This window comes from Haliaeetus leucocephalus, unplaced genomic scaffold (genome assembly GCF_000737465.1).
Source record: "Haliaeetus leucocephalus isolate CR32 unplaced genomic scaffold, Haliaeetus_leucocephalus-4.0 Scaffold339, whole genome shotgun sequence".
In the NCBI taxonomy this organism is placed as follows: Eukaryota; Metazoa; Chordata; class Aves; order Accipitriformes; family Accipitridae; genus Haliaeetus; species Haliaeetus leucocephalus.
In genome coordinates this window covers 12943874-13010997 of record NW_010972775.1, presented here as the reverse complement: position 1 = coordinate 13010997, position 67124 = coordinate 12943874, and the positions used below count along the sequence as shown (strand labels likewise).

At 42.5% G+C, this 67124-nt stretch overlaps 1 protein-coding gene across 1 annotated transcript; it reads left to right on the top strand.

The window, feature by feature from the left end:
* The first annotated feature begins 15633 nt into the window (after positions 1–15633).
* On the top strand, positions 15634–59131 carry HOMER2 (homer homolog 2 (Drosophila)). The gene is made up of 10 exons (XM_010572285.1): positions 15634–15817; positions 21367–21655; positions 24200–24356; positions 41824–41955; positions 48902–48994; positions 50314–50453; positions 52002–52158; positions 54429–54539; positions 57353–57433; positions 58849–59131. The coding sequence occupies exons 1-10, from the start codon at positions 15634–15636 to the stop codon at positions 59035–59037; spliced, it is 1533 nt and encodes a 510-aa protein (XP_010570587.1). The 3' UTR covers positions 59038–59131.
* The last annotated feature ends 7993 nt before the right edge of the window (positions 59132–67124 follow it).

The following is a 67124-nucleotide window of genomic DNA, read 5'->3' as shown; positions in this document are numbered from 1 at the left end:
CCCCGGCCCCGCCGCAGGTGCGCCCGGCCGCCGCGAAGCGCTGCGCTGGGAGAGCCCGGCCGCCCTGCGAGCGCTCCCCGAACCCGGCGTTTTATAACGTAATTAATCATTTACCGGCCGCTCGGCGCGGCGGCGGCGGGGCTCCCGCCCGACCCACCGGCGGAGCGGGCAGGCAGCGGAGGAAGAACACCCCGGGCGCCTTACCGGTGGCAAAATCCCCGCTGGAATGAGCGGGGAGGAGCTGGGGGCGTCGCGGCCCGGGGGAGGCTGATGCGGGGCCGGGGGGTCCGGTCCCTCGCCGGGAAGCGGCGGGATGTGCGCGCCGGTCTGAGCCGCGAGTTCATTGTCAGATGTTCCGTGCTCTGCTTCAGCGAGAGCTCTCGGCTGCTGGAGGCACACAATAAACTTGCCTGAACTGTGCCAGTTGTTCGCTAATTTGTGTAAATATTCACCCCGCCGCCCCCCCACCCCCGCCGTGGTGGTTTTTTTTTAACATGCCAGAAGTCTCTGATAACATGTGATGGCCTCTTGGGGGGTTCGTCTTGATCTTTCCAAAAATCAGTCCTGCATTTTTCCTATCCTCTAACTGTAATGAGGGGACAAAAGCCAAATGCTGGCATTAGAGCAGTTTGTGAACTAAGTATCAGGAAACAGAGGTTAAGGTTGTGCTTTTGTCTTGAACTATATATAGGATTGAGATCCTCTCGACCAGAATGTCTTGGGGGATTCCAAACCCACACGTTTAATTTGCTTTATTTTTATCCTATTATGTTCTCTTACACCTTTTCTCTTCCTTGCTTCTCCTCAGCCCCCTGTGGCAAGGAATCATTCTCCAGTTTCTGAGCTTCCTCATGCTGCTTCCAACTATGCATACTCACGCTATAGATTTGTTTATTATTCTTGAAGTTACATAATTTGAGACAACATGGATAAATAATGAATTAAAATGCCACGCATGTGTCCAAATTTGATACCCAGGAGTACTGAGTAGAAGTACAGGGGCAGAGGGACGAATAAGATATAAGTATCTCCCCCTGTTTCACTTCGGGATTACAAGGGGCTCGTCTGCTTCTTAATTAAGTGAAGTTCCACTGGAAAATAAACCAGAAACTGTCCTTGGGGTTGGAGAAAGCAGCATCAAAACCTGGCTGGAGCAGCGCTGCCCCGCTGAGTCCAGGATGGTCAGAAACATCCATCCAAGGGAAAGTTGCCTCTGTCATTTTACCTGGGCTTCTCTAAAGGCAAATATTTTTGTTGATATTTTTAACCGTTTCCATACTGGTAGATCAGTTTAGCTGAAAAGCTTAGCTGTGGCTTGAAGAGAACTGAGGGGAAGGTCGCAGTGGTCCCCCACCCCCTTCTGTAAGTCAGTCGTAGCTCTGGGCTTGGCGTGGTCCTGCTCTGCCTCCAGAGCTGCTCAAGCTGCGAAGCACTTGAAGGCTTTTGAGTGCTCTGGTTGTGCTTGTGTCTGTGCTGCTACGTATGCTGTGTTGGGTCATGCAGACTTGCACAGGTATGAGACACGTTCACCAGTCTCATTCAATATCCTGATTTAATGTGTTTCACTTCAAGTTATTTCAGTCTTATGCCAGTGCACGTGAGATCAAACTCCCAGCATCATTCATTCCCAGGGTTTCGGCGTGGGTTGTATACGCTCGTACACTCTGTACAGAGTGCAGACAAGGTCTTTTTTGGATATACGTTTTGCCAGTGTCTCGCTTCCCATTCACCTTTCTGACAGAGAACTTGGAAGTATGTTTGTGACAGTGTTGTTGCAGCCGTGGCTTAGCACGTGTGACACAGGAGCAACGCCCCCGGGTTCCTCCCTGTTCCATCTCTGCTGGCAAATCCTTCACCTCTGCGTGCTCCAGCTTTTTCTTCTTTGAAATGGGCACCTCTGTACTTACCTGTCTTTGTGAAGCATGTTGTGGTGAGAGTACAGAGCTCAGTCTTTCTTACTTGAAAGAATATATTTTGTCCCAGGCCTTCCAGTGGGATTTGCTTCCTGGGCACGTTTTTGTGTCACGTATGGGGCACGTTCTCACAGAAATTGTGACAATAACTTGATGCTTAGCTCTTAAAATATTTTTTTCTTTTTCTTTCTTTTTTTTTTTTCCTGGGGGTGACCATTGCTAATGATTGATTTAAATGCCGCCTATGGATTTGGCAGTGACTGATGGTGCTATGAAACCTGATATAGCTACTTGAGCTCAGTAAAGCTATTTAAATTGCTTATTAGCTGTGAGCTGAGCTATTTAAACTGTTGTTTTAGTTCAGCTTACTAGGCAGCAAGGTAGTGTCAAGTTTTACAAAAGTAGCTTACATGTTTAGTAAAAATTAATGCCTGTAATTCAGGGGATGTGAAAACAATGCTGTAAAAAAAAAGAAGTGTCCAGGCAAAAAAAAAAATCTGCTTCAGTGCCCGTTAAAGTCAATGTGAAGGTTCCTGCTGGCTGAAAACCATTGTCTTTGGGTCAACGCACTGTTAAGGATCTTGCTGGACAAATGTTTACTTTAAAGGGAACAAATCTTTTCCTAAATCACCACTTTCGTCCACCCAGCATATCTGATAACTGCTGTTATCTCAATAGTCTCAGAGCTTGAACTTTAGCTATTTGAAAACCACAATGTAACACATTTCCAGCTGTAGAAATCTTTGAAAATACCACCTGATTTGTCTCTTGGTGTTGCAAGCCAAGGGCTAACACAACCAAGAAAGTGGCTCGCTTGTCTGTGGCTCTGATTTTAGTGAGCTGTACCTACTCATCTAATAGCTGTGGTCTGATTCAATTTGACCTCAATTTAAGCGGTCTAAGCTAACTTTCCAGTTATAAAGAAGCTTCAGGTTAAGTTACTAGATGATTTAAGGAGGTATTGGATAGCTGCTTCATCTGTGCTTATTACTATTTTCATTTCTTTAGTATTGCTTTATCTCTGTTACAAAATATTTCTTGTTATGAGGCATGTGACAAGTATCCAGTTTGGATTAGACCTGTAAATCACTTCACTGCTGCTGAAGCTGTTATTTATATTATCTGTTGGATTAAAACTCAACTAATTTAAATACCCTCTAGCAATAAAATTGAATTTAAAATCTGTTTTATAAATCATATCAAAATGAAAATCAGGCCTCTGAGTGTTAGAAATTATTGCAGAAAGCTATACAACAATCTAGAAGTGTGTGCTATACAGGTTAATGATGAACTAGCTCATAGCACACACTTCTCTTGGCTGATATGAGATGGCTTCTCTGTGCTGCTTCCACAGGGGCTAATGTGGTATATTATTCCCATCTGGCTGGGATCCATCCATACCTCCCCCAGGTGGGCTCTGGGCCCATGCCTTCCTCCAGGAAGGTGGGAAAAGGTGAGTTTTCATGCCTGGATCAAGCAATGAAGTAACATCATCTTAAGGAGACTGGACTTATGAACAAAACTCTGCCCCTCCTGTAATATTTTCGTGAAAAGGTGCAGTTGGGGGCCTATATTTCTGAGAGCAGTCATACGTAATGTTTTTATTATGCAGTGACATTTAAGAGAATCAGGGATGTCTGTCTTGCACTCTTGCCTTCTGCTGTTAGCAATAGTAACATCCATCGGCCAACATATGGCTTTATTTGGGGAGTAGAAGGCAAACAAATGGGAGCACGAGGAAAGAAGAAGGTGAAGAAAGCAGATGATGTGATGAAGCTAGTGTTATAGGAAGACATTAATTTTGGATGGTGTTCAAGCTGGCCTTTCCCGGTACCAGCAGTACTTTAGATACCATGGTGATAAGCTTCGCCTAAGAAGCTCCATAGTGGGGAATTGCGTGTTGAGGAGGAAATTCACCTTGGCTGTCGTCCAGCTCCCGCTGAAATCCACGGGAGTCTCGCGCCGGCTCCCTCCAAAGTTTGGCTGAGCCATCTGTCCATGAGGGAAGGGGACATCCTGGGACGCCGGGGGTGATGGGCAGATAATGGCACCCGGCTTTTGCTGCAAAGCCGCTGCCCCTCAAAGCAGGGCTGGGATGAACGTACGCCCAAACGCAGCTGAGTTGGTACTGTGAGCTCAGGGACTCTTTTTTGAGGTTTTAAGGTTAGCAGCTGCAGTTCACTTCCTAGCACAGCGTGGGGGGGCAGAGTATATCAGGCATCATCCAACTGGTGATGGTGTTGGTGTTCGAAGAAAGGGACTGAGATTTGATAGATGCTGAGGCTGTTAATCTCATGATTTTCTGAAGCAGCTGGCTGGGGATGCTTGATTCTTCACAGCCTTGGTTCCTTATGTAGGTATTCCCATTTTGCAGAGTGGATATAAACGGCTGCTGTTCTGATTTGGAGAATTTGGTACCTCTGTGTACAGATAGATACAGGTGTCTATACAAAACCCAGTGGAAAAGTCAGGCCCACAGAACTTTGAGTTCTGGAGTAGTATGTTGGGTTCACTGAAATGGATAAAAAACTCTGTTGACCTCAACAGTATGTATAAAACTTGTTATATGTAGTTCCTTTCTTATATTTAACACAGTTTAAGTAAGGTTAGAGAGGCAGGGAGCTTGGTGGGGTGGGAGGAAGAAAAAAAAAAAGAGCAAATAGCTAGATCGTCATAAGGATTTGTGTATGCTTAGGATTTTGGTGTGGTTGCATTCAAGTGAGTGAACAAACCTGTAATGTTGGAGTGTTTCATCCAAGTCTGCCAACAGGTGAGAGACCTTGCCGCCTCTCACACAATTATGAGAGGAGATCATAACAGTGCAGATAGATGCGTGTAACTGAATTTGGGCCAAAATATCCTGTGTGAATAAGCTCCAAAGAAAACCTGGGACTGGGAGAAATTACAAAACAAGCTAATAAAAGAGTAGCAGAAAGAAATGATGGAGTGATTGGCATGAAAGACACAATGGGTTATGAAAAAAATTGTAGGGTCTGCTAGAGATAAATTCAGCAAATTACAATAGGAAAAATCTGCCAATATCACAACTAGTTTGAGTGCCCTGGTGCAAATTTCACCAAAATTTGCTCACATAGACAATGCTGTAGAAAGAGTGAACAGAAAAGAAACTTAATGCTAAGAGAGTGATCATAGTCTAGTTGCTCTCAGCTACTAACCTAATTAATTACCACTGTTAATTTGATTATCACTTGAGAAGAAACTTATAAATAAAATATCCTCCACAAAGTTGGGATGTCCCTCAAGCCCTTCTTTCTTTTTGAAAAGAGAATGGTGAGTAGGTCTCCTGATAACAAAGGCATCATTTGAAATGTTAAAATGAATTATTTGATGTTCAGTTCCTTTAAACTGACAGTAGTTTTAACTGGTTCAAGATCTGACAAAGTGTCTTAAACTGTTCAAGGATATTCCCAGCATGACTGAAACAGGCAGAGAGGAGCAACGAGTTTGCTGAGAACTCAAGAGCAAGGGCATCAGCCTGGTTTTGCATCTAGATTTTCTGCAGTGCTGTGTATTCACTTGGCTCTATTAATCCAGTGCCTACAATAAATAGCCTCACCCATGAACATATATTCAAGGACGGGTAAGCGTTTGGAATGAGCTGTTGGTTTTCCTGTTGACTTTGTGATAGGGCGTGTGCAGAGTGGGAAGGTCCTTGGTCTTGAAGGCTGCTACACTGTCAAATCTCTGCCTGCTTTCACCTTGAATGCTGTCCATCGCGTCTGTGCACTTTGTGCACTGCAAATACAGCGTGCGAATTGTTTATACTGTGTTTTGGTTGTGGCTCTTTAGGGTGTAAATGTGCTTAGGGGAACGTATTTCAACTGTGTTTCTCTGATAATTAAGCTATAAACTGTAAATAGCTGAAAATCCTGTTATTAAATCTCAGAATGTGACAAGGGCACTGCCTTCAAACGAAGACAGAAAGCATTTAAGCTTGTGCATTAAAGAAGCACTTTTAATGGCAAGTGCAATTAGGTAGGGAATAGACCATTAGTATCAGGGAAGGTTACTGCTGTGCCATAGGCACACATCATCCAGCACAGGTTAGAGATGGTGTGAGTAGGGGTTGTGTAATACATACTCATGCAAAATGTACAAGATGAGACTGGATGATGCAGTTGATCTTTGATTGTACTTTTGATGACACATCCTAGCTGCTCTCTGCCTGTTTGTAAGAGAAATCTGCCCGCTGCTGCTGGCTTGGATGCTCTGTGCTTAGCTCATGTGTGACATGAGTAGCTGGCTGCTTACTCCTCATTGACGCAGCTACTATTAGAGGCTATTGGACCCTCTTGCATCACTTGGAAGTGCTTCGTAATGGTAATTTTGCCACTGGGGTCAGGATTAAAATGAAGATAATATTTTAAATAATTGATGCTCAAGGCATTTTAGGATTTGTTTAAAAAAAAAAAAAGGATATTGCTGGATGACATCACCAAGCGGGACAGCCTGCTTAATGACTCATAGGGGAGCAGGAGGCTCTGCTGTGTAGGTGTTCCAGGATTTGTGGCTTCATGTTGAAGGCTGGCAAGACTGGGAGCTTTAGCTGCACAACAACTGTGGCTTTATCATGGAGAAGAGTGAGCAGATTTGACACAGGGGAAAGAGGGCCTGGCAATGGAGGTGTGAGCAGAAGTGACTGCTGGTTACTGTGCAAAGCTTGTTCACTTCAGTGGCAACGCATCCTCCTTTCCTGCCTCCCCCACGCACTAGTCTGATTTTATTTATTTGACGTGGCTTATCAAAATGCAAGATTGTAAGAATTTCTGAAGTGACAACGTGTTTTCTTTCTGTCTGGAAGTTTCACTGCAGCCTACAGGATTTAGAAATGCAAACCCTGCTGCAATTCAAAAAGAAATTTTCTGTAGAAGTTGCACTTTTCTGCCTACGCATCAAGGGGCCTCAGAGAGCCCTCTGGAGCTGCTAGGTGTTGTTCCCCGTTAGCATTTGCATTACAGTAATAGAAGTCCTGCAACTGCATTCTTATCAGGCGAGGTTTAGTACATCAATGCAGCAAGACAGCAAAGGCCTCTATGGAGTATGTTTAAAAATATGTAGCCAGCTTGTACAATATTTTTTCCTAGAGCTGTTTCTAGTTGTACTGAGGATCCTTCCTTGTGGACTGTGAAATGGTGTGTATGAGTACTTACTGTATAAATACTTGTTGTTTGCCTCTGCTTAACTCTTTGCAGTAGATTCTCCTCAGATATGGAACACTGTATTTTTGAGGGGGAAAAAAAATTAAATCTTGCATGGCTCTGAAGGGGAATGTTAATTTTATTATGTGGAGGTGTGAGCATCTTATTTTCAGTATTCATTACTTACTGTTTCATCCCTGGAAGAAGGACATGTAGTGTAGCCAGAGCTGGGAGTATTCAGCAAGGCTTTTTCTTTTGAAAACATAGTACTTCAAGATGCACACTGTCTCTGCTTCATATTAATTGCGTTGCAGTGACTGACTCAAGTTCTTTGCTTTTGGTGAGTTGCTCTGTAATCTGTAACAGCAACACTTTGTTGTTACCTTTGTTTCATTCCCTGGTTTTATCAAGCTTTTGTACTTCGGCTTCCCGCTATAAATCTGTTGCACACATCTAAAATGTCTCCCTGCAGTTGTTTAAGTGGGAACATGTGATCTTTTTTGTGATACTGAAAATTGTCAATGAGAGCTTTGAAAAAAAACGGGAGAAATTCTCTGAGATGAGCCGTGCAAAATGTCCCCAACCAGCACTCAGGGCTGCACTGGGGCTCTGGGCTGCTTGGAGGATGCATGGGAAACGTGGGGAGAGTCTGACACTTTTATTATCGTTTATTTCAGAGATGGTGATGTCTAAAGACAAGGCAGGAGCTCTCTTCTGGTAGGTAGTTCAGACGCTGGTGCAAAGATGGCAACAGCGTAGTTGTCCCCCTGTCTCTGCCTTGACATCGCCCCATCTCTAACCAGGATGTACCTATGTACGGGCCCACCAGGTAGAGCCCCCACCTCTTACACCTTCACATAGTCCAAACCCCTGGTAGCCCCAAAGCCGAAATACTCTTCCCTGACCTGCCAGGAGGTTTCCGCCCAGACAGGGCAGCCCCGAGGTGCTCATGGGCACGACATACACCCAAGGGCACAACCGTTGCCCTTGAGTATACAAGGAGGACATGAAAGCATCTTTGGACTCTATTTATGTGCGTGTATAATCCAATGATTGCCATAATAATCCCCTCTCCTCCAGCTGGGATAGGTAGAATTTTTTTCTTCTATGAAACAATAAAGGAGATCTAGTTGCCTAACACTTTATAGCACACAGGTGAATGAGATATCTCTCTTTTCATGATTATTTTATTTTGTGTTTGACAGCTTAGTCCATTACAGGAGATAGCTAATTTTCTGTTGCCTGTTGTTTATAGAGGTGGTCTTTATAAACTTGTATTTAAGGTATCTTCTAAAAATGCTAATATGTAAAAAGGAGTCTAATTTGGTTTATGGTCCTTTTCAAGAGGAACAGAAACTGGCTTGACTGAGAACAGGGATTTGGCACTTCGCTACGCCCACCCAAATTCAATGAAATTCAATTAAAAGCTTGAGTCTCTAATCTCAGTTACAATGAAACACAATAGCTGCAGAGCCAGGGTTGGATCCCGTGTTCCAGAAAGGGAGCTGTTGGTTTGAGAGGTATTTGGGAGGGTAGACAGGGAGGCTGCTCACCACCTCCCAGGCAGATCCAGAAGTGTGCGTGAGTCCATGCTTCCTTGGGGAAGTTTCCTTTCCCCTCTGTGCCTCTTCCACCTTCTTCTGTGCTTTGGAGCAGGGGAATGGGTGTTTGTGCATAATGTGAAATTCCACTTTGTCTTTTGAGAGATCTGAAGGACAAATAATGTCTTTAAAGTTTCCGTGTGATCCTCAAAGACGTTCCCTGGACAGAAAGTTCTGAGCATCTGTTTTCTGAGACCTTCAAAATTGCATATTATGGAAGATGCATCAGCTTTCAAGGACTTAGTCGTATGCAGCCTGATGCTCCCAGCAATCTCTCTCTCTCCCTGCTTTGCCACCCCAGAATTCTCTGCAAAGCCTGTGGTTTTGCAGAGGGCTGTAGGGAGGGCTTCCTTCTTCAGCTGGACTGAGCTCCTTGTGAAGCCTAGGGTAAACAGCTCTCCTGTGGTTGTGGTTACCTGCTTTTCCCTCTACAGAGAAGGCCTGTTGTGAATTTTTCAGTCTTGGAGCAGTAATCCTGCATACGTATTGTTCAGATCTTTGCAAAAACTTTTCTCCATTGAGTTAGAAATTAGCATTTCAAATTCTATGGGGGAGAAGTTGCCAAAGTCTTTATATTTTAAGCGTAGAGTTTGGAACAGAATCAAAATATCTAATCCACTTTGCATTCCCTGCTTGGTCTTTCCTCCCTGCTTTATGAATTGGCATCCTTGTCCTTAGGAGGTAGAGCAATATTGTGCAACTCTGTGAGGCTTCTCCTGTGAAATATCAAAGTAACATTGTATTGATTTGCAACACACTTTCCAATAACTGTTAAATTAGCATGAGTGACATGAGGTTGTACTGGAAAGAGCTTACGCTTGTCAACTGCTTTACAGGATGACCTCTGAATTATTGGCCAGAAGAGAAAATAGACACACAACCGCTGGGAATGATTTGGGATGGTTCAGTGCTGCCTGTTATTCCTGAAAAGAACAGCTGATTTCCATGAGTTAAACAGGGTGCTCCAAACCTTGCACCTTGGATCTATGTTACTTTTCCTCCCTTTCTTTTCTTTTTCTGTCGCCTTTTGGCACTCCTCCTTCCCTCGCGGTGATGTTGGAGCTGCCGCGGCTCCCTGCGGGGAGGGCAGCCTGGCCGGTGCCCGGGGCGGCAGCAGCTCGGAGCCTGGGTCAAAGCGTTGGCTGGGGAGGCACATGGAAAAACACGGGGCTAGTCTGGGTTGTCTAGGGAGAAATGGGCAACTGAAATGCTCTTTTGCTGTCTTTCAGGGGTAGTGAAGCTTCCTAAAAGAAAACTGTTTAGAGAGATCTGTAATAGAGGCCTTACAAGTCAAATTGATTTAATTCTTAGGGTGCTAAAGTGTGAATGTGCAAAAAGCATAGTAAGAATTTCTCACCAGTTGGCACCTTATCCTCAGTGGCTGAGTACTTGATCCATTCTGCATACTAACACCAGGCACTAATTTTAGATCACAGGGACTACGAAGAGTTCAGTTTCTAGCTCTTGACTTGCTATAATTTACTTATGGCGAATAGGGGAAACTGCACAAACTTTTTTCTCCCCCAGCAAGGGAGGTGTCTGCTTCCACTAGCAAAGAATCTCCTACAATGAGAGTGCACTCAAAACAAATTACTGAGGAATACAAGGCGTGATTTTTAATCCTATTTTAAAACAAATAAATCTTGAGAATTTTGTTCTGAAAATGAAGCAAAAAAAATCATTTAAATTGTGTAATAGAAGTTATTCTAGCATAAAAACCTGATAGAATGTACAAGCTGATTTTGCTCACATTTGTTTGGTATAAATAAGCGGTAACTTAGAGCAGAAGAGGATCGGGTCTCCTGCATATACTCTTCCATTGTTTTGAAGGGTGAATTCACTGCTGCATAAATCTCATAAAAGGTTCGAAGCCCACAGCAAAAGTATTAGTAAAGGACACAGCCATAAGCAGGTTGTGTCATCTGGGATGTGTATCAGCCTGACGTATTATCCATCAAGTGCTTTGTTTGCGTTTGGTAAATACAATGAGCTACCAGCTTTGTGCTGAAGTAGCACTGCAGAACTTATCCAGTCGGCAGTGAGCAGGATGAGCCTCTGATCGCCATCCAGCCAGTTTGTTTTGTTTCACAGGATTGCTGGAGCATAGTTCTGTCCTCTCGCAGTTGATTCCTCTTTCAAGAGCAGACATAGGGACAGCTAAATGCATATAGTGCATGTATAGTCCTACTCCAGACCCTACTGTCCATGGTTTGGGCAGTCCTCCACTGTATTTGCATGGGCCGGGTCTGGGTATGTGGCTACCTTTAAAAATAGGACAATAACTTCAGTGTGTTTGCAACCAGAGAGCAGAGAAGGATTTAGAAAAAATACCAGAAAAAGAAAGTATATGTATGTAGAGACCAGTGACGAGTGGTGTTCCTCAGGGGTTGGTATAGGGACCAGTGCTGTTTAACATCTTTGTTGGCAGCAGGGACAGCGGGATTGAGCGCACCCTGCAAGTTTGCCGATGACAGCAAGCTGTGTGGTGCGGTCGACACGCTGGAGGGAAGGGATGCCATCCAGAGGGACCTTGACAGGCTGGAGAGGTGGGCCCCGGCGAACCTCATGAAGTTCAACAAGGCCAAGTGCAAGGTCCTGCACATGGGTCAGGGCAATCCCAAGCACAAATACAGGCTGGGCGATGAGTGGATTGAGAGCAGCCCTGCAGAGAGGGACTTGGGAGTGTTGGTTGACAAGAAGGTCAACGTGACCTGACAATGTGCACTTGCAGCCCAGAAAGCCAACCGTATCCTGGGCTGCATCAAAAAAAAGCATAACCAGCAGGTCGAGGGAGGTGATTCTGCCCCTCTACTCTGCTCTCGTGAGACCCCACGTGGAGTGCTGCATTCAGCTCTGGGGCCCCCAACATAAGAAGGACATGGACCTGTTGGAGCGAGTCCAGAGGAGGGCCACGAAGATGATCAGAGGGCTGGAGCACCTCTGCTATGAAGACAGGCTGAGAGAGTTGGGGCTGTTCAGCCTGGAGAAGAGAAGGCTCCAGGGAGACTTTACAGCAGCCTTCCAGTACCTAAAGGGGGTCTACAGCAAAGCCAGAGAGGGACTTTTTACAAGGGCAGGCAGTCATAGGACAAGGGGTAATGGCTTTAAACTGAAAGAGGGTAGATTTAGATTAGATGTAAGGAAGAAGCTCTTCACTGTGGGGGTGGTGAGGCACTGGAACAGGTTGCCCAGAGAGGTTGGGGATGCCCCATCCCTGGAAGTGTTCAAGGCCAGGTTGGATGGGGCTTTGAGCAACCTGGTCTAGTGGAAGGTGTCCCTGCCCATGGCAGGGGGGTTGGAACTAGATGATCTTTAAGGCCCTTTCCAACCCAACCCATTCCATGATTCTATCAGTGCTGCCAACTCATAGGGTAGCCAGCATATCAAGCAGCAAATAGTGGCAACTAAATAAGGGCAACGCAGAATAGCTAACACAAGGCATGTTATCCCCTGGCTATCACAACAGTGCTGTACTCCAGCTGAGGACCCACTACACAGCCGGTTTCATCAATAACTGTGTGATACCCGCAGGCCCTTGAGCCTGCACTGAATGGGAATCCTGGGAGAGAGCCCAGCCCCAGCGTGCTGACCCATCTGAGCCCGTCGTTTTTATCCCAGTTCATAGAAAAATTATTTTAGATCATCTCATCGCTTTAAACATTTTGGTAAGCATTAATATACTTTCAGCGCAGTGGAAATAATCACCATATGGCTGTAAGATTTGCCATCTGTCTAGAAATGCTGAAATACAATTAGTCCATGTAGTCCATTTATCAATCTATAAGTGACAATATTCACAGTCCTGGCAACTTTGGCTGCTGACAGAATCAGCACTTGTATAGGCCTACCTGTCTGGCCTTATTACAATCAATATATAAATGAGATGGAAAAAATCCCATCATTCAGCTGTGTCCTTCACCCCTGACAGAAAGAAAAAAAAAAAAAGTCTATATTGGTGTAAATGAGACTGAGGAAATGTTATGCCTTAATTTTTGTAGCACTAATTGGATTTTTATGTCTAGTAGACCTTAATTTCATAAGGCAAAGCCAGATTTACTTGCAGTCTTTCGATCAAGAAATACCAGCAGGACAGAGTATGTCACAGGGGAAAAAATTATTATTAAATCCTTTCCTGTTGTATTAACTTCCAAGGCACAAAAAGCTAAATGTTAGAAACATGAGAAATGTGATCATTAGCATCATACAGGTAAGATTTTATTTTCCTAAGGTTTCTTGTTTGACTTCAGAAGTGATAAGGTGGCTTTTCAGCAGAGTGAATATTTTTTTTTGAAAAAAGGTCAAGGCCTTTTTATTTCAAAATTACTAATGTTCTGACACTGTAAGGGGTCTGACTTTTGACTGCTCCTGCAAAGCTAGCCCCGGCTAGCGGGTGTCCTAGCCTGACTGCTCACGAATGTTACTGCCTTAAAATTTGGGTTAGATTTGTAATAGCTAATGCATATCCAGAAAATAATTTGAACTTTTTATTTGGTTTTACATATTACCTGCACTCATCTTGCATAATAAGTTTATAATAAGAATGTGTGCTGTTTTGTTTATTCTACAGCCAGCCCACACTAATTTTTAAGACTCTGAGTCTGACATGAGTGTCAGATGCTGACATGAGTGTCATTTTTTTTGCATATTTGCATTATAGCCCGTAGTTATGGACCCTGCATTGCATGAAAAATGCTGATACTTGAAATTTAATCTTCCCATAGGCCACAACTCGTATAACCTGTACCTCGCATAACCCACAAAGCTGGAGGCATTGGCATGCAGAAATCAGAAGTGCCAAGGGAGCAGAACTGTGGGGATCAGAAATAGGTGACTGTTGAGGTTCAGGAATTGCTGGGATAAGTTTCTCCCAATATTACCTGCAAATATACACAGTTTGCGGTATTAGCAAGTTGTAGGGGTTTAGTTTTGTGTTTTTACTGGTATGGGGGTTTTTGTCGCAAGGGGAGTAATGTTTTTTTTTGTTTTGTAGATACTGTGTTTCTCATTAATAACCTGTTGCTTAAGTTTTTCAGATTTAGTAGTTTTTCTCTCTTGAAGCTCGGGAGATTACCAGAGGATCTTCACTTTTGCACTGGGGTTGCTGACAGCTTTTTATACCAACAAATAAATGTACATATCTGAGATCTGTACTGTAAATCTGATGGCAACAGATGGTGTTATATTTTTAAAGATTAAAGTGAATAATGTTAACTTCTAAATGTTTGAAATTTCCTTTGTATTTTTAACTTGAAGCAGAAGAAATGTGTCATTCCATGATCTTATTGGCTGCTAGTAAATACATTAGTTTGAAGAACCGTGTCCCCCAGTTCCTTAGAGAGGTGCTGCGTGTGTGCTAGCAGCAACCAGAATACTCTGTTGATTCTATTAGTCTATTAAAATAGCCAGAAAATGGAAATCTGCTTTTTTCCAGATAGTCTAATTTAAACTGCATTGAGTGGGGAATGGCACTGGCTTTAGCCATGCTCATTTGTGCCCAACACCTTGCCCTTTCCCAGCTGCAGCTGTGGGGTTCCTGGCTGTGAGCATGGGGGATGTGCTTGTGTGGGAACCTCTCTTTGCTGTTTTTAACACACTGTCTTTGGTGCTCTTGACTACATTTGGTGATTTTTTTTTTTTTTTTTTTTTTTTTGTCTTCTACATGGTTTGCTCTAGAAGGAGGCTGGTAGCAACAAATCTATTTAAACATGGCAGTGCTGTTGCCAGCCCAGTGCTGTTCTCAGCATGGGCAAGTTGATACATGTACCAAAACCCCAGTGCGGGCATTGGTTTGCATCTTTCTAATCTCTTACAGAGTAAATTGCTTATTCTTTAATTGCTTTTAATTTTTACATGCTTAAGTTTCATTAAAGGCATGCATCCTTGTATTAAACCATCTGTTGGCACCCTTTCCTTGCAGTCTATTAAAGCACTCAGACCTGAGTGTTTTATTAGTCCAGGTGCTCTGGCAGCATCTCCGGTCACAGCGTGTACCAGCACAGGGCGTGCACCGTGCCCTGCCTGTGTTGCCTGCTGGTGGTGGGGGCCACCGGGACAAGCAAAGCCCTATCGTTTGCTTCTGACATTATGGTTGGTAGAATTCCTTATTTGATCCTTTAGGCAGTAGATCAAAAAGAGTTATACAACTTGTTCTTTAAATTGAACTCATTGGCTTTTTTTCCCCTAGTGTAAGTGGAAGAAAAGCCTCAGGGGAGAGCATTTGAATAGGGCATGGGAAAGCATATCGATAATTACATGCATGGATTAGTGCACAAAAGTACTCCACTCCAAGGATCCACTTAGTTCTGTGGCATTTGAAATAATGGAGTGTTTAATCATATTATTTTGCAATAGTGAGGCTTTGATTATGCTACTGATTAAAATCAACTTTTGAGATTTCATTGTGCAGAGATAACCTCATCTGCCATGCAAATTCTTATAGCATGGGAGGAGAAAAAGTCCTAAACATAAAGATGCTGCCCTGGTGGTATCAGTGGGTTTTACATGCACAAACACACACGTGGTCTTTCACTTCTATCTTCTGTTTGTAGGTACAATGTATTTTGATCATATATCCTCTGATATTTAATCTCTTCATTTTGTAAATAAACACCGAATAGCACACGCAACCTCAAAGTATCACCAGCCTTCTGCCACACAGAAGATGAGGATTAATAGTAAGATAAAGACTCCACTAGCATGCTAAAGGATTCTCCTGCTGGCTTACAAATGCAAAATAAATTACTCTCTTCCTCCAAAATTGTCTACGTTATTTTCCCTTCTTTGATCACTTCTGACCAATGCTAACTCTAGATGCGTGTGGTGTCTGAGGTAGGGCGAGGAGGCCCAGGAGGGACCGGGGCTGCTGGCACTTCATGTCCCCCAGCACGGGCAGCGCCTGTGGGGAGATGAGGGCCCTGAGGAGCACGGCCTCTTGGTTTTGGATGGTGCTCGAGGAGCGCGATGCCGTTCAGATCTGTATACTGGCTCCTTATTTCTCCTTTGCAAAACCAACCAACCAACCCCCGTGGTGTTTCACCTGTGCATGAGAAAATTCACGGTGGCACAGAGCTGCAGCGCCGTGGTTTCGACTGGGTTCGCTCGGGCCGCTCTGACAGCAGCGGAGGCCCACCCGTGCCCCGTGGGGGTGAGCGGAGCCTTCCCTGGGCCGGCTCAGCCCTGCACAGCCCACCGTGACAACAGCTTGCTCCTCTGGGGTCCCTCCTGCCCAGGCCTCCCAGTGCTGCGGCAGAAGGTCTTGCCGAGAGCTTTCCAGAGCAGCCCCCGACGTGTAAAATGCTGCGTGGGGTACGTTTTGGTGCTTGCACCCAGGCCTGTGTTTCCCGGGCCTGCGTCCGCCGGGCCGCCGGCGAGGCGCGGAGGGAGGCCGCTCTCCCTCTCCGGCAGACTGGTGCTCTCTGCTCCAAGACGTACACTTTCAATTTAGAAGGGCAATCTCTCACTGAAATATTACAATGCAAATATTGTGCCACAGAGGAGGCTGTGCTAAAAGCATTAACTCTACTGGAGCTGGGGCGAACCCAGAGGATGTAATTTTTAACCGATTCAAAGAAATAGGAAGGCTTTGGGGGTCTGTTTATGTACTGATGCGGCCTCATTTGTCGACGAGGGTAGGAGAGGTGCCGGGGGTAAACAGAGTACAAGTGGTTTTTTTGGTTTAATAGGGCTTGAATTTATGCCTATGCAAATGAGAGGCCATGTAAACATTACCAAGGGCGCAAATTTATGGATCCTCTTTCGCTGTCTTCTCAGGAAAGATCTCTGAAATAATCAGAGTAACACAACCAGTTTTACACACATGTGCCTCGACTTGTTTTTTTCTAATAAATAACCTTACCTGTGGAGGATTAGTTCAGGGTCCTCTCAGTTCCTGTCACTTGTGTATGAGTGTTTATTCACAGTGTCTTGAAAGCTTAATAGCCATCTGGAGATAGCCCAAAAATAAAGTGTGAGGTTTTTCACTGCCCAAGTTATAAGCCTTTTAATTTGTATATTGACTTCATAAAGGTATAATGGTATTGTGAGACCTCACAGATATTACAATAATTTCCATACTGAGAGCTTTTGTCCTCAAGATTTATTCTTTTGGACTTATTCAGCTGCAAATCAAAAATGAATTTAATTAATGTCTGTGCTTTTAACAGAAAATTCCTCTTTAGCTAGCTAGGTTTTTTTCTTTATTTTTTTCTAAGTAACTGGAACCATTATATTTCCTACACATGCGAGAAGCACTTTTGCTAATTATATTCTGTCTGTTGAAATAATAATGCCTGTAAAAGAAGAGAGCCAAAAAGTGGATTTTTTGCATGAATTTCAGATATTTCTGCAGGTTGAGTTGATATCAAATCTAGTATAAAGTGGCCACCAGAGAATCATGACTGTGGTTATATGAACGAGTTGCACGACCTTGCCCTCGATTAGCACTGCTGCCAAATTCAGCACTTCTTTTCAACCTTATTGTGAGGTCGGTCTGCCTACAAAATGGGAATTTCAGCAGCTGAAAGACTGAAAAGAAGGGCTTTGAGTAAATTATATTTAAAAAATAGCTGTTTCTTGTTTTCTCTTTTTTTTAGGGAGGGTGTAATTTCTGTCCTGCTGGTCTGGGTTTTTCAGAAGTTGTTCCCTGTACCCTTCTATGCGTCCACAGTTCCAGCCTGCAGCAGGGAACACCACCCGGGAGTGCAGGGCTTGGCTAGCAGAGTACCGACAAATGCAGTGTAATGGGTGCCTGCCTATTTATTTTTTTTACAGAGAGAAAAAAGAAGAGCAAAAACCGACTGCAGTTGTCCCCTGCTAGCCCAGCCTGTCACTCTGGGCCAGTTCTCCTAACCCTCGTGTACAACAGATAGTAAGGCTTCCCTCTTCTCTCTGTGCTCACCCTTCCTGCCCTGTATTGCTCAGGGTTGCTTCTTGATCCTTCCAAGTAATTTTTGCTGTGGAAGTACCTGCGTGAGGAGGACTGTTTGCACTGCAGGACAAAGGGGAGCAGCCCACACCTGTGGAGCCAAGCAGCTCTGGGCATCTAGCCACCAGTGCTTGGCTGCAGGCGGGTGGTTTGCAGGGCTGGCATCCTGTCCCACCTTCTTCCACATCGTGTAGGAGCAGTTGTTAAAACCACCGATAGCTTCTCTGTGGTGTGTAAAGACTGTTAATTTTTACAATAGTCTCTTTTGTTGCGTGGTGAGTATTCAGCTGTTGATTTAGCCTTTTAAATTCACGCAGTCAAAAACTTCCCTGGGTAGAGGATCTGGTATAAAACTGCCCTGCAATGATAGTGATAGCAAAGCTACAGAGAAGAAATGAGGCGATTTAATTTTATTTCCGGGCTTGCTACTGGCTCTGTTATCCTGCGATGCCATCTCACTCTCGATGGCTGTTTCCTCAGGTGTAAAATGGAGCCATTACCCACCTGCTTGCTTCACGCTTATGAGTTTTGCACCCTTGCAAGTTGAAACAGGTTCTTCACTTTTGCTGGTTGTGTACACTGGCAGCCGACACCAGAACCTGCCTGTTGCAGCTGATGAGAACTGAGTGATCTGGATTAATTAGCATATGCCAGTTTGGGAAGGGAGCAAGCTGCCTGCTTTCATAATGCCAGTTTGCTGCTACCACATCTGTAAAATGCGCAGGTTTAGCATTCGCCTCTCCCCGGCTCTGTGTATTGCCCATGCTGACTAGGCGCAGCCTGCCATCCTGCTCCCTGACCCCAGCCATGAACTGGGCAGCGATGGACATTGAGGTTACAGTATCTCAGGGAATTGGGCTGAGGCAGCCAAATTTGCTTTGTTTGTGGCAAATGTAAGGGGGGTGCACTTGTCTTGACTGGAGTGCATGCGGTGAGGTGAGGAGGTGTCCTCCAACTTCATCCTTGGTCATCACTGAGAAGCTAATTCATGTGGTTTTCTACTTTCCCCAAAGATTTGATCCAAGATGGTACAAGCCTTCAATATGTAGAGGTAACAGGCTGGAGGATAGCAGACTCTCTCTTTTGCTTTGAGCAAAGATTAGTTTGGTGTATGAACTGCAACCGGTATGCTAACTACCATGTGGATGACAGGAGGAACTGTAACTTCTCCCCACAGTAGTTACGTCCTTCATCAGAGGTCTGCCTTTACTTGCATTTTGGTGTTTCGGGGAGAGGGCTTGGTTGTTTTTTAAAATTTGAGATGTGCATGTGTGAACAAGTGAGTAGAGTTATGGGTAAATGAAACAGTATTTTCACAGGTAATTTTTAGGCATCATTACTTGCCAGGACTTTCATTGAGATGAGTATTTCAAATAGGAGAAAAATCTCCATTCATGAACTTGGGGGCCATCATGCAACAGTAGAATCTAGAAAGGCAAGGCAGCAGCAGCCTGGCAGGGCAGCTGCAGACCCCGAGGCATGGGACCCCCGGTGCCGGCACTGCTGCCAGCTGAAGGGGGACATTTGGTGACTTCTGGGGTCCTGGAGGAGTGACTGGAGAGCTTGCTGCTTTCAAGGGGCAGGATATATTTTTTCAGTTTTGTTTGGGACCAAAGGTGTGAGTTTGCCTCGCTAACGTGCTCTTAGCCTTTGGAGCTGTGCTTGCATTTTTGAGAAGTCCGAGGCACACACAGGTAGTGCTCTGTGGCTTTGGGAGCTGGCATCGTTGCTCTCCTGCTTTTGCAGAGGAGGTGAAGGCAGCTGTCAGGCGGCCCGCTGGGAGAGCCGTGTGTGCACAGCTGGCCACACCTGGGGAGGGGGGGCATGGGTGGGAGCAGCACTCCTCTTTTTAGCAACGTTGCTTATTTTTGAATTATCATAAATAAATACAAACGGCACTCCGAACTACATTACATATGAAGATATACATAAAAGATTAGTTCTTTTTGTTGCACTGTCAGACAGCAGTAGCGACACTCAATCCAAACAACTATTGATACCAAGTTTATCATGTTGCATTTAGCAAATAAGATTTTTTGTATCATGACCAGTGATGGGGGGGTATGTCACAATGTAGGGTTTTGTATTCATGCCTACTCTTCTTCCTTCTTGAAAGATCCTCATTATCTAATACTTGTTATAGCAAATCACTGTAGATCTGCTGGCGCTGTCAGGCAGTATAAACCTCAGCGTGTGCATGACCCTGGCCTATAGCAGGAAGCACCACATTCCAAAAACTCTACGCTGACATGCTGTCTGCAGGCATGTGATTCCTCCACCAAATGGCAGCTATATGAGGACATGCTCTCTTAAAAAATGTATTTTTTTCCAGTTGGTAAATTAGGCATTTAATGCAAAGCTGTCTAGTATTAGTGTGGGGAGAGAACAAATAATCCTGTCCTGTAAACTCGGAATCCTTATCCCAGAAATTTTATGTGATCTGTTAATGGAAGTTTTAGCAAAACATGCAAATAGTGGTTTTGCCTCTGGTGGAGGATGAGAGCTCCTGTCACAAATAGGTTTGTTGTTCCAGATCCTACAACAAGTAAAGGAGCTGCTTTGTTCTATTTACTGCTTGGTCAGCGCATCCACCTGATGTGCACCGGACACGTTGCACATTTACAAAAACTTGGGTGCTGATCCCGCAGGCACCCACATGAGTCACTGTGGTGGTGTATTTACTACCAAAAAGATTGCTCCAATACAGAAGTGTTCATCTCATCAGTGCCTTGTTGGGAGCCGGAGCTGGCTCCACGTGGCCCTGCACGTGGTTGGGGTCCAGGGTCAGGGGCTTGCAGCTAGTTACACACTTGTAAAATTTAGCATTGTTGTGTATTAACCAGAAAGTGATACTGTATCTCACACAGCTGTGGGTCCAGTTAGTCAGCTCCAGAGTCTTGGGTTTTGCTTTTTAAATTCTTCAGAAAAAGTTTATGACATATTTCTACATTAATGGAGAATGATTGTTTTTTACTTGAGATTTGTCTCATATGACACAAGGATGGAAATTAAAAGTCAACTAAAATGCACAAAACCATGACTTGAAAATTGCAATCATATTTATAATACATGCTGGCCATATTTAATAATAAAAAAAACTTATCAAAGTGCATTATCTGTCTTAATCTGCATTATTAAACAAAGAACTGAGGTATAATTTAGGTCTCCATTTGCTACTTTTTGAGCAGCTTTACTCTAAACAGTGGATGTTACTGTCAAATTGATTTTTAAACAGATTTTTTTTTTTAAGAGTATTTAATCAATCATTAATAACTTTGGTTAAAATTCATGAGATTTTAAACATTCATAAATTCTCTTTGTCTTCTGTTTTATGAGTCTGCAGCCTGGCTGGCAGCACCACTGCTCCCTGCCTCCCTGGGCAAACTGGCAGTTTCATGTAACCACCAGCTTACAGTGGCTCAAACGATGCAGGATGCACTGCGGGAATTTCAAGTTAGCATTGCAGTTGTTGTAAGCATAAAACTCGATAAATCTCTGATAAAATGAAAAGGAAAGAAACCCTGGAAAACGAAGTCATTCCTCTATTGGTAAAGTGCTTTCTTGAAAGTCAAAAGTTGCAAGTGAGTAATGCAGAATAATCCTTCTCAATTTGGAGCTCTGTAAGGCTGTGGTAAGTGTTTTAAAAGTGTCTAATTGAGCTTTTCATTTGAAAAGTGAGTGCCACAGTTTTATAGTTGCCTGCGTGTGCTTCACTGGTCAAAGGAGTTTGGGATGCAATGAAGGAGGGTATTTCTCCCCCCATTATAAAGCTGCACCACTGGAGTTTGTCAACGCCGTTGGCTTTGCTGACCTGCCGTGGTGTGAGGGAAATCGTGGTGGCACCAGCTCCCAGTGCCAGCGGTGCCGGCTCATGGGCCCTGCTAGAGGTTGTGTCCTGGAGGGCTTCATCGGCTCCAGGGGGTCAAAAATCAGTCCTGAGGCTTTGCTGCCGTGTAGAGGCACCTACAGCAGAAAGGTCAAAGGCATACGTGGAGAGCAACCAACCGGCCTTTCCAAATTGGAGTCTCAGTGGAAGTTCCAACAGCTCACTTACCTTGGGTGAGTTAAAATGCTTAAATTTACACGTTGCATTTCCTTTTTTTTAAATAATTTGTCAACTAGGACACTATCACTGTGAGCGATAGGGCTGCTCTTTGCATCCAGGAAGACAAAATGCACTTTTGGGGGCTTTACTAATCATAAGGATTAGAAACATAGTCTTTACTTTTTAATAAAAGCCCCCCATGAATGGATAGATGGCTGTCTCAAGCCCTGAGCTTCATTATCCATTAATTTATCCACTTGGGTGCATGTATACAGCTCCTGTTGACAACAGTAGCTGCTACAAGACTCCTGCAAAAATGGAGATAGATAGTTTTTTTCCTGTCATTCTACTTTTATTATCTCCAGATTTACTTTATATGCTTACTGCTCCTGCTGCAGAGAGGCCAGGTATAGTTTTAACAGTGTTTTCTGGTATTGTTAAGATGAGTTAACAGAGTTAAAGTTGTTTGTGGAATGGGTTTGCATGAAGGAAACTTCTGAAAGTTTAGACTGCAATATATAGGTCATATTACCATTAGCAAGAACAGTTATTAGTAGAATCCACTAATCAAAATTATTCTTCACTCAGGGAAAGTATATCTTTTTAGAGTAAAAGAGTAAGCAGCTTGGGGGAAACTTCCCTTCCCTGCATTTCTTATGGCAAACAAACTCCATGACCTTTGTGGGCGTTATGCTGGTAATCCTGCATAATGGATGATGGAAATATTTAAAAAATGTTACAGGGACCTGCCCCTTCTTTCCTCCCAGCTGAGGATGGTATCGATTTTAGGGTGTGATATGGGAGTCAGGTTCCGTGACCTACTGGTAAGGAAGAGCTGAAGCAAATGTTACTCTTTCACAGCTGTAACACGACAGTCCCATTGTAATTTCAATTTATCTCATACAAGTATTTTACAGGGTTCAGCACAGCTGTCCATCCAGCAACCTGCATGGCAGCCCCTGGAAAACTGTAAAACTTTGCATATGTCTTGCAAGGAGAAAACTATTGTTTCATTTTCTCCCTCCTGAGGCCTTGTTGGGCTTTGCAAGCTCACTCCATCTTTCCTGAGCTAATTCTACACTTAAATTGCTTCATCTGTTTGATGTTTGTAAATTTATTCCCTCAATTTTAATTTAACTGCAACAGTCAAGATCATGTGTGATGTTTGATACAGTTCCTATATACAGTACCTGAAGTTGTTCTGTTCTAAAAATGCACTGGTGGATATACAAGGAGCTGAAGATTATAGAAATCTTAATAAAAACATAGTTCCAAAACTATGGGACTGAGAATAATAGAATTATTTATACGAATAGGAAAGAATAGCATATGACAGCAAGAGATCTCTCTGGCCTTTCACCTACCTCTTTTCACTTGCTTTGTGCAAAATTCAGCCTGGCAGCCTTTTCAGTTTCCATGTGGTAAACATTCTTGGGCGGTAACTCTGTTGTAGTACAATTGCTTTTGAATCCTGTCATAATTCTGCCAAGTGTAACTATTCATGATATAATATTTTGTATGTGATAAGAATATATTGAGACGTACACTTAAATATAGACTGTTACATACTGTAGCATTTAAGAACTAAAAGCATAAAAACGTATATAAAAGCACAGTAGAGCTTGATTTACAGTTCACTTCTATTTCTAAATTTGGATTAAAGGTATAGTTGGAAGTTAATTTAGTTTTATAGCTTTTAAGAAAGTCTTAATTATGATCTTCAACCTAGATGACTTTGTGTGTATCATGTTTTGTTCTTTTGGTCCTGCATCTTCTCTGCTTTTACATGTGATTTGCACTGTCACGTGTTGAATATTAAACAAAACCTCTCCACTGTGTGCACAATTTTCTTGATGAGAAAAAACATCTGAGGGGGGCTGGTGTTTAGGAACGGGGTGTCAGGGGCAGTACATCATCCACTGAGAGCTGAACTGAAAGGCAGTATATATCAACACAGGGTTTTCGTTGTGTTTCTTTTCCCCCTCACTCCCCAGGATGATTGGCTGGGTTTGCATCTGATGAAATTTTCATCCACATCCACAGAACAGTGGGATTCTAAGGACAGAGATTAATATTTCAGTAATTATGCTGTGCCTGTAGGTCGCTGGAGTCCTTGGTGCATCCGCAGAGGAACCCTGGTTGTAGGTAGCGGTTCACAGGAATGCACAGCAGGAGGAAATCCAGCCGTGGGGGGCTTGTTGTTGCTTTTGGCAAAATATGTGGATGGGGAAAGGAAGAATGCATGTGAGTGTCCTTTCCTGGAAATAAATATTTTGAGGAAAGATGGGTACCGAGTTAGTATATGGGGAGAAATAAGCTGATGCTTCCTGGGCTACGGCAGTAACTTTAGGGTGCTGAATGTCACTTAGCGATGCCAAGGAGAGGTACCCAAGGCTGGATTGTGGCTCGGCAGTGTCACTGCTCTGCCTTTTCACTTGGGGGTTTGCCAGGCACTCTCTGTCGTGTGCTTTCAACATGCCTGGTCAAGGCTGGGCTTCTGGGACATTTCATCTTCCGCAGACTCATGCATCCATTTCTCCTGTCCCTCCCTATTCCAGAGAACAGCCCATCTTCACCACCAGAGCCCATGTCTTCCAAATTGACCCCAGCACGAAGAAGAACTGGGTTCCCGCAAGCAAGCAGGCTGTAACTGTTTCCTACTTCTATGACAGCACGAGAAACAGCTATCGGATTATCAGTGTGGATGGAGCCAAGGTAGGAGGCTGATGGTACCCTGGCGTGTTTACTGTGCGAGAGGATCGTGACTGTCAGCCTGGGCTGAAGATAGACATAGATGGGCCACATTAAGCACTTAAGGTCATAAATACTCACTTGTTTTGTATAATCCATAATGGACACTTGTAGTGATAATTGGAAAGATACAGGGCACCTTAAAAGTGATTTTGCCAAACTTAATTGATTTTATCTCTGACTAGTTTGACTTCATGATCTTAATGAGCCAAGAGCTTTAAGTGTCCAAATTGAGTCTGTAGCGCGGTATCTGAAACCACCACCTGTATTAGGTAGATAAGGCTGAGGCCTTTTTGGTAAGAAAATGTTCTTTTTAAAGGGAATGAGGAGGCAGATACGTGCAGACTAGAGCTTTTAATGTAAATGCCAACTGCATATTCACTTTTGCCTGGTTGAACTATTTACAGGTTAGCACTTGATTTTCTTCAGCTTTCACACTGGAGTTCATCAGCCTTAGGTGACAAATTAGGCATGAAGACTTCCCCCCCACCCCCTCTTTTTTTCATACTTTGTTTTGCATTTTTTTGCATTACCAGATAGTGTGCTGAAGTATTTCCTGTAAGAATCCCAATCGGTCAGATTGAATGGGTTGCTCAGACAATGGGTTTTATTACATACTAGATTGATCCCTCTGATTAGTCCCTCCAAAGTAACTTGTAAGGTGACCACTTTCCCCTAGCAGACCCCAGTCAGAGGTATAAGTTAAAACATTTCACTCATGTGCAAAAATCATCAGTCGTTTCTGCCAAAGCACAAACCACGGAGTAACGAGACAAGTTTACAGCCTGTTTATCTGTGTTCCTGTTTGGATGAGGATGTTAAAATATCACTGTCCTGAGAGAGATCGCAGAAATCATCCCTTAATAAAGCTTTTCTATTTGTCATGCCTATTTCACATACGTGTTTCTCCAAACATCTCCTGTTCTATATTTGGTTGTATGCTGGCTTATAAATCAGCCATACTGCCTGCTGAAATTGATGGTAGTGTGTCATTGACATTGGTACCGCATTAATATACCACCATCATTATGCTGTTTGTGCTGGTGTGTTCATTTCCAGAAATGCCAGCTAACTGCCCCAGCTGCCTTGGTTTACAGTCGGTGTGCACAACCCCTGCAACTTGCTGGGGAAAGCTGAGCCCCCCAAAATTTGCTTACACCCCACGGATACTCCTGCTTCTGCTTAGGCAAAGCTGGTGCTGGTGGTAGTGGGCTGTCAGCTTTACAAACCCAGGCAAGTGTGACTTCCAAGCCAAAACTGCTGTGCTCTCAGCAGTGGGTTGCTTCATTTGTGGATGTGCATGCATGCATTAAGACCAATTAATGAAAAGAAAGTAATTACTGTATGTGGCAGGGGGAAGCTGCAGGGGCAGTGTATGCCCACAGCCAGAGGTCCTGCCCAGAACTGCAAAGTGTGTGCTGAGAACAAGATGGGCATCCAAGCTTTGCATAGTAATCTGCCCAAAAGACATTCAGAAGGAACGACCCTCCTGGTTTAGCATGTCCCAGAAGAAGGTGAGCTTTCCATGATTAAAATTCTCCCCTGGGGCTTCCCGAGCAAGAATCAATTGCTGGCCACATGAATTATTCCTCTTGTATTGAACCTTTGCTGATTAAGGAACAGGTTGAGAGGAGGTGCTGCCTTCATGCTCACCTCTGGAGAGTCCCCAGTTACCCTGCCTGTCTGCTTTCAGATTTCTGATTTGGAAAAAGGAGGGTGTTTATACCCAAATAAATTAAAAGTTGCTTTTCTCCCTCAAACAGCTATTGCTTAGTGTTTTGACCTACTTTTCTAGCCAAAAATGAAACTGGGTAGGACTGTGAGGAAGAATATAGCCAAAAATGAACCTGGGTAGGACTGTGAGGAAGAATATAGACAGCACTGGTTCATGTTGTCCTGCATTCTGTACATCTCACTTATTAGAATAAGGTCTTCCGTGTGTTGGCAAATACCAGATGGATTAGCATCACGGCATCACTGCAGGCAGAAGTTATCTCTGTTTTAAAGACAAAAAAGCTGAAGATCAAGTAAATTAAGGGACTTGGCCCTAGAAGGAAAGTGGTGATGAAGGACGTGTATCTCATAACTCTCCATCCTTGTCTGAGCTGCAAAGGGGCTCTTCTAACAGTTTATTTTAGACAAACATATACAATGCACATTGGCTTGCAGAGAAATCTCACTTAAATCCAACCTCTGTGCAGCTGTTGGATTAATTCTGGGGTTTTTTTAACCTTATGTTGACATTGCATAGTAACAATAAAAATATTTTAAAGTGATCAGGAATACAGGGCACTTCACTTAACCGTTCTTCGTTACTCGGTTGGATAAGCTTTATTTTACTTTTAGCATTCAATGTATGGCTCTGGGCAGCGTGTTGAATTGCAAGTATGCAGAGTAGCATAGGGCTGCTGAAACCCATTAGCGCTGCTAATGAACATGGGGCGGGCTGCGTAATGTCAACCTGATGAGTATTTATTTTCCTCCTGATGCACCACCAATCCAATGGGCTGTGATTCTCGCAGGAGTGGCTTCCTCAGGCTGCTACTGCTGTCCCCGAAGGTCCAGACCCTCTGTAGTCCCCTGTCCTTCAGCCCCATGCCCTCTTCTCCCAGCAGGCGTAGCCTGTCCCCTTCTCCTTCCCTGGTCCTGTCCCTCGTCCCCAAACCCCCGGGGCGCAGGAGGGTGGGGAGCGGTGCCGCAGGGCAGAGGGGAGCGGGAGGATTTAGGAGTGGGCTGAAGGAGGGGGTGAAGGAAACCGCTGAGCCCGTGTGTTTAAATGCATAAATATTGGGAACTCATTTTGTGAGCGCGGCTGGCAGGGGGGCAGGGGAGTTGCCTGGCTCTGCTGCCTGGCACAGTAGGACGCTGCCTTCGGGTCCTTACCTGTTTGCCAAGTGGTGGACAAGGACAGAAGGGCCCGGCTGGTACACACGGAGGTGGTGAAGATGGACATTGCAGCGAAGAGGAAAATGGGATGGAAAGGGAATAGGGTAAAGGTAGGGAGCAGAGTGAGGTCAAGGGAGCCTAGCTCTTCCCTTTCAGAGGGAGGCTCCTGCTGAAAACCAGGAGTCCAGTATGGTGGAGGGCAGCCAGGCAAGAGCGTACGCCTTCCAGGTGCCAGGTTTCTTCCAGATCCTCCCAGCCCAGCGACAGAAAACCCTCCTGAAATGCCTGGGGAGTCAAGCACTGAAAAGTGGAGACCCTAGATTCAAATCAGCTTGCACCTCATGCACGCTTTAATTCCTCATGTTTGCAAAGCTAGAAGAGAACAGGTATCATAATTCCTGCGTCTTGCACAGAAAAACAGGTGCTGTGGACAGTAGCTTACAATTTATAGCAGAAGATTTCATGGATACCATACAAGTATGCACTGGATGATCTTAACCAAGATACCATTACCAGACAAGGGAATAGATTAGTATATATTTTAATTACATTATAATTGTCTTGTATGTTGTCAAGAAAGTAATTTCATCATGATGTTTTAAGAAGTTTCTAGCCAGAGGCTGTTTAAACTGCAGCATAATGAATGCTGGAGGAAATGATACAGTAAAATGCAAGGGCACACACTGATTCAGAGCTAATGAGGCAGCCAAGAGACTTCACCATATGAAAGTGCCCAGCATTATGGGCAAAAGTCAACCCTGTAGAAAAATGACAAAATATGGTGATGATGCAGGGAGAACATGAACTCGTAAATGCCTGGTTGCTGTGTAGTGTGTGGGGAAAGCCTCACACAGGGCTCCTCATTAAAAGTGACCTACATTATTCTGCCTTTTAGAGGTGAAAAGAAAGTTTGAAAGCATGAAAATTACTCAAGCCAATATCTTCCGTCATCTTCTGGAATAATGCATGGTAGTGCCCTGGTTGGTGGGCTTGTTTATTTTTTATAAATTAGAAATATGTGTTATCCAAACAATATAGACAATGGGGAAAGGATGAGAAACTTGTTTCTGTGTAGAATTTGAGAAAGAAATATAATCCCTCAGAAACAAGCTTCTGTCCTCATTTTCAAATGTTCCGATGTTATATTTCCACAGAACCTGTGATTGCAGCAGCATCTTTTTTTATCTTTTGACAAATAAGTTGTTAGTAAGGAATATAAAGCTATCTTAAAAATTAATAGCGAGCAATAATGTGTATAGTGAGACATTCTGAGATGGCAAAGAAAAGTGACACAGCAGGAGTCATCTCAGGTGCCAGTCCTAAGTTGTCTCTGTGAGATGCTTAAATGGATGACTAGAAAAAATTAAAATCAAAGTTAAAAAGATGAATAGATTGCAAGAGTAATTTTGGTAAATACATGATACAAAGACTTTGTGTTTCAGAGAAAAAAAATTGTTGGCTGACACTCATTCCTAGTTGCTAGATCATTTAAAAGAGTTTATTAACTAACAATTACCTTGAATATTGAAGGTCAGCAGCTAAGTTGGGCATAAGTGTGTGAAAGTACTGAAGAGAGAACCAGAAAAATTGCTGTGCTGGGAAAGCAAAATCAGTGGGTCTATTTCTGAAGTAAATTGCAATTAGTAACAATAAGAATATGGGCCAAATTTTGCCAATCAGTATTCACATAATGTTCCCCAAAGTGAATACAGTATGTTATATAGTATGATGAAGCTGTTTGATTAAGTAAGTGGCATATATGCCCTTATAATGGGATCTATCAGTGAGTGTCACAGCAAGAACAGATAGTATGATTTCCAGAGCAGAATGCAGCTGGCAGGGACAGAGCGCCCGCAGCATGTGGTAGCAGATATTTAGGGAGGTAAGAAGGGGTGATGTGTAAATCTGCTAATATTTGATGTATTTCTGGCTTTCTCAGTTCCTATACCAGTCCTAATTGCTACCTAATTTAATAGCTGCCTACCTTTTTATGACCATGCTTTTTTTGTTCTCACGACTGGAACCAGGCGTCCTCAGCACATGGAGAGGAAATTCGGAGTTCTTCCAGTGCTGTGTTCAGAGGCTCAAAACAAATAATTTTCTTTGCCCATGGAAATGGAATTATTTTAAGACAGAGTTGTTAAAAATATCGTAGAGTATTTTGCCAAAAGGCGACTCTTAGATTCAAGAAGCTTTCCTTTCAGAGGAAAAAAATTGCAGGGTATGGTAACATGGATGAAATTCCTTCATCTGGCTAGTTCTTTATGTTCTATTTTTTTCTTTCATTGATGTAAATTCAGCCATTGAACCAATAGCAACTCCTTCTCAGGGAAAACCTACCAAGTAATTCAGGCATTACAAAATTTTTGGCACTGAATTACAAAAGGCTTCTGGAAATGCGTACATACCTTGCCAGGGGCCTGCGTTGGTGTGGCAGCATTTAACTGTGCGTCTAAGACCTCATGGATCTGATTTGTGGTAACGTGTAGCAGCAATGATCACAGCATCGCCTTTCCTCTTGGCATTCAGAGTATCAGTGTGTGTTCGCCTGACGCTGTGCTCAATAAATGAGGTGGAGTGATGTACTGTGTTCTATATTTTTTAAATACCGAAATCTTTTAAAATACCTATGTTTTTTAACTCCCTAGATTTTCAGGTTTAATAGTTTTGTAGTGAAATGATCAGAGGATGTTTTACAGCCTTGGGTAGCCAAGGATAAAGGGATGTAAAAGTACATGTAAAGTGACTTTACGAAGTGGTGTGTTGCCTTTTCTTTTAATGTGTATAGAGAAATCCTGACTTAAATGCTATGATTTTGAAAGGTGGGGGTGAGCATATATGTGTGTTTTGTCAAAAGGATGGACATTCTTTTATTTCCAGTTTTACCTGCCCTAGTTTTATTTATGGCCACCGCTTGTCGGGAGTGCTGTGTGCGTCCCGGAGGAGCACCGTGCTGCTGCGGTCCGAGCTGGCTGCCCTGTGCCTGCTGAAATGCCAAGAGGCCAACTCCTTGCCCTGAAGATTATTTTGCTGACTGCAGCACTGGCAGGACTATGATTTCCAGAGAGCCCCTGCTGGTAAAATCTGATTATATTAACAGAAAATATTTTTTATTCCAGCTTCTCAAAGCTTTTTTCACCGATGGTTAACTGAGATGGATATTTCTTTCTTTTTTCAAAACTTTTTCTGCCATGCTGTTTTTTGCCCTTCATGCCCTTTCTTCCAGGTTGGGTGGGAAATCTCGTCTTTCCTGGTCATCCCAGAAAGAGTGCCAACCATAAAACAGGGCTGTCGGGGCAGCATGAGCTCAATATTACTTATACTTCTGACACTGAGAACCAACACAAAAAGGACCTTTCCTCAAAAAGGCAGTGTAGGACACTTGTTACCGTTTGAAGAGCCCAAAAGACATATCCCAGCTTAAGGGTGTTGCCTCATTAGGGTAAGCCGCTGGAAAGGTGACCAGGTTTTGACCTCTGGAAGTCTGAGTTGGCTGATCCAGTATTCCTGCATTCTTGTCCATACCTGTCCACAAAAGACATCTTCATATGCCGTAAGAAAAGGTTTCCAATACTGGTCTGACTGATTACTGTAATGCAGAAGTTTGAGCATATTTGATGGACTACTTCTTCTCTTTACCATAGTATGTTAAGTATTTCATGAACTATTGGAGCTAATTTCAACATGTTTATTAGCACTGGAGATGATGCTGGAGCCATAAAAGAGTAATTCCAACAAATTGAACTAATTAGCCCCCCACATAAAAGAAAGAATATCTTTTGAAATACAAAACCATGGTATAAAATATAATTTTAATGCATAATCCTATCTTCCAGTGTGCATAGTTCGTGTGTATGTTGTAATAAACATCTCATTGCCTTTATGCTAGCGAGATGAATATTAAGTAAAAACATTAGTTGTGGTTTTATGATCTTTACATATACGCATCATATAATAGATAAGTACTTTACTGTTGAGGCAGAGCAACTTTAATAACATCAGTGTGTATATACTGTGAATCCATACTAGAGCCTTTAAAGTAATTTGATGCCATTTAGTCACTCTCGTCAGCTGAATTTGCTTCATAAGGTGGCTGCAGTGTGGACTTTTCCCAGTTCAGATTTCCCAGTCCCTGCTGGAGAATGATGCTCATCTGCCGCAGACATGTTCTAGTACCAATTGTGCTAAACAAAGTACTTTGTAAAAGATGCCTGAAGAGTCCCTAGCTGCTTTTTGCAGTCCCTTTTGGGCTTGTCATTGCTGTAAATAATGAAGCTGGATCGGGCTGCTCTCTGAGAGGCAGCAGCTCCTTTCGTAGAGAAGTTTTCTTTCATTTTGTATGATGAGTAGATTAAGAGCAGGAGAACTTTTGTCCTGCCCTGAGTCACAGCACGCCAGCCTAACCTAAGCTCGAACCCCTCTCTCACTCAGACAGTGAAACAACTTGCAGTAAATAATCAATATTTTTAATAGCTATTTCCTGATTTCATTTAAAGGTGTTAGAGTTGTGGTGATGCAACTTCGGGGGTTTTTAGCATCGCTTTGAAGAATTTGGGGGGAACCCTCAGTTTAAGGAAAACTTGCCGTCAGTGAGTGATGCTGAGGCAGAGGTTGCTGCTCCGGTGAAGGCTGGGGGGCGGGTGCCCTGCAGCCCGGGTGCGGGTGTAGTGGCAGGAGGGTGTCTGCATGGGCTGGCAGGTCGGGCACCTCAAAGGTGCAGCGTGTGCCCAAAGTGTTACGCGCCAAAGGGGTCCCGTGGAGTCATACATCATTCAGCCTGGGGAGTATCAAAGGGAAGTGTGAATGCTGGCGTTAATGGGAGTTAAAGCAGGGCAGATGCAAATAGAAAATGAAATGCACATTTTAAAATGAGGATTGGTATCTATGTAGGCTGAGCGCACCGAGGTGTGCACCGGATCCTTCTGCTACATAGACCAGGACTTCACATTCCTCTCAAAGGCATCTTTGAAATAAGAGTAAATGAAATTAAGGAAAATAACAGTCCCCGGTGATCTTAAAATATTTGTGTTGTCTATGTTTGTGGTGTACTCGGCTTGAGTAAAGTTACTTGAGTTTTTGTTTCCCTCTAGATGTTAAAATAACTTGAGAACATTTTCTCTGGAATTTGGTGATGAAGAAATGCAGCATAAAGGAGTAGCAGAGCTGTCAGCCAAGGATGAGACTACCCACTTGCATCATCCTTTATTTGCTTAAGGTGATATCAAGTATTCAGAAATTCAGGCTGAGGGGAGGTGCAGGATTTAATAATTGGTAGGATAGTACATTGCCTGGAGTTGTGTCTGCAGGAGAATTTTCAACAGTTGCCAAGACTGGTTTAGATACGTAGAGCTAGTAACATTGGGTGCACTTGTGTGGGCAGGTCCCTGAGTGTTCAGAGAATAAAATAAAAGTACTGTTAGGACTTAACTGCAATGGTAATTTCAGAATTGCTAATACTGGTGGAGATGAGCTGGGAATGGAAGGAAAAACTAAAAATGTTTGCACAAACAGGACCTGGGGTTCAGGTGAAAGAGAGCTTGTCGAAAGCTGAGAAATGGAGCAAAGTAAATGCCAGGAAATTTGGTGGTTCCCTTGAGACTGCATCAACCAGAAATCATGATAATCTGCTCAGGATGTGTTTTGGTTTAAAAAAAAATAATAGAAGTCTAGAGCTGTAGAACTTATATCACTTAAATATTTCTATATTAATCTCTTTCCAAGTTATTAACTTTGAAATGTGAAAAATCCTCTGTTCATTGTCTGGATTATTTCTGGAAGTAAATCCTTCCAAAGCCGGTTAGTAAGCTTAGGAGAAAAGATAACAAAGTGCTGGCAACAGCTGTATCCTTGACAGAAGCACAGAAGCACATCTGCCACTGTTTGATCCTATCTGGCTCATTTTTCTGCTTGTATGTACAGTGTGTGCGTGTGTCACTGGCTCTGGAAAGACCACACACAACTGAATCCAGGAGATTGCAGAACCCTTTCCAGAAACACAATTTGTTACTCTTTAAAAAGAAGGGGGAAAAAGGAAAAGATAAAAATCCATGCTAGAGGATTTCTTGCTGCACTGCTCAGCAGCCAGTAGGGAAACTTTGGTCTGGGTAGATCATTCCATTTTAAAACCTCTCCATAAAATCTCTCGGAAAAGCTCTGTAAAAGAAAATGTTTCAGCACGTAACTGCCTCATGCAGAGTTGCTTCTGATCACCACACTCGAGTATGAATGTGGCATCTGAATGTGCCAGAGAGGTTAATTAAACCATGTAATGTTATTGTAAAGAAACCTGGAATCAAGCAAAGGATGGCTGGTTTAGGTCATGGTCCTGGAACTTAGCAAAGCTTTTGAAGAATCTTGAACAAATTTTTGGTGAAAATAACCCATGTCTGTAGTTAGATGAAAACTGAGAAAAAATTCAAAGTTTTTAGTAACATCATCAACACAGGCACAACATGGTAGAGTTTACAGATGCTTTCCCTCATCTTTTTGGTTTCATTAGCTGATCAAAGCAAAACCTGTAGGATGAGACTGAAATAGGCAAATTTATAGATGGTAAAAACTTCCATACCTGCTCACCAGACTCCAGGGAGTGCAGTGGCGCTCAGCTTGCTTGTGTGTTTTGCATTGTGCTGCCGTTTTCTTCCAAAAGAAATTATAAGGGGGCTGAGGAACCTTGTGCCCAAAGGTGAGCTGAGCACATGCTCCATGCCCCCGAGACTTCCACAGCCTCCTCCCAGGGTATTAGGGACTTCCGTCAAGAATTGCAATAAATGCAGTATTGGTTAGCTGTTGGTTTCCTAATCTGAGACTTTTACTCCCTCTTTTTTGAAGTTCAGGTACTGAAACAAATAAAGAGTAATTCCTATAAGCTGTGCTTTACGAAACTCTAAGGATTGCTTGTCCACTGAAACAGCTATGTAAATTATTTGTTCCCTTCTCTCCCCCTGCTGTAGTGCCAGAGGTATCTAATACTTGGAAGTCCCTATTTGGAGAGTTAATGTATCAGACATGCTAATCAAGTCATGCCAGATGGAGCTTATAAATAAACTACACTGCATTGTGTATTCTTAAAATTTGAGCATCAAGCATAATTCAAGGCAATATTTTCCTGGTTTAAAAAAAAAAACCACCAAAAAACCAGAAAACCTAAACATCACTTCTTTCTTGATTCTGAATTGTGAAGTCGCATCCAATGGCACGGTGGTTGCTAGATGGAAAATGAGGAATAGTATAAATGACTGTCAACCATTAAATACTAGCTGAAGTCCAAAGCTACTTGTCCCTGAGGAGTGAACAGGATGATCACATGAGCCCCAGCTAGCCTCCACCTAGCTTTATTTTCTAACAGCAAAATAAGGAATGAGGCATTTCTGAGGATGCAGAAGGATTGCTATTTTATATTATTTCATAGATACCTTGCATCTTCAGTTATGTCAGTGTATTCCTCCTAAGTGTTGCTAGACCTGATTGCCTTTGATTGTCATCTAACAGTGACCACTTCGAGGTGCTTTAGAAGATGCCGAGTAGATCCTGTCATCTGCCAAAAATAATGTACCTGCCCTTCTTGGCCATTCCTCATGCCAAGGAACAGTTTTTCCAGATTTCAGAGAGGAAGCAGTAAGCTATCCTATTGCTGACCGCTCCTTGGGGTGTCAGCACCAAGAGAGGTAGTACAGAGTAGAGGAGTTGTTAACGATGCCCCATGGCCATGCCATTTCTGACCTCTGCAAAGGGACCTTCAGGCTTAAGTGAAGCTGTTGTCATATAGCTTGAAGGATGCAGAAAATGATGAGTGCTTAAATGATTCATATAGTGATCTGGTTATACTGTACACAAAGACTATATGCTTTTACTAAATCCTCCAAAGAGTGAATGTGATACAACTATGTTGGTTTTTTTTTCATTGCATCTAGTTGTAGATAACACAACCTTTTCCCTCACCCCAAATTTAGTCACTAGGAAAAAATAGTCTCCACTGTATTCTTCTCCCTGTCTCTGATAAGTTAGAAATCTTATTTCTCACATGAAAACAACACACAAGCATCTTGGTTTATATATTTTGTAAAATGTTGCATTGAAATTCCTGGGTAACAATTTGTTCCAGCATAGAGGGTTTGAAAATCCTTGCTGTAGGTTTTCTTCATGAAACAGCTGCTGGTGCTTTGAATCGTGTGGGTGGGTGGATGTGTGTGCTGTGCCTAAAAGGAAAAAAAAAAATCTAGTCAGATGTCAAAGCAAAAATAGGAGATTTTAGAGATTTAGACTGGGTGGAGGAGGTGGGAAGCCAACTCTGCAGAGATGTTAATTACCTTGGGAAGAGAAAGAGTGCAATGGAGTAGGTGTAGCCGGAGATTTACTTAATAGAATTCACATAATCATGAACCCACTTTCCTTGCATTTAGACATGTTCTCAGTGAGGGCTTTACAACAGAAATATTTTACCAGAGGAAAACCAGTTATTAGTCTTTTTATTGGAGAGGGGGGGCTATTTTTACATCTCTTTTCATGAAGGAGGATAAGAACTGTATGGTTTTTGTTGATTTGTTGGCTTTTGGGGTTAAAAATGAACCTCATCATTCATTGAATTACCCTGGGAATGTAAGGTGATGCAAGATTTAAAAAAAAAGCTACGTGCAACTGTAGAAATGGCCCTTTTCTCCATAAAGCAAGCAGCAGCAGCACTTTATCCATAAGAGGTGAGTCTCCTCTCTGCAGAGGGAGCTCAGGTTGGGAAGTAAATGCTTCGGACTGCAGCAAGTCCTTTGCAGCTTGCAAGGTGTCCTGGCATCTTCCTCTTTGCAGAGTGCGGATGAATCACTGCAGTTCCCTTCCCCTCTCGCCTCCCACAGAAATACATGAGGTAGCTATGGAAGCTTTTGGAGTCCATTGATGGGTGAAATAGCTACTGTCCTGGTTAACTGTGTAGAACAGAAACTCTTGAAAAAGCAGTGGCTGGCCCAGCTTAATAGCACTGTGGGGATAAAATCATGGGTAACCAGAGCCAGAGTGTGGTAGTAGAGGTCCTGCCAACTGTTGCCTACCCTGTGCTCTGCCCACCCCATCATGCACAAACGATGAAGCAGAGCAGGAGGAACAGCAAAATGGAGAAATCCAATGCTCTTCTTAACATAGGTTTACACTGCTCCCAGTCTAATTAATCCATACCCTCAGCCTGTCCCAGGTGAAGCACCATGTACGTATCAGGCGCAGCAGATAAAGCGAAGCTAGAACAAGTGCCGTTGCTACTTTCAGTTTTCCCAGGCTTTTTTATTTTTAAAGACCTTCTACAAAGACTTAGCAGGAAGAGTGGGGAGAAAGATTTGATCACATCTGCTGGCCCTGATTTGTAAAACAACTATAATAAATCCTTCTGCACTACAGGTTCACTGTTTTGGCCAAAGGCTGTTCTTTCTTTCATGCCCAAGTTCTTACGCTGCTGTGAGCATGTTTTTGTGCTGCTCCTGCTTTACTCTGTTAGGTGGCCTCAGCAGGGGACTCTTTTTTTTTCCCTTTGATAGCACTGTCTTGATTAACAATGTGTGTGTGTATGTGTGCTGGCTTTGTAGGACTAGAAATGAAATGATCAGTTTATCACCAGTGACATATTGGTGAAAAGTTGTTACATCTAAGTCTAGAAGCTCTCAGCAGAGGTAGGAAGGATGGTAGGTAGCAAAGGACAGTGCAAATCATGGGAACATAGGTGGGTTAATGCCACAAGGGAGTTGCTGAACATTTGGGATAGAGGGAGAATTTCTCTGCAAATCCAACCCTGTCTCCTGATCTTCACATCCAGTGTCACAAGCCCTTGTGATTCATGTCGACTTGATGAGCTGGAAGAACCTGCTGAGCCTGTGATAGCTGTGGCCAGAGGATTAGCAGCTTCTTTCCCTCTTCAATTCTGTTTTTAGACTGGGATACAACTTTACTGAAGATTAGCAGCCTGGTACATTGGGGAAATTAAATTTCACAAGGGCTGCAAACTGGAAAGCACATATTCAGAGGTGTGAAAATGAAATGGGGAGGTTTTAATGTAGTATCTTCTTAATGAGTAGATCCTATGGCTTCGAGTCTTGGGGCTTTTCTGGAGGTGAGGTTACTTCAGATAACAGGTGATATGAATTTAAAGGGGATATTCCAGAATAATTCCTAATCTGGCACTCTTGTCCCAGGATAAGGGGCCCTTTTCTGATTTAATTTAATGCAGTTCCAAAATATATTGGCTAATATATTCATTAGCTATTTCATAGCTGTTATTTTGGTCTTTTCCCAGGTAGAGAAGCTTATGACAGGGCTGGCTGAACTGGCTTATCATCCCGTTGGTGGGTGTCTCATCAGAGGAAGAGTCCTGGCCGATTCCTGCCGGTGCGTTGGCCCTCCTCCTTGGGGCTGTGCCGGTGGCCCTGCCAGATGCCCACTGTGAGCGTTGCTCTCCTCCCCTTGGAGCTGAGCTTGCTCTCGTCTCTGCTTTTCCCTCTTGTGAATCTGGCAAGCCAGGGCCAATGCGACCAGGGCGTCTGCTGTGAGCTGAGCCGGCAAAGCCCCGTGTGCTGTTCCAGCTCTGCTCCCTCTGTACTCCAGCCAGCTGACATGCATGTTCACCTTACGTTAATGAAGCGGTGACTTGGGAAAATGTGTTTTCCGGAGCCACATTGGCTTTTCCCCCTTAGTGCACTGTTGTGGTACAGGAGGTGTGGGAGGGGAACCCTTTAAATACTCGAAGCATCGCCTAAAAGAAATGGCAGCTGTATATATGGGCACTGCTCATATGTTACGAGCAGCAGGAGCTGCCAATACATTTTTTTTCCTTCTATGCACTCAGGTTGTCTTGTGACCTCTCCCTGCTTGATTTATTTGGCAGTTTCTCTCCGTGGGAAGGCAACGGGATGGGTGTGTTACAGCCTATGAATGTTCTGCTCTATGCCAGCTTATTTGCATTCACTTTTATCTGATGAATATACCTGGTGTGTTTCTAAATGTCTGGAGTCGTTTCTGGTTGATGTAGCGCTACCTTGTACTGTGAACATTCTTCTGTGTCATGTTCAAATAAAAATTTAGATCTGTCAGGATTGTTTTTCTCCCAAAGGAAGTGAAATTAGTATGAGATTTTGTTTGGCTTATGTGGATGTATCAGGAACGTTCGCCATCTGATATGTTTGCATGTAGCTGAGAGCAAAGGCAGATTTTTTTTTTAACTGCATGTAGACAACTCAGTCAGTATGATGAATGAGTTTATTATTCTGTAAAGTGCTTATTATATTATGCTCCTCTTTGCCTTTGTCTTTAGGGGGAAGTCTTTAACCACTTCAGGGATTGATTGCATTTGATTAGAGAGTAGTTTGTCTTTTGAATCCATTATCCTGGATGAAAGTCTGCAAGTTTATTCCGTTTTCTGATGCAGCCGAAATTGTGCCATGTGTGTATCATATGAATGTTGATCGAATGCAACGTTACTTCATAAGAGCCCATCTGAATTGATGAGTGGCCTTTTCTTATAGAATTATAATACTGGATTGCAGGTAGGGGTGGAAAAGAGCCTGTGGGCTCATCCTGCCCGCAGCAGCTTTCAAATAGTGCCATTTTCCTTCTGCGCCCTTCCTCTCAGCTCCTTCTTCCTTTGAAACTTGCAAATTCTGCTTCATGCTTTCATGAAAATAAGAATTTTTTCCTGGTTTGGTCAAACTTTCCTGTTGTGGTGGCCACAAATGCTTCCCCTGTCTTCTGCCCCAGCTAGAGACCTTCTGCCCAGGAGATGGAGGAGTGGTGGGGAGTACTTTCCTTCTGGTCTCACATAACTGAGGTTGAGCCAGCTCTGGGAGGCGAGATAGGCTGGGTTACCTGGCAGGGGTGCTTGCAAGCCTCGCTTTTCATTGTTCTTTGAAATCATAACACCCTTTCTTTCTTCTAAACACAACCAACATGACTGTTCCCTGGCCAATGTAGTGTCTCTGCTCTGAAATGATGACCAGATTTACTTGGGAAGAGAATGTACAGGCTGATGTTCCCAAAGTTTAGTGTTACGGCGTCTTCCTGCAAGAGTGATGAGGTGATGGGGTGAGGATGGGGAGGAAGACCAGGTGGATACGTGCAATGTACCTGCAGCATCCAGCTCCTCTGAACTGTTTCCATGAGCTCTGATTTAATCTCCTAAGCTTCTACTTAGGTTTTCACTTCTCTGTGGGAATGCAGCATTTCTGAAGTGCCTGACTGACAGGGGAGGATTTAAGGAAAAAAAAAAGGCAGAGCCAGCTTCCAGGCAGTTCCACTAATTGCAGCTTATTATAAATTTAACAGATGAACTGTCAGTTTCTTGAAGGTGTGTGATCACCACAACCTTTTCTTCGATTCTGCGCTGTCTATAGAAAAAATTAACCTCTAATGTGCTAAGCTAATGTAGTGCATTTCATTGCTCAATAAGATGTTCCTTGGTTTACAGTTTGCAGGCTTCATTATTCCTTTTGTCACATCTTTGATAATATTGGCCTGTGGTCTAAAAGATATGTTTGGTGGGGTTTTTTTACATCTTTGTATTTACTCAATGATTATTGTAGGAGGTATGCAAGAATTTTATCCTTCTCAGAGTCCATTTCCAGTGAGTGAAGCTTTTGCCTTTCAATAGAGTGGGTCATTTTATTAGCTGTTCCCCACAGATGTATAATTTGATAGGCAAAGTAGGACTGAAATAATACTTTTTATCACTCAAAATTTCTGGGTATTTCGTAGCTTCTAAAATAAATTCTGTAACTTGAGAAACTAAACATTTGTAAGTAGTTCATCTGTCTGATGTAAGATTTTTAAAGAAGAAATATACATATAGCACTTTCCTTAAAGTTTTTGGAAAGCATCCTGATTATCTGGGTTGGTGGTAGCTTTTCCTCCTGTTCTTGTGATTCTTTGTGTCATGCAATCCTCGTATCATCATAGACCCTTTGCATTGTCAAAACCTTACATAAAATCTCTGCTTTTCTTTTAATTTAAGTGTCTGAAATCACGCTTAGATTTTATATTGGCTGTGTTTCTGTTGTGTGACTTAGCCAGAGGAAGGCACGCCTGGGCAGCTTTGCTTATACCTCTGCCTGTCAACCAGCCATTCAAAGAGATGTTTTGACCCTGAAAGCTGATGTCTATATGGTGTGTGCTGGCCAGCACTGGCTGCAGAATCACCTCTCCCCCTTTCTTGCCCTGTTTATTCCCATGCAAAAAACAATTTCGGGGGTACCAGCCACCTGGCCCACCTCTGGTTTGATCCTTTTGGTGAACTTTCAGTGGCAGGAAATGGCAGAAAATCGTATGTCTGTTTGAAAGTGATGATGCAAAAAGAGGAAACCACTGAAGCTGAGCAATTTCTAAGAAAGCAAATAAAAGCATCAGCAGAGAGGTCAGAAGCTAGGGAGGGGACAGAGGCAAGTAAAGATCTTTCTCTGGTAAATTTAATTCACACTTTTTGCTAGATGTAAACAATAGCTTAGGAAAAACACTGCTCGGAATACATAGTAAATGATGTTGCCAGGATACTTCCTGATCATGTTAATTAAACTGTCCCACAGATTTGGCTTAATTACTGCATAATTTGCATATTGGAAATGATGGTACGCCTTACTAAAGAAAGCTATTCTGTTAGCAGAAAAAACATTGTACTTGAATTAATTTCCAGGGGAAGGAGTCTCTAGACTCATATAATGATGTATCTTGAAAATAAAGTTAAGATTTTTGATAACGAATTGACATATATCTCATTCCCTTTTGCAAGATTACATTTTATGCTTGTTCCACTAAGTTCCTTAGAGACCTCATCGCAACAGCCTTCCTCTTGTTGGTTATTTCTTTAATTACAAGACCAACTGTTGCTTTCAAGGTTGCTGGTGGTGAAACGGGTATTAGTTAACTCGTGTAAAGTGGCAGAATATTTGTCTTGAGGCCCACATTTGATACTGCATTTGTGGTGGTGGTGGTGACGCACTTCACCACCCTTCCAAGTTAAACTCACTATTAAGCTATTAGTTTCTCCTTGTCTTGTTTTGTGTTGTTTGGGTTTTTTTTAAATTTCTGACATGACTCTGGCATCTTACTTGTGGAGGCCCTAGGCCAAATGGAGAAATGCAGAACTATCTCTTTGCTCTTCCAGTCTGAGGGCAGGTGTTGCTGGTGGACACCCTGCTTGGCAGCCTCGGGCCATCCCGGGTGCCTGGCGGGACGGTGGGAGTAGCCATGTGCCTTTGTAATGCTGAAAAAAGAGGATTTTGCATCTGCATTTCTGCCAGGATAATTTTATAGCTCCTGTCCCTTCTGTTGCTTTGAGTTCAGTGATGTTCCTGCAGCCGTGTTTAAATGCAGGACCATGATAGTTCTTTGGAAAAAGAAGACAAAATGTCAAAATTCCTGCATGAAGTAAGACAAGATAGAAACTGTTTTGTATTGGGAAAAATCTTCTGAATACAGCAATTTCCCAATTTAGACTGCTCATTGCTTTGGATGATATTGTTGCTAGGATATGCATTTCCAATGTGGCTTCTACTTTTTAATTATTTTTTGATCTGTTTTTAAACAGGTGATCATAAACAGCACAATCACACCTAATATGACCTTCACTAAAACATCGCAGAAGTTTGGCCAGTGGGCGGACAGCAGAGCGAATACTGTGTTTGGTTTGGGCTTTCCCTCCGAGCAGCAGCTGACAAAGGTAACAGGGCTCACTGAATTTCTGCAAAGGCTGTCTTGTTTCTTGTTAATTTAGAATTGCATATACCCATCCAACCACTTCTGAGCTGCATGCTTCTGCAAGTCCTCTTCACCCATGCAAGCTGCCCATCTCCTGTAATTACCCAATGTCTGTATATACAGAAGCAGGCAGTATTGCAAACGGTAGTCAAAACTACAACTTAAATCAGACTGCTGACGACGGTACTAGTGCTGGTGATCTCGATGGTATCGTGCCCAACGTGGCTGAAAGCATTTGTGTTTTCAGATAATTACAGAAACAACCTGAACTCTGCAGTATTTTTTGGCATTTCCCTGGCCTATGTGCTCATTTCAGCTGACAGTGGCACCAACAGCAAAGGGAACCACTGATATGCCAGGACTGTTGACATTAGGGCTGCCTAATGTGTCTGAAGGAAGAGAGTTGCTGTCCCAGCCTCAGAAATGTGCATTTTGATGACTTGCTGCCACTGGTAGCTAACCAAGGTAAAGGAGTTGCCAGTCCCCCAGGGCTTGCTGGTGCCCTGGTTTTGCAGATACCACTGCTGGTGGGGCCGTGCTCTCAGGGGGCTCGGTAAACTGATCTGGGTTAAGATAATAATGCATTTTTGGCATTTCAGCTCAGTGGTGTGATTTGCAGAGCTGACCTAAAGCTTCTTTATCACAGACCTGAGGAGGTGGCAGTGAGCGGTGGCAGGAACGGGGGATGAGTAGCTGGGGAGGTCTGATGCCGGGTTTGCTGGCAGAGCTGCCAGAGAGCAAACTTGCTCCGAGAGCAAACTTGGCCATGAGTTTGGTATTAATGCAATGCTTCCCTGGACCAGGGACTGACTGCAACAGCAGGCTTGTAAAGCTTAGAGCTGCCTCTTGTAATGAATAACCAGCAGTTTAAAATACGTCCTCTGTCATTAGATTAGTGGTCTTGTCAAGTGCCCATCAAGCAGCTGAGATGTTTGTTTGTTCATGTAGTAAAAAAACCCCTACTTATCTAACACATAGTTGACACCTGAAGCATGGCTACTTGGCACTGGGTTTCCTCAGTTAAAATTGTGTCCTTGGGCATGGCACAGAGTCTCTCGTGTTGCTGTCCTCTTGTGTGCTTTGATAAGAAAAGAGTCAGGAGAACAAGATGTTTCTTGTAGTGTCTAAAATAGCAATGGCAGACCATTGCAATAGAAGGAGGACTTTTCCATCAACTGGGTTGTTATAGGAATTTATTTTACTAAGTTTGCTTTGCTGAGTTTTTACAATTTCCAGAGAACTGCATTTTTTGCAAGTATTTCTTAAAAGTAAAGCATATTTTACCTTTCATGTTAAATTATTTTTTGATTTGGGATGTCCATAAAGGTGCCATGGCAATAATCTGCTCTTCTGGGATGCTAAGGCCACCCAATCAATCACATGTAAAACTGTTTTTTAAAAATGAGGTGCTGGCGATGGTTATGTTTTATGATGCTTACTCAAGTGTAGAGGACTGCTCATTTCACTTACGCATATTCTCCACTCCCGTGGCAGAGGTGTTCATAGTAGCTAGTAAGTAGTATGGGAATATGAGAGGATTAAGGTGGACCTAGGGCAATGGTTTGTTTTGAGTAACAGATAAGCATGATACAATGCAACCTTTGGACACCAAATAAAAGAATTAGCACCATTGGATGGTAATTTTTAATCCCAGATTACTGAGGTCACACCGCTGCAACATGACAGGTGACCACACGGTACGTCAGTGCTGACTGGGGTTAAACATGCACCACGCGCCGCATGGAGCAGGTGGTGCTGAGGCTGGCTCAGGAGACGAGAGGTATAACAAGGCACAAGGTACATTTGGAGGTCCTTGCACCCTCATCAGAGAGATTTTACCATATTCTCCAAAACTGTCCAAACACGTACTTTGAATAAATTTAATGCTGGTATCAGAAAGCAGCTCTTTAATGTTAATGTGGCCAGACTAGAGCCGATGTGAAAAACATGTTATGTGGGCACAGGGGCCTCCGCATCAGCTGTGTTTCTCTCCAGATCAGTGTGCACATCTGTTTGCACTGCAAGATCTGCTGAAGAGCCCACTGCTGATAATACAGACTTCTACTTGCAGGAAAAGCTTTCCAAGGCAGCAGACTTTTTTCTGGTCAGAATACCGAAGGGGAGCTTAAGGAGAGCACTTCTGAAAATGGTTCAAGATGATCTACTTAAAAAAAAAACAACTGACAGTTATCTAGCTGGAAAATGTAAGCAAACCTTTTATTACCACCATGCAAAGCGATGGGATGAAGATATCCCTTGTCATCCATGCTCCTCAGTTTAATTATTGAACCCTTAGTAAGAAAGATCAGAGGTGGCACAGAAATTACAGATGTGCAAGTGTATTGGGAACAGTAAAATCAAGTTTCATTTTATGTTGATATCATTATACTCTTATAAAAGATATAAATTAAAGCTTGCCAGTTTTATTGGAAATAATTGAAGCTTTTAGTCAGGAATTCGAAGAACACACTAAAACCCACTAAAGCAGAGATCAATTGCCCTGGCTTAAAATAAATAAATAAATAAATAAAGCTGAAAAATATCTGCTGAAAACAATGAATAATAATGAGACAGGAGAAGAGGTTAGCATGACTAAAAACATCTGCATTTTTAAGTATATCGGTTGGCCTAATAAAAGATAATGCCTCCTTCTAATGCCCTGCTTCTCTTGAGATACTTAAGCATTAATGCATACCTATAGGGAAAAACAGTTCAAATTAAACATGAGCCATTAATGAAAACTGCATTCAGTGACCTAGTAACCTAATTACCATTCACAGTGATTGGGAGAATCCCAGGGCTTAAAGTTGATGTCCTACTCAGGGTCCTTCTCCCCTCTTGCAGGACTCATGACCTTCCTTCCCCCCCTTCCTACCCCGTGCCTCAGAAAGGTCTCAAGACATTATTCAAACATTGCTACAGCCAAATCAAAACAGGAATCAAAGGAGAATTAATGGTGTGCCGGGGTGTGATGAAGAGGCAGGGCTGGTGCTGTGAAGGTGGTGACGTATTTTGCACATGAAGCAGTTAAATAAAATGTCTGCTATCATTCAGGATGCTTCCACACAGACATGCTGTCTGAGGAGCTGTAGGTAGTCAAGGGCATAGGGACAACAATTTATACAGGTGAGAAACCCAGTAAACCCAGACTTTGCACATCATAAAGCAACTGCATCCAGCATCTGGGAAGCACTGGACTTTATTTCTATGCATGCGTGCACATTATGGTGCGATATTCGCCAGGTGCTGTGTTGCAGGGGAGAAAGCTCCGCGCAGAGCCTGTCCCTGCCCCCAGCACGCAGCGCAGCCGCCCCTGGTCCAACCAGCATCGCATCGGTGCTGGCAGCGCACTGGCGGTACTAGAGCAAAGTACCGCTTTCTGGAGCAACAGTCTTGTTTGCTGCTGATCTGCCCAGTACTAAGGGCTTATCCATAGAAAACCACGGGCAAAACAACATGTGCGTCATGGGTCACGGCACGGCGGTGCTCCCCAACAGGAACGTTGCATCACCCAGCCTTCTGCGAACCAAGAGGGTGATGAAATATTTATGAGACTGGTTTGGGTGGGAGCAGCTGTTTCATCTGACAGTGGTACAATTTGTCAGTAGGAGACGTAAAATGTAATGTCAGATCAGGAGCTTAAAATTTACACATAGAAAATAATGCTTTTTGATGTATAAAATGTTAAGAAGGTCTATTTAAATATATATATATTTCTCCAGGTGACAAGCTGGCTGCAGATTTGAACAGCCTTTAAATAATTTGTGCAATGCACAGGAGCATCCTTGAGTCCCCATTAAATTTCACTGGCCAAGACTCGTAATCAAACAGTGCTCGTGGGCTGCAGCAGCCTTAGACTAAAAGGCTTCACAAGTGTTGGTAGCAGCAAATCTTTTCCATATTGCAGCTTAGTCTCACAGCTTCCTGGGGCATGGGAAGACACGTCATATAAACCATGATGGGCTATTGAAGTGGTGTTTAGTTGGCGTTTCTCCTACTCCAGTCTTTTTTTTGCTAATTTTGGGGAACTTTGTCTGCCTGAGGACGAGGGTGGAGGAAATGGAAGCTGAAGGGAGTAAAGATGGAAGGAGAAGGAGCATGATGATTTTTTTGGTTGGTTTTGGGTATTTATACATGCATTGCCCCTCGAGACCACATTTACCAAGTTTTCGTTTACTAAACAGAAGATTATTTCACCTTTTAACTAGGAGTTTCACATTTAAAAAGCACTCCCTATTGTTGAAATGTTTTGATATCTCAAAGTCAACTTAGATCCTGGAGGTGGCATATGATTTTATAGTATCCATTACTTGTGAGTTATTTATGTTTGGGACAGAAGAAATCAAGTACTGGAGAGAAAGCATCTCTCTAATTTCTGCCAGTGATTAGACACTGTGGCCATGCCAACACTCTCAGAGATGGCCTCGGGATCTGGGTAGCTTCAGAAACGCCTGGTCTGCTGCTGTAGCAATTAGCGTTGGTAATGCTACACAAGTTTGGGCTGTCACCACCATGTTGCTGCGCTCAGAAGAGTAATCAAGTGAAAGGCTTTAATTTCATAACAAGCCAAGTGATCCTCCGTAGCTTTCAAAAATAGACTGTTAATAAAATCTAGCAGGTATTAATTAGCTAAGAATGAAAAAGAAGTGGCAGCAGAACACTACGGACTGACTGTTTCCAAGTGTATGGCGTAAACAAAAACCAGAGACAGTCTTTCACCACCATTACACCGTTACAGCTGTCTTAACGTTTGTAACAGCGACAAGAATGAAGGGTAATATTTTGACTCTTAAAGCAGAAGATCTGTCACTGACATGGTGAAAAGTTCAGTTATTTGTGTTTGTTTCTAAAAGCAAATGTGTTAAATACATATGTTGGTAAACTAGAGACATGACTGAAATCTATTGTGCAATGAGATCATTATTGGTTTTATAAAGAAGATTAGCTTTGCTCAGTCGTATACAATTTTTTATTATGGAAATGTGGAAAAATGCCCTTTTCTTCTCAGTTCACAATTTTTCACAGCAGTCTCCTGTGTGGTTTATGAAGATAGCTGCAAAAAAAAAAAAAAATTGATAGATGACTTCCAATTCTTTTTGTCTTTTCATATTTCATATAGTCCATGAAGAACCCTCATAAATTTTTCATACTTGCCCATAAAGATTTATTGTAAAAGAGAGACTCAAAACAGCCCTTTACTATTTGCAAGAAACCCAAGTGTAGATCTTACTGTTGGTACAATATTTTAGAAATAATCAGTTTCTTATAGCTGTTTTGTCACAGCAGGAGGTACATTTTGTGTAAAGCTGGAGTTAAATCACTTAAGGCGAAAATGTAATGTAGTTGTTCCTAATGATCTTTATAGTGCTACAAAGGTAATCAAGTCATTTGTGTGTGTAGTGACTGCACATGTCATCAGATAGCAACTACTGCCATCCGAGAGCACGTACTTTGCATACGCAATTTCAGCTGTTGTATAGACAACAGCTGGATTCGAGAGCTCAATCTTCATTTATAAGCATTGTCACAAATCGTAGTCTACACCTGAAATTTCACTCAGCTTTGAGAATGTGCTCATCCATGTGATTTAAGAATGATGTATGTGTGTTTGGTGGAAATTTCCATTTGTGTGTGTTATACAAAACACAGGTGCCTCCACATATAAATCCAGATTTCTCTTACACCAGTTGGAGAAGATTTATCAGTCTTTACAGTCCCAGTATTTTACTGAGAGAGGGCCTGTTAAATACCTGCTGTAAATCTAAAAGTTAGAAGATTAATAAGTGGATAATGATTCTTCCCATTCCTTGACTATAAAATGTGATGGGTTTTTCATGCTTTTATTTACAATTTTGTCATAAGTGTTCTGAATTATCCAAGGATATAATGGCAATCCTCTCATTCACAAACTGTGCAATAAAATACATCTGTTTGTTTATATTTTTACTTTTAATATGTCTTTCCTTTCTAGCATTTCAAGTTTCTCAAAACGCAGGCAAGCAAGACCAAGCTGCTTTAGCAGAAAGACAGAGTTACCCATTCTTATAGTGGATACATCTTAATTAAAAAAATAAATTATGTATTATGCCTTTTCTTCTATCTTTGCAATCCTTCTTTTAAAACTTGAAACACTGTTTAAAGTGTTTAAAGCCCTGCAACCCTGACTGGCTGTGATAATACTTGTATTTCAAAAGTGCCAGACTAGCTTCGGAGTAGCTGTCCTACAGCAACTTGTAGAGATTGGGATCATTACTTTTCATCTTTATCTTTTCTTTCCCCTGCCTCCCTCAGTTTGATATAACTCTCTTACAGGAAGCATTCCAGCCTTTCCCTGAAGTCTTCTACATTTATTTTTGCCAGTAATAAGAAAATTAGACCAGAAAAGCTCTTTTTTTCATATGGCCCCATCATACATTCCGAGCTACCTTCTTCTCATTTTTTCTATGTCTTGATAATCCCTTGCTTGCATTCTGCAGATGAGCTCATTTGCATTCTTTAATTTAATTGACTGGCTCTTAGGAATAGAAGCCATTGATAATTTTTGTATCCAAACATATGTCTTTTATGCTTTCAACTTTAATAGACTGTCAACACCAAGTGAGACAGAGGAGGGGGAGGAAATAAACAAAACCAAATCAAATCAGGAGACACTAATAGCTCCTTTTTCTCCACGGGTTTTTACTGTGATTGTCCAGAACTACAGAGATGTCCCTCGTTTAAAAACACCCCCATTCCTTTTGAAAGAACCTCCCTGCCAAAGACTTTAAATGTTTTTTCTTGCCAAAATTTTTAAATTATCAAAACCAGTTGTTCAGTTTTGGAGACCTATGAACCATATAAAGACAGTAATCTGAACAGTTTAATGGATGATAAATCATTTTAATAAATATCTTTCATGCTTTTTCCAGTTTGCAGAGAAATTCCAAGAAGTAAAAGAAGCTGCCAAACTAGCGAGAGACAGATCTCAAGAGAAAATTGAGACCTCAAGCAATCATTCCCAGGTTTGTAATTTAGCTTTAATACCTGTACGTATACAGGATAAATAATTCAAAGTTAAATTTCCTAATGGACTGTACCAGCTTCTGGCAGCAAGCTTAAACTACATAAAATGAAGATTGCTGAAGGTAATTGTCAGCTGCTGGACATTAGCATTGTCAGAGGAATATTTTTCATCCATCCATGCTCTTTGCCTTCATTTAAATCTAATTTTTTTCAGCAGTTCTTGAGCTGTTATATAATAACAGGGAAAGCTATACATCTCTTGATTTGTACTGTTACACATAGTTTGGGTCACTGGAAAGTAAGTTGGTGTAGTGCTTCAGCAGACAGTAAATGAGATTCATTGGGGTACTTCTTTTTGTCATCTGCCTAAAATACTTTTGTAGGAGTTTGGTTTGCCAATGGAGAGAGTGACTTTGTGGCCATAGTGTTTCATTGCCTAGGTGTGACTATGGACAGCTGTGGTGTGGGAACAGAGACAGTGCTTTAGTGAGTCGTTGGAAGAAGCTTGTTTTGCATATTTGTACAGTACGCTTTTCTAGACAGCACACCCTGATATAGCCAAGTGCCTCTCTGTCCGGGGAGATCTGGGTTTCTTACAAACTGAAGAAGTTGAATGTTGTCCCAATCTCTCTGTATGTTTGACTGTAATTTCATATGCATTGCATTAGGTAAGAATGAACCCTGTTCAGTGGGTGTTCTTGGCCTGGGCTAATGTTCGGAGGAAAGTTAGATGAATTTTCATCAGAGAGGAATTCAGATGCATGATCAGAAAAAAGCTGCTGAATGCTCTTAGTCTTGCAACTAACCCTTTTTGTGGGGTTCACAAATATCGATCTGAGAGGCTGACTTTGGATACTCATTTTTTAAAGACTTTCGTCATGGCCTTTATGGTTCACTTTGTTCTCTGTTGGTGATCAGCACCAAGCAGTGTATGAATGGCATCTCTCTGGAGGAGCAGTATCTTCTTTTTTTTATTTTTGGTTCGGACTTTGTGTGCTTCCAGGTGCGCTGTATTGTTTCATTATCTTAAAAAAACCAAACAACCTTTAGAAAACATGAGCCTTGTCAGTTAAAACACTTAAAAAAATTTTTTTGGACACTTTAAACTTCCTTTTTGTGTATGATCATAATTTTTTCATTCTTTTTAAACAGACCAGCTTTGCAGCCAAGATGTAAAGAGTGTTTGTTACCACTGTTCTGCCAGGTCAGCATATGTAGCCCAGGTCTCAGCAGGGTGGTGTGGGATCAAGATTACAAAGAAATTGGTGTTGTGGTGTTGCAGGAGACATCCAGTGTTCATTTCTGTGTTGTGCTGCAGGAATCTGGACGTGAAACACCATCTTCCACTCGAGCATCTAGTGTGAACGGGACAGATGATGAGAAGGCATCACACAGTGGTCCTGCTGAGGCACATCTCAAGTCTGAGAATGATAAATTAAAAATTGCTCTAGCCCAAAGGTGAAGTTCCTTTAATACCTACAATGCACTGGAATAGCATGCTGTAATTATCTGATGGCTAATGAAATTATTCAAATGTAATTGCATTAATTTAAAATGATGCAGCAGAATGGATGAATGAGCAGATTTTAGCAAGTACCTTCTGGTATCCAGTTGAGAGATATTTACCATGTAGTTTTTTTCCTGATGTAGTTCATGATGAAATAAGATCTCTTTTATTCTGCTGATGCCAACTCTTATAACCACCTTCGTTTGTGAAGTTTTAGAGCTACAGAAATAACATTAAAGCCATGGGGGAGCAATTGCTACTGATAACATGTGAAACCAATCTCTCTTCCTCTTTGAGTTTGCTACATTTACTTTGATGAAAATAGATATGGATATTTAAAATTATAAAAGGGAATGAACTCGACCATGAAAAGTTGAAGTGAGAAATATAATTTCACTGGGCTGCTTAGAAGTCTTAGGGGGATGTTTCTAAAGCTGTGGACAATGCCCCTTGAAGTCACATTTTTTGCTATGATAAATTATTTGAAAATACTGAGAAGAGTAATTTGCAGCCTTAGTGAAAATACAGGTGCTGGAATATGCAAAGTTACGACATTAAAATAGAATAATTCTCTACTGGGATCTTGCCTTGTCTGCTTCTTGCATGTGAATGTATCTGTGAATGGAAAGAAAATCTAACAGGATCAAGCTACTCTTAAAAAGCTATTTAAAAAATAAGGCAGCAGCACCATAAGCAGTGTTACCCAGTGAGCAATTCTAAGGTTGCATATATTATATTTGAAGTACATCATCTCTCTTTATTGACATTTCAATAGCGTAACCTATTTCAAATCATAACGTTTGCTCATTCCTCCTGCTGAAGACACCTCCACAGGCAAGTAGCAACTAGCATGTAGGGAGTTTCAAAGCCTTCCTTCCATTCACTCTCTAATCTTGGGCTCTACGCTGCCGCTTGAAGCTTTGGGGAATGAGTAGTTTCATTCTTCAGCATTATGTAACACTTTTATATTTAAGGCTGAGCATTAAAAAAAATCAAACAGAGATGGTGTCAACCCCCTGACATCTTCTGTTCTGAATTATTGTACCATCTGCAAATGTGTAGAGTCGCTCTGCTGCACGGGTCCCACGTCCGCAGGCCTGCACTGCAGCGGGTGCTCAGCGAGGCACAGCCCCGCAGCTCTGGAGGTGAGCGCACACTGTGCACAGTGCCGGAGTAAAACCCCTGTTTGCAGATGGTGGGGATCCGAGCTGTCAGCTTAACCCTACAGCCTGCTTTGACGGCAGGACTTTTGTTCCAGACACACAGGTCACCGTTGCTGGAGTTGATTGATCCCTTTGTTTTGGCAGAGACAGTCAAATTAAGGCTTACGTTCTCCTTGGGCAGGCAATAGCTAAAGGCAATTACGTACATCTGAGTATTCCAGATCTTATAACGACAAATTATTGGTAAACACACACCATGAGTTTGCAGTCAGGTAAAGAATAATGAGCTGCAGGATTATAAGGTGAAGCCACCTAATGGTGCCCTGTTTTTCTCAGTTCATCCAATGTGAAGAAGTGGGAAACGGAGCTGCAGACGCTGCGAGAGAGCAACGCCCGGCTGACCACGGCGCTGCAGGAGTCCGCAGCCAGCATCGAGCACTGGAAGAAGCAGTTCTCAGCCTGCAAGGAGGAAAACGACCAGCTCAGGAGCAAGGTAGCAGAGCGTACCCACAGGAGAGCCGTCTCTTCCAGTCTGCTCCTCCGGCCATTGCTCTTTCTCTTGGGTTTCTGCTGCTTTATCTTTGATTTTATCTTTGAAAGGGAGGTGGACGGGGAGAGGGGGTTAAGGCAGCCGCTTCCCTCTGCACACAGCGGGCAGGGAAGTTCAAAGGGCCGCGGATCAGCGGGAGGACTGGTGCTGCCACATCTCGCGAAGCTCCCTGCCTCTTGATTTGGGAGACTTGGGGTCAGCAGGGGTTGCTGGCTGCAGTGCTGAAATGGAAAAGTTTTAAAAGCGGGATTACTATTGCATATCTCTTTCAAAGCTCACTTAAACACTGCCAAATGATGACTGAGCAGAAGGCGTGGTTATGGCCTGGTTATCCACAGGAAACCAACCTGGGAACCACTCGTATTAGAAGGAAATCCCAAAGGTGGGCAGGGGAATGAGGACATGAGTTACGCCCTCAGCACTGCGGGCTGTGAGCTGGGGGGTCCTCTGGTGCTATCGGCGGGCGCGTCTCGTCCAGAAACCTGCCAAGAGACATTGTCAAAAGCCTTTTCCCCTCTGTTACTGAGCACAGCGTTTCTCAGTAGTGTAAGACTGAAGGTGAGCAGTCGCTACGGCAGAGAACAATTCAGAAGTTTAAATTTTTAAAGCCTCAGGTTAGAGTAGTCATTTGTACTGTCCCTCAAGTAATACTGTGCTGTCTGTTACAGCCCCACATGGGGTTGGCACCAACCTGGGCACGGGGAGCCTGGTTTCTGTGAGCACTGCTTGCAGGGATAACTTCACTCTGTTCATTTTAAGTGTCTTTGGAAAAGCTGTATCCTTTTCCTGCTCACTTAGATAGAATACTGGGACATTTGGAGTAGAGATCAGATTGTATCAGTCTCGTGAGGATCTTTTTTGGTTTAGTGTTTGCTTTCAAAGAGGGAAAGAATTTTGTATCTTTTTGTATGTCAGTAGGCTGCAAATAGTGTTTCAGCGTTGGAGGTGGCCTGGCTTGTCTGTCAGCACTGAAAATCTACATGGAGCAAGCTTTTTCCCAAGGCAGATACTGTCTATCTATTTGCATGTATTTTAGGTGTGCACAATGATAATTCAGAGATCAAACCAGAGCCGTGTTAACTGATGTTACATTAACAAATTGGTATTAGTTGTTACATGATTTGGCTTCCTATATCCAGTCTCTGTTGGATAGGGGAGAAGTGAGAGACTGGAACAGTATGTTATAAGAAAATATCATAATTTGCAGTGTAGTTTTTTTACTTTTCTATACAGTTGCAGAGAAAAGTTGTTCTCATTAACTGATGAAATATGCCACATCTCAGCAGCTGTAGCCTCGATATGAAGAGATGATCAAAACACTGCCTTACTACAGCTGCAAAGTCATCATATTGGTGACTAGCCAGACTGTGCAGCAACACTGTCTCTATAATGTGCTGCCTTTTTCTATACAGAGAGGTTTTCTGAGCTTTTCCCCCAGGTAGGTTCCTTGCTCGGCGCTCATGCTGCACCACTGCAGCGCCCTGGGAAGTTCCTTCTCCTTTATTAATTGGGTCAGAATTTTTTGCATGTTGCTCTACCTCCAAACGAGGGAAGTTATAATCCCAAAGCAACACAAAGCTGAGAATTAAAGTACATACTTCAATGAGCTGGCCCGTCGGCCAGTGGGAAGTACATCTCCTGGGAGCTAAGTCCAGAGCTGGCAGGAGGAGGTATGGAGAGAGCAAAGCACGTCCCTGGGCGAGAGAACAAAGCAGCATATGTTGCTCTGAACTGGTTCTCCCCCCAAAGTTTTGATGTTTTGTACTCTAGCTAGAATAATAGCAACCCCTGAGGAGGCAAAGCTGGGAGTGCTGGAGAGATTTCTTCCCCTTGCTGCGTTAAGAAAACCCATGCCTTGTAGTCTTGTGTTGGTTTCACAGAAGTGAAGTGCAGATTTTATCCCCAGCTCCGCTTATTTTAGCAGCTCAGTGTTTTGTGTATTCCTGAGTACTTATATGAGATACTCTGTGAGAGAATAAATACGGTCCCAGGGCTTCCTAGTGGATGTGTAAATTGGCTCTTTTTAAGGAAAGAAGTGATAATTTGGTTGCAGTGAATCAAGTGCTATGATCTAGGAAACAGATCCGTGACAAATTAAAGTTGTCCGTGCTTCCCTCTGCTCAGTGGAGCAATGCCCATTTACATCAGCTGTGTTCTGCCCCAGCTCTTCAGAAGTCTGAAAAATTTCACCTAATGTCTGACATTTCTTAAAGATTGAAGAACTGGAGGAACAGTGCAATGAAATAAATAAAGAGAAGGAAAGAAATGTGCAACTGAGTAGACGTCTCCAGGAACTGGAAACAGAACTTCAGGACAAAGAGCTGGTAAGTGCCCTGGCCACAGAAATGACATGCTTTAGAGTTTGAGTGGGTCTGTCTGCTCCTCACTTGGGGTGTAGATTTATGGACTGGCTCACCTACAACCAGAAGCTTCCCAATCTCTCAGGGTGTTGCCTGTTTCTAGATTTTCCATGTACAGCTCCTTAGCAACAGTTTGATAGATTTCTTCAGTCTCAGTTTCATGATGTGTTATGCGCTGTGACAGCACACTTTAATTTGGCAGTGGTTAACAAACATGATACTGTTATGTATACAACACTTTACTCCTAATAGAAAAGCTGGAGTGGTGAAACGTGTTGCTCAAAGCCAGGCAGATGTATGCTGAGAACAGTTTCATTTGCCAGTCCCCATGGCCTGAATTTCCATAGACATCAGGACCATTATTCAAAAGACATCATTTACAAAATAACTTGGCATTTGTTTAATAAATACTGTTTCTTTTTCTGGGTGGCTTGTAGTCTTCAGTTTTGCCATTTTACGGTCTCCCTCTGATCTCAGGACTAATGCCAAGAGTGAGAAATTCACATTCATTTAGAGTACCCCAGTTTGTCGCTTTTGACATACAAGATGTTCATTTTTCTAAGGAGGCAGATGTTGACGGCTTGGAGCCCCTGAACAGTGGGGAAAATAATGGGATCCTTGGTTTTTTCCTTCATTGCAGTGACCAAATGCCCTGTGCTGGCTGAAGAGAAAAAGCTGTCAGCAAGTGCAGCAAAGTTTGCCATGTGCCATTACAGCATCTCTGCTAGTACTCTTAAAAGCAATGCTGTTAAGGGGTTTTAAGATGGCACAAGGAAGTAATTTAGGGAGATGGATTTTGATGCACTGTTATAAATATAATATGTTTTTCAGCCCCATATTTCAAAGGAAAATGTCATGCTTTCTTCCCAACTTTTCTATGGTAATAGCGTATACAATAACCCTTATTCTCTGCTAGCGTTTTCTTCAAGATTCACATTTTTATGGCACTAACTGGTTATCAAACTGCATACTTACATTAGCAGGTTCTTGATTAGGTCTAAACCACCCATAAGTAACCTTTTCATGGTCTGCAATTCAAACCAGCATGAAGCCTGCTCATGGTCATTGCTGTGTAAGAGGAGCTGCTGGTATCCTCTTCATGTGGGAAATGAGGAGAGAGAAATGTAAAGACACGGAAATCAGGACAGAGCTATCATCTAGTGAAATATTTATATATTTTATATATATCATATGCCATGTACTATATATATTGTGTTTATATATACACTCACTGTATTATACTATATATAGTAAGTATACAGTATAGTTGTTATATGTATATAGTAAGTATATATAGTATGTTTATATTTTGAGACGTGAGCTCCCAGGCATTATTTGTATATACACAGATATATATGCATGGGAGCTCATATCTCAAAACAAAGGGTAAGTTACCATTTCTTTTCCTTATATCAGCAGCTGAGAAATTGCCTAGATATAGTTACTCTTACATTAGTTAAATTCTTCAGTGCAGTTCACAAAAAATCTGTAGTATTATATGATTTGTCTTCTTATATTAATGTAAACTAATGCTGAAAATGGAAGGAAATTATAAAAGCAGTTAGAGTTGTCCTGGAACTACAGAATTTATCAAAAAAAAAAAAAAAAAAGAAGAATTTATGGACGTAACGGTGCTTTTGGCAAACCTTGGAAGACAGGAACATGCTCTCCAGGATACACTGGATTCTTGTGAAATTTGGGTGAGACTGGAAGCACTGAGTATTGATTTACCTAGAACAAGGGAATCAGGGAGACTTGAGGAAAAACATTATTGTCTGGTTCTGTGGAAAAGCTTGACTCATGGGTACTGTTACACTTGTATTATGCTGTAAGTTCATCTGTTAGGGAAGAAATGACCTTTCGTAGCCAAGAAATCTGCCTTTCAGATAGGACTGGTTTTGCTGTCCTGCGTCAGTGCAGCTCAGAGAGGATATACCCCTGCTTATTCTTGAGACTGTCACCTACATGGGCAGTTTCTGGAGGAGGATCTTGCACTCTCTTCAAGTCACAGAGTTTCTCTTGGATCTAGAAATGTGCTTTTCAGATGCTCTGACAATCCTTCTGCAAAATGTACAGGCTTTCTTTGAGTCTTTCCCTACTACCCACATCGATGGTGTTTTTTTGTGGTGTTAATATATTCAAGTTGTCTCAATTTCCATCAGAGACATGGACTCCTATCAAGTCACTTTGCTCTTTTCATGAACTCCTTTCAGCTAGTCCTCTCAATTTGGATAGTGACACCAGAACCAAATACAAATTTGGGGGGGGCTGGTGGTGGTTCTCGGAGCTGTACAGTGGAGGAGAGCCCATTACAGCTGTGCTTTGTAATGATGCCTCCATATATGCAGCTCGTAATGCCGTTGGCCTTTTTTTTGCTGCCATATATCACTGAAAATTTATGTCTAATTTGCACTTTGCTACCATCTATAAATTGCTTGTGGCATTACAGCCCTTCAGATTCCTCTCTTATTGAATATATCTTTGCATAGGTATGTATGTGAGGTTAATATTTCATTAACATAATTAATGGCATTCATGCTAGAGACTGGATTACATTGTCTGTTTAGAAATACAAAGTAAAAAATGTAGTGAAAAAATGTATTCTAGTAGAAAATTAGCATGTGTTTTGGAATGCAGACATGCTGTTTTGATTATTTTACATCCAAATACTGTGCAGAATACAATAAAATATGCAAAGCCATTTCATATTCTCAAATTTTCATTACATTTTAAGTTGAAGCTTGCACTAATTTTTTTTTTCTTTTGTGTTTTCAAAGGAACTGGAAGAGCTCCGAAAGCAGGGTGAAATTATACCACAGCTAATGTCAGAATGTGAATCTGTATCTCAACAATTACAGGTACAGTTTAGCAATGAAATTAATTTTTAAAAATTTGATACATTTACTTTCTTTCTCATAACTATATGCCTTTCTCTGTTCAAAATTCAGTGTTTGAATGCAAAAGAGCTCCAGTTTGTCAAAATCGAAAATGCTAATTACATGCAAAATACGCCATGCTCTTCCCAGCGCAGGAGTATTTAAATAGCTCCGCTTCTTTGCCTTCCTGTTTGCAGAAATTGGTTTGCCTGGGATTGTGTTGTATCTATCTCCTGCAGATTCCAGGCTATCCTGTATCCCGTGTTTCTGCTGCTCTGAGCTTGTGGAGCCGCACGGCAGCCATGTGTGTCAAGCAGCACTCCAAGACCTGCGGCTAATTGCCGCAGTGGCACCAGAGAAGGCTTTTTGGAAAGTAACAGACGAGTGTAGCTGCACACCACCAGGGAAAAAAGTTCACCTGAGGATGCATTGACATGCTGCATCATTCCTTTCCAGCAACAAACAGCTCGCTGTGGCTTGGTTTTGCACATGTGGCTCCTCTGCTGGGAGGTGCTCGCTCAGAGTGGAGCCCTGCCCCAGGCAGCAGCTGGGCTTTGGGCATCACTTGTTAAAGTCCAGGCTTCTGTAAATGCAATAAATTAGTACATGAAAGGAGAACAAATATAAGCAGTCTCATCAATGAAATAAAATCCAGTCCATCAAATAAGCCATTGCTCTGATAATCTAAACAATCTAAAATCATTTAGAAGGCTGCTGAGGAGTGCAGATGCTGAAAATGGTGAAAATACGAATTTTGTTTCATTCAGTATGGTAAAGTATGTAATCTATGGCTCTTGGCGAGAATAAGCATGTGCTTACACACATGAAACAGAGAACAATAGGCAGAAGAGCTATCGAGAGGGGAAAATAATGGAATGAACTGCAGCAAGGGTAGTGTTACGTGGTTGCCCCATTCCTTGCCTGAGTGCTCACACAAAGTGGAACTTAAAAAAAAAAAACAACAAATCCAAAACTGCTGAATAAAGCAATATGATTCCTCAGGCAGTATTTTCTAAGCTTGTTTTTCAAGGTTAAACCACCATAGATAATTCTGTATGTAATTGGTGGCACAGTGTCTAATTCTGCAACTGTAGCAATGACAGAAATATATGCACAGTGCATGATTTAAATCCAGCTGAATTTTAAGATATCAACCAAATGACAAAATCTGATGCAAAGCATCTTTTCCAGTTAATCTGTGTCCTTTCCTGCGTGGGCTTTCTTTCCTTTTAATCTGACTAGCACATGGCGCTTGCTCACAGAGATGCTTGTGTTAATCAGTTTGCAGAAGTCGAAGCAAACTTTTACAGCCCAGCTGTCACTTGTTGCTTTACCCTATTAGATGCTGTTCATCCTTCTTCTCTATGATTCATCTTATTGTCTCTTTTGTCTTTAAGGCTGCTGAGAAAAAGAACAACGATCTTGAAGAGAAAGTCAGAACACTAAGGACAGAAGTTGAAGAGAGCAAACACAGGCAGACCAACCTTAAAACTGAATTAAAGAATTTTTTAGATGTACTAGATGGGAAGATAGATGAATTACATGATTTCCGACAAGGACTGTCTAAACTTGGGGTTGACAATTAGATGGCAATAGATTTTTTTGTAATCTAGGGTCTGGATGTTTGATGTTTTGTTGATCCCAAACATGTGTTTTACAAAATATAACTAGAATGTTCCACTTGTTTGCATTGTTTTTGTACATAGAGGCTGAAAATTTGCTGGGGGGGGGGGGGCGGGGTTTTGTTTGTTTCATTGTTTGTTTCCAAACCAATCGTGCTGCTCACTGAATTCTGTTGAGATTAGAAACTTTCTATATTGCTGCTCCAGCTTCGTGCGGTTGGGAATAGGTAGAGGGCTCTGTCTCAGGAATCTGGAACAAGATCTACCTTAAAATGAATATGCAGTTAGTTGTTGCAGGGAAATTTATATCTTTCTTAAGGGCTGTTGCAACCATAGAAACAGAAAACAAGTCTTTTTCTTGTCCGGACTATCAGCACTCCTAGCAACATCCAGTTTTATTCCTTGGTGGAGCAGTGAGAAGATTAGCTGGAGTTCCTGCAGTTTGTAAAATGTGCCTGTGATGAGCTGCAGTCAAGTGAATCACTTCACACAGATACCAGTATCTTTAGGGACCATGTCAATCAATCAGGCCTGATTCACTGAAAAAAAATCCAGTGGATTTTAGATAACCTCCAATACAGGTTGCATGTGCTTGCCTGGACCCTTACAGCACAAAGTCAACGCTGTAGAAATTAATTTCAGCTCTTCAAGTCACGCATCTTACCCAGTAGGTGAGGACAGTTTCTCTTGCTTAGCAAGATCATCTCTCTTTGGCCTTCAATTTTGAACCCGTATAGTTCCATCATTATATGCATCTCTGAAAAGTGCCCGCCAGAGTCTTGGGACCAGATATTTATTTTAAAAAGCGATATATTGCTGGTTTGTACACAGGGCGCCTGCACCTCTGTGCAGATTGATCGCTGTTGATTAACTTCTGCAGTAGTGAAGAAGATGTTGGTCTGAAAAGCAATATAAGGTTACTTGAAGATGTTGCTCTGAAGCAAGTTTCTGCCCAGGAGACTGGCAGGGTCATGACCACATGAAATCAAAATCCTTTCCTATGATTTCTGCATTCTCACCTCGTGTATCTTTGACAGTAGGGTAGGAATTAGTCACCAAGTTAGACTGTCCAAAAAAAAAAACCCAACCCAAAAGGCAGAAATGCTGTTGTATTCTTGAACTGATTATTCAGCAGCTCTAAATATGTTTTGAGAAATGCAAGGCCATACACTGGGCTCCAGTGAGAAGGAAGTTCACTTCATCACAGACAGGGATGTCAAAAGGGCCAGAGAGGAGAATTCAGCCCAAGTTTTGCTCTTGCCCACAGGACTGCTTTCAGCTTCTTTCTCTTCTTTCTCCATAACCTGGTTTGAGAGTCTGTTTGCATGGGATCTGAATTAATTCAGGAAAGAACTTCTGTTTATGTGACATTATTATTTGCTTAATTCAGGCGAAAGCTTGGTTAAGCACCACGTTAGTGCATTCCAGCAGTGACTGATATAAAATGATAGTGCTTTTTTTTTTTTATTTAGGGGCTTTTTTCTTTTCTCGGCACATCTCAGTTATAAAAGTGACCTTTGAAAGAAAGGTGGGTTATAGACGAAACATGGATTGAATACTTTTTGCACATGGATATATAATCCCCATGCTGGAGAGAGGTTCTGTCTGCAATTGTCCCTTGAATTTTCATTTAATCTGTTACTGTTGTGTTATCTTCACTGCCTATTTTTTAGACTGGACTTTGTGTATTTTTGCTTTACTCCTTTTAAGCAACGAATGTGGAGCTGGGACCTTTCGTAACCATTACGACCATTTAAGTCTCTTCAAGGAAAATTGCTGTAGGCTGTTGATATTTAAAAATAAAAATAAAAATCAGGTACATAGCGTGTAGGCGTGTGAAAATTAGACTTTGCCAGTGTGGAAGATTCAACAGTTGCATAATGTGGGGTTAGATCAGACTTCTCAAAATTGAAAATGACGTCAGAAACTGTGTGTGGTTGTGCACAAGTAATCTCCATTTTTAGTCTTTTTATTTGATAGCAAGTCAGATAGACACCATCATTTAACAGGCAGCTCATCCTACTTCTCCTCTCCTCCCATGCTGCTTCAGAGTTCCCAAACTGCAGCCAGTCCCTGCTTCAGCCAGGAACCAGGAGATAACAGCTAAGAGCTGCAAGCAATACAGGTAGTCAGGGCCCTCCTCGTCACAGTGGTTTATGGCTTTCACACCGAGGACTCTGCTCCATCTTCTGGTTCCTTTTTCCTGTTTAGCAGTCTCAGGGCTTCCTTCTTGGTTTTAATATAAAATATGATTTTTAACATGATTCTGGGTAGAGGGATGCACAAGACTCTGTGAACATTTTATTTGGGTTAATCCAGATCTTTTTTTCTACTTTAGTCAGGTCTGTCTCAGATCCAGTTCATTAGGAATGTATTAAGCCACTCTTAAACTGCAAGAAAAGTGTTTCTATGGGATTACATCGATTTAACAGATGGAGTTTAATGCTGGCGCATTAAACCAGTGCATAGCTCTGACACAGGCGGTTATTTCTGCATGCTTCATGCCCACCAGAGGAACAATGGGGATGTCCTTAGAGAAATCCCTGCCCTGTCTCTTCTGGTCTTGCCCAAAATGTATGCTTTCCTTTTCTGCTATTGCTCTGATGTTGAGCTGTTAGGGATGTCTGTACACAGCTATACGCTGTGGGAGACTCCATTCTTCAAGCATCCGAGGTCTTGCTATAATTACTTTCTTTCTCTCTTTTTCCTTCCCAACAGCAGTAAGTTGAGAGCTTCTATGTAGAATCACTTAAAAACCTCCTACAAACTCCACCTCTTTTAACCTTTCCCTCTCATTGTATTTTTCCTTTTCAAAAGCCAAAAGCACGCTAGAAGAGGCGGTGCGTGCTCTCAGGAGTGTTTGGACACCAGCTGCAGCTCCCCTCTCCGGCCTGGCCCCATCGCTGCCGCAGGACTGGATCCCCATGCGCCTGCTGAGCGGGGACCGTCAGTGTCACACACTGCTTATTCCTTGACACTCTGTGGTGGCCCAGCAATAACCCCTGCGTGCCAAACTGTGAGCCCCACGCTGCTCCTCAGGGACTCGTCCTGGCGTCGAAATGCCTCCTCCCTCCTGGTGGGAGCACCAGGGCGGCCAGCCTTCCCCGCCAAAATGCCCGCACCATCCTACGGATGGATGTGTTCCTCCTTTTGTGTGCGTTAGGGATGTAGCCCTTTGCTGCGGGCACCCCGAGGCAGCACTCAGCTGGCAGCCACCTGCTTAGGGATGGCCCCAAACACTGCCAGGACCAAAAAATGCTCATCCCTGCCCAAGAGAGGGTCTACAGAGCTTGGTTTTATTTGTTATTAAAACACAGTCCTGGGCAAACCCTGGTTTCCCCATGCGATCAGCAACGAAGTAGGTCATCGCTCCATTTCCGTCGAGCCTGAGCGGAGGTGTTTTATATGAGGTTGTACATCTCACCTTGGGCAACCGTGGGTTCCCTTTCTGGGCACAGGTTTCTCGCTCTAAGTGGTTGACGGCAGGATCTATCCTACCTCAGTTACATGGTCTTTCGTTAATGAAGGTCTTGTGCTTGGCGCTTCCCGTGCCGATACCTGCCAGCCGCACCGCCGCGGATCCCACCACGCTGCCCATCCTGCCCGTCCGGCCCTGGTGACGTTGACAAGCTGGTGGCTCTGGGAGGAAAAAATCTGTGCTGGCCTCTTGTGACGCCAGGTTAGAGAGTGTCTTACTGCCTTCTGGGCTTTCTAGTGAGATGCTCCTTTGAGCTGGTGTTAGAGCTGCTGAATAATGGGGGTGGGGTGGTTTTTTGGGTAGCCAAAATGAGAAATAAACAGGTCTACTTCGTATTAGCACAAAACATAAAAATATTCAGTGACATAAAAATACATGGAGATAATTATTTTCAAGGGGAAAGAATGTTCCATTGGATGTGTTATTTCACATTTTGGAAAATGACCTTAGCCTCAACTTTGGAATAAATTATTTCAAAATGAAAAACTGAAACATTGTTTCACACCCCAAAATAAAATAGGTTAACCCTTTGCTTTTTTCCTATATTTGACTGAATCGTTATTTGCTGATTTTGACTCAACTTCACAAGTAGTTTTGTTTGGCCTAAAAGTGCATTTTCAGCAAAATTAGTACTTTCCAGTGTTCTTCTATCTACATCTAATTGATGTCTCATTTACTAAGTGAGCTGACTGGAAGAAAACTGTTTTTTCTGTAAGAAATTCAGTGCCACCTCTCACTTTCTATATCCTAGCATTCAAAAGATGTGCTTTTTAAAAATATTTTTACACTGGGTACATCTGTGCTGGGAAAACAAATGTTCTTTAGACAATGCCTTTTTTTGAGACAAACACTTTGTTTTACTTTTATGTGAGTGATTTAGGGTGAACACTTTTTTAAAGCTGCTCAATGAATAAAGGAGAGCGGGAGGGGTTTCTGCTGTTCCTCCTGCTGTCCCTACCGCTGCCATCACTTTCGAAGAGCATCAGCAAAGGCATTTGTGGTGTTAAGGCGAGTGCTCGCCCTGTACTCATCCTGGGTTTGCTCGGTGGCTCGTCAGGCATGGGGAGACTATGTCCTCCTCTCAGCAGGGCACAAGTTGCCCATAGGCTTCTGCACTCTTCTTTACACTGTTTAATATTTTTTTTCCCCCCAAGCATTCATTTTCTCCCTTACTAATTTCTTGCCACCTTTGGCACTTCATAAATGACTGAAGAAAAAATTCCCCATTACTGCCATTGCCTCATAGTGGTGGGAGTTTCTCAGCTACAAGACTGGGCTCTTCATTGCACTCTTCTGAATAGTTATCTCTGCAAAACCCTTCAAAGCATCAGTGGCTTGTAAGGAATATAGTGCTGTCTTCCTGAGCCTATGGATTAACAAAGATAAAACTGCTATCAGGATTAAATGCCCCACTCGGCTTAGTGTGTGACTGATGTTAAATCCGAAGGGAAGGGGTGTAAGGGGGAATCAGCAGCAGCAGCTAATTTTGATGATCGTTTCAGCAGAAGCTTTGGTGAAGTATGTGCTCTGCCCACAAGCTGTGGATGTGCCAAAGGTCTAGGACGGCTGCACTGATCCGTCAGCTCACCCGCCTTTGTCCGGGCAGTTCTGGGCTTGTCAAGCCTGTAAATATCAAAAAGTCCTCAGCATATCACAAAGGTGGCATTGTGAGGGTTGGAAGGCGAATGTCCACACACACACACAGCTGAGCAGCACGAGAGCATTGCAGCAACGGTGGGCTGGCAGGGTTTGGTTGTGGGCATGATTTAGCAACAGTAAGACACAGAGCTACCCTAAGGTAATTTTTCTTTCCGTGGATCACGTTGAACAAGCACCTGTGTGTCAAGCAAAGCAATACGTAGCCACAAGACATTTAATCCAGACACCCCTCCAGACGGAGAGCCCTGGCTGGCTGACACAACCTGGCTGGGGATGCCGCCCCTGGAGTCCTCGCCCCCAGGAGCTCGGCAGTGCTTTAGGCTCAGTGTTAGAATATAAACTTGAGAGTTACATGAAGTTTGCATGTCTTAAATACCATTCTCTGTGGTAAATGATAAGGTACCTGAAGTGAAATACAGAGTCAGGAGGTGAAAGATAAATGTGACGAAGGTGCTTCCCAAATGAGGGCTCTCCTGCAGGCTGCAGGCAGAGCTGGTCCTGGCCAGGAGGGCTTTGCTTGAATCCCTGGGGGATGTTGGATGTCTAACCTGTTTGACTTTCTACTGTGTTTTGTCTTAGCTCTTCTTTTTTTTTGTTTTTTTTAAACAGATATTCTAAATGTAACAGTCTTCAGATGAAGGTGCCTATACCTCCAAAAATTTTATATGCACGTTTTGAAATAGATTTCTTTTTCCTTTCTGGTCATTTAGTTACCTAACAATAATGGTACATACAAGAAAGGCACTTGAGAAAAATCTGTCTGCTGTTGTATTTTTGTTTGGGTTGGTTTTGGGGTTTTTTTTTTTAACACTGGTCAGCAATAATTATTTTAGCCATATACTAGCTAAAAAGACTGATAATGTAAGATTTGTGAACTAAGCTTCTAAGTTTGCAGTACACTGATCAACTTGGGTACGTGAAGAGGGAGCTATGCTCAATAAAAGAGTATTTTGCAGCATTTAGATGTTTTCATTTAATTGCCTAATAGTGATCATGAACATAATACTCTATAAAACTCATCATGAATGACAAACAAAGCACATCATTTTTAACATGAATATATCCCTTGTAGTTGAAAGTTCTGAGAGTGTTTTAGTGTGGTCTGCTATACCAAAATATTTAGATTATTATGGGATTTTAGTACTAAAGATAAACATACACCCTGTTTTTACTGTTTCAAGTAAAGTTTAGTGAATGAATGACAATTTGTTGATATACAACTGTGGGAAAACACTGCAGTGCTCTAAATGTATATTTTTATTTGGGTTTATTATATTTAGTATACGGTTTAATGAAAACTGAAGTGTTTACTACAGTTGGATTGTTGTAAAAACATCTTACCTCGTCATTTTGTCTGCTGTGAAAAAGTACTTTCCTCCTTTTCTTTTTTTTTTTTTTTCAAATTGATCATAGACAGTCAATATTAACATTTAGACTCCTAGTAGCAGTAAATGCTGGGTTTTATATATATAAAAGGAAAATTTGATTTTTTTCTTTATGAACTTATTATATAACTTTGTGATTTTTATCTGATTTTATTGTAACATAAAGTTGTTTTATGTAAAAATATATAGTTTAAGTAAAATCTCTTGTCTCTCTGTCTTCATTGACTTTGGAAAATGAGCATCCTTGTGGCTGTGAATCTGAACTCAAGGTAATGCTGTCCTTTGATAAGAAGAACGTGGGGGTGTTTTTGACCTGTGGTATAGTGCCTTAGATTAAATAATCTTAACAACTCTTTTTCAGGAGATGGAGCTTTAAAATGTTTGTCTTGCTTCACTTTATACTGTTAGTACATCTGGATGGGAGTGCAGGATTGGGGCGGGTACATACATAACTGAACTGGAAAACTAGTATCTAGAAATATTTTGGTGTGAAATTTTGGACTTACTGCATGCTGAGCAAGGCCTGTCACTAGGAGAAGGCTTTTTGCCACCCTGTTTGGGGAATGCTCAGGACCAAAAACCCTCTTGTGATTCCTGCAATTGATGTAGCAGACCCTGGAGGCAGCTGGAGCTGGTGTTTTCTCTGGAGGAACTACCTAGGACTCGGAAGTAACCCTCTGTGTTGAAACTAGAGATGTTTTGACACCAATCTGTCATCTCCTGCATCAGCATATAGCGGTTAATAAGAACCCTCTCAGAAGAGACCGTTTCCCAAGGTCCCTGCTGGTGTCCAGCGACACAGTCGCCACTCAGCAGCGCATCCCTGGTAGGCGATGACGCTGAAGTCCATCTACAGACAGTACGTAATGATGTTCTCAGCATCATCGTATTCATCGTACAGAAGCAGGGTTTGCTGTCTTTGCACCAAACCAGGCTTCCCCAAAGGAAGTAAGAAGGTTTGAAGACTGTTAATGGCTGAGGCTCGTTGGGCCTTTGTTACTCTGGGCTACGAGGCTGCAAATGTCAGCTTTGGGGTGAGCGAGAAGCATGTCTGCCACTGACCTTTCGTCAGAGCTCTTCTACCAGGAGCCATCAATAGCTCTGACAAGCAGTTCAGCAAATTCTGGCAGTCCCTGAATAACCAGTAGCTATAAAGGCAGCTTATATGTACTTTAGTAAAATGCAAGTAATGGTGGCTAATTCTTAGCAAAAAAAGCATTTATCTATTTGGATTTGCATAATTATAAAGCTTAGTATAATAGAAGTACCTGTGTGTACATCCCATCACCTACAGTTATCAGAAACCAGCCTCATTCTCCTGTTACCGAGCAAGCTGATGATCCCGCAGTACGCATTTCCATTTATTAGCGTTACCAGCCCTCTCCAGTCATGCATGGGGAAGTGCCTCGTGCCACCAGTCGTGTGGAGGTGCCTGTTCAGTACAGGCTCGTCTGACACTTCTGTAGGCTAATCACCTCATTAAGTCCAGGATATATTTTTAGCATCAAGAAGGTCACTGGTCTGTGTGA

Bases quoted from the DNA above. Each gene is read 5' to 3' on its own strand.
- HOMER2 (XM_010572285.1), top strand. From the start codon at position 15,634: ATGCCGTTCAGATCTGTATACTGGCTCCTTATTTCTCCTTTGCAAAAC. The intron at 21,656-24,199 runs GTGAGTTAAAAT...TCCCTATTCCAG, and splicing joins CAACAGCTCACTTACCTTGG to AGAACAGCCCATCTTCACCA. The intron at 41,956-48,901 runs GTAACAGGGCTC...TGCTTTTTCCAG, and splicing joins CCGAGCAGCAGCTGACAAAG to TTTGCAGAGAAATTCCAAGA.